We start from the raw sequence: 72089 nt of genomic DNA on the forward strand, positions 1-72089 counted from the left end.
TACCTAAAAAAATAAATAGCAAAACTAAACCAGGCAGCAAAGAAGGTCATGAGCTATGAACTACTAAAGTAAATTAAGCAGCAAACACGCACAAGAACCATGAACCAAAAAACTAAACCAGGCTACAAACAAGGCCACGGGTCGTGTGCCACTAAACTAAATTAAGCAACAAACAAATGTATCATCCATGAACCACATAACAGATTGTCTTTTCATTACTTTTGTTACACATAAATGTCATGATATGTTCATCTGTGATGATTGTTCAGTGAAATATATGTTAATTAAAAATGAATTTGAATTATTTGTAGGGCACAATTTGATATGTTTTAGTATCATCAATGTCTGTACTTGCAATCGGTACATTTGCCCAACGGTTCAGAGTAGCGACTTCCTTATTGTGTTGTTTTTATAATAGCCCACATCCTTCTGTCCTGGTACCATGCTAACTGCCATTTCTTTAGTATAGACATTCAATGAAGGACTTTCTATATCATGATGTCATTACATTAGCACAAATTCTCAAGGAACAGCCTCTTGAATCGCAATATCACTACGTCATTATGGAAATTAAATAATGTGTCATCTGTATTGCGCTGTCATTACATTACTATAGAGGCTCAAGATAAGGCAAACAGTGACTTGCATTGTCAATGTCAATCTTAGACATTGACAAATTTCATGGATATTATTTATAAGTAAAAAGCACTTGCTGATATCTTTGGTTCAAGAACAGCTACTTTTGCTGTTGCTGCCTATCATTAACTGATTCATGGTCATCTGAATATTGTGTTTATCATTAACCAATCAATGTTCATCTGAATAGTATGTATGTCATCCACCAATCCATAGTCATCAACACACTGTTTCCATCATTATCTAAGTCATGGTCATCAGAATATTTTGTCCATCGTCAATCATTAACCAATTCATTGTAACCGGAATATTGCACTCATCATTACCCAATCCATGGTCATCGGAATATTGTGTCCGTCATCCATCATTTACCAGTTCATAGTTATCTGAATACTGTGTCCATCATTAACCAATCCATGGTCATTGGAATATTGTGTCCATCATTCACCAATCAAGTGTTATCTGGCTAGCAGAATATTGTGTTACTCATTAACGAATCCATGGGAAGTCAAGTATTGTGTCCATCATTAACCAAACTATAGTCATCAGAATATTGTGTCCAACATTAACCCATCCACGGTCATCAGATTATTGTACCGATCATTAACCAATTCAGGGTCATCAGAATATTGTATCCATCATTAACCAATCCGTGGTCATTAGAATACAGTGTCTTTCACTAATTAATCTATGGTTATTGGAATATAGTGTCCATCATTAACCAATTCATTACCATTGGAATACAGTGTCCATCATTAACCAATCCATTACCATTGGAATACAGTGTCCATCATTAACCAATCCATTACCATTGGAATACAGTGTCCATCATTAACCAATCCATTACCATTGGAATATTGTGTCCATCATTAACCAATCCATTACCATTGGAATATTGTGTCCATCATTGACCAATCCATTACCGTTGGAATATTGTGTCCATCATTAACCAATCCATTACCATTGGAATATTGTGTCCATCATTAACCAATCCATTACCGTTGGAATATTGTGTCCATTGTTAGCTAATCCATGATCACCGAAATATTGTGTCCATCGCTAATCTATCCACGATAAATCGAATACTCTGTCCATCATTAACCAATCCATTACCTTTGGAATATAGTGTCCATCATTAACCAATCCATTACCGTTGGAATATAGTGTCCATCATTAACCAATCCATTACCGTTGGAATATAGTGTCCATCATTAACCAATCCATTACCGTTGGAATATAGTGTCCATCATTAACCAATCCATTACCGTTGGAATATAGTGTCCATCATTGACCAATCCATTACCGTTGGAATATAGTGTCCATCATTGACCAATCCATTACCGTTGGAATATTGTTTCCGTCATTAGCCAATCCATGATCACCGAAATAGTGTGCCCATCTATCCACGATAAATCGAATACTCTGTCCATCATTAACTAATCCATTACCGTTGGAATATAGTGTCCATCACTGACCAATCAATTACCGTTGGAATATAGTGTCCATCATTGACCAATCCATTACCGTTGGAATATAGTGTCCATCATTGACCAATCCATTACCGTTGGAATATTGTGTCCATCATTAGCCAATCCATGATCACCGAAATATTGTGTCCATCGCTAATCTGTCCACGACAAATCGAATACTCTGTCGATTATTAACCAATCCAAGGTCATTGGAATGTTATGTCCGCTATTAACCAACTGTAATGACAAAAACGTTGTATTGAGAAGACGATAATATATATTTATTCCAACTAAGATATGTAACCTACATTTGCCTTTACTCTTGAGCAAATATAAATGTTGATCAATACATAATAGCTCTGGTTGCCTTAGGAACAGGTCCGATATGCATCATGTGCTGCAACCTGTGCATTATCTTCACAATCAGTTTGGGAAATGTGCATGAGTAGTATGTTCTGTGGTTCAGTAAACACTGAGATGACCCCTTTCCTGGTAAATATACTTCTGATTACTGGTAAAACATGTCGGTTTAAATATCTCCAGCTATGTCTGGGGCAATCATGGATGGACATAATGTACATATATAAGCTGTGATGACAGTCAACCAAAGTCAAATCATCTCTGCATTACGAATTTGTACAAAGAAATTCTCAAATTTGTAATTAATACAATGATCATAGATTTTAGTCATGTATGGAAATGTATGCGATTTCTATTTAACTTTCCATATCAAACTTCAATACAATTCAAAGCAGTAATTTTAAATTATGACACAATTTCTATCGTTTATTCAAAATTCAATACAAGACAAAACAGTCCATTTTAACAATAGCAGAACATCTATCATGTACTCAATATTCAATACAATACAATGCAGCTAAATTGAACTATTACATAGTGTCTATGATTTAGTGCCATAAACAATAACAGAGTGTTGATGATTTAGTGCCATAAACTATAACAGAGTGTTGATGATTTAGTGCCATAAACTATAACAGAGTGTTGATGATTTAGTGCCATAAACTATAACAGAGTGTTGATGATTTAGTGCCATAAACTATAACAGTGTATACGATTTAGTCTCTTCAACTTATAAAGCTTTCTATCATTTAGTCCAAATGTAATACAATATAAAACAGTCACTTTAGACTACAACAAAATGTCTATGATTTAGTCTTAAATTATAACATAATGTCTATGAATTAGTGCCTTAATCCACAAGATAATGTATATGATTTAGTCTCTTTAAATTAAAACAATGTATACGACATGACATAATAATATGACATAAAGTCTTTTATATAGCCCCTTTAAACTATAACTGAATGTCTGTGAATTAGTTTTATAACAGGATGGTTATGATTGAGTCTTATGACATAATGTATATGACTTAGTCCCTTTAAATTGTAACAGATTGCCTACGATTTAGACCTATGCTAAAATGGCCATGATTTAGTCCTATAGCAAACTGGTTATGGTTTAGTCCTGTAACAAAATGGTTATGATTTAGTCATATAGCAAAATGGTTATGATTTAGACATATAGCAAAATAGCTATGAGTTAGTCCTAAAGCAAAATGGCTATGATTTAGTCATATAGCAAAATGGTTATGATTTAGTCATATAGCAAAATGGTTATGATTTAGTCATATAGCGAAATGGTTATGATTTAGTCATATAGCAAAATGGTTATGATTTAGTCATATAGCGAAATGGTTATGATTTAGACATATAGCAAAATGGTTATGATTTAGTCATATAGCGAAATGGTTATGATTTAGACATATAGCAAAATGGTTATGATTTAGTCATATAGCAAAATGGTTGTGATTTAATCCTATGTGGCCAAAATTGTGGCTTGGCATACGGTCATTATACCACACAGGGTTCGTACAACAGAAATGTTCCATATAAACGAAATGGAGATACCATCATATTTTAAACTAAATACTGCCAAAAAGTTCACACTAAATATTGATAGTCCACTGATAAGCATTCCCCACAATGAGTATACAGAAGGATATTAAGGAACACAAATTTTACAAATAAGCAGTAGGACATGTTTACATAAATAAGTGTGAAACAAATGATACAATTCTGTCAAGAATTTTTAGAATGTATAGATTTTAAATGGATGTAACTGACCATAAACTTATTTACATTTTATTTCGATGGCAGAAGAGAGGAAGCATACAAAATTCAAATGATACAAATGTGCTTTCTGCTGCAGTTATGGCCCTTGATTTTACTTTATTATAAACAAATGCAATTAAACAAAACCCAACTAATACCCACCTATCTATCTATCTATCTATCTGTCTGTCTGTCTGTCTGTCTGCACACACATGTACTTACTTTGCATTGATGCTTATAATTCATGAATTACTTTTTGCAGCTAACAAGCTTCATAAATGGAGATCACTTGTCTCTTTTGCCTTTCCAACTGTACTCTGAATACCTGTCTACCAATTGCATCTTCAATGTCTTGAAGTACAGTGTCAATCTTGTTCCAGTATTCATCAAGATGGTGTTGATCCATCTTGCCATCCATGGAATGACCTACAATTTGATTCCTATATAAACGAATTCTCTCCACGCTAGCTCCTAATGATCTGTCCCTTGGCTGATCTGGTGGATCGAATCCCCAGCCCATCATTGTCGGAGGAGCAGACGTGCTGACATTTCTGATGAGGATATACAATAAAGAAATATCAAACTGGTCCACATCTGCCATATACCGACCAAAGGGATCTGGGAAGACAGCCTGTCTTTGTTCATAGCTAAGAAGAGGATTCAGCCATTTTCCTGATTTGGCCTGTCTTTTGTTGACCAAATTGGCTTTGTTGGCAAGGATTGCTTGGTAGATGTTCGTGTGTGGAGCTGGAACATGGGTGAGTAGGATTTCCCTTAAGGCATTTCCACACACAGTTACAATAGCAACACAGAGGCGAGAATGATTCATGTGCTCAGGCGTTATGGGTGCATCAGGATCATGCCCCTAAAGAGAGTGGAAAGGCACAGCTATTATAATAGCTTTGTAACCAGTTAATAAAACAAAAGATCAAGAACAATGAACGATATATACAATATCACATAATGAATTGTCTTAAATTCATAATGATTCATCGCATCGCTGAAGAAAATCCTTAAAGGGAATAGGAACTATTAGCAAATGAAAACACTTTAGTTTAAATTTTAACACAAGTAATCTATGACTGTGATCTTGAGCCCAAATTTATAGGGGCAATCAAGCAAGTCAAAGAATGAGTTGTCATAGGTTCATAATGAATCATTCCATGTAAGAAGAAACCCCTTCTGCAAGATTAGACAACATTGTCAAATTAGCAAACTTTGACTTACATTAACACATATTTTTGATTGATCTGACCTTCACCTAAAGGCTAAAAGGTGCGATGAGCATATTACCGAGTAAATTACCTTTGTTTCATAATGATTCATGATGAGAAAGAACTGTCTTTGCTTCATAATGGGAAAATGAATCGTATTAGTTTCATTATGATTCATGACAAAAGGATGAGAATGGTCTTAGCTACTTAGTGATTCGTGCCAAATATGATGAAAGGGAAACGTCATAGCTTCATATACATTCATGACAAAGAACATGAGGATGAGTTATCTTTGCTTCATATTGCTCCATGCCAAATATGATGAGAATTAATGGTCTTAGTGTTATATTGATACATGATAAATAACATGATGATCAATGGTCCTAGCTTCATATCGATTCGTGACAAAGAACATGAGGATGAATTATCTTTGCTTCATATTGCTCCATGCCAAATATGATGAGAATTAATGGTCTTAGTGTTATATTGATATATGATAAAAAAAACATGATGATCAATGGTCTTAGCTTCATATTGATTCATGGCAAATATTTAAAGTTTGGCCTTCATCCTTGTTTTGCAATTGTGTTTTTAGGTTTTAATCAACAGAATTACTATTTCAATACTTTATCATCAATGTGGAATCAAACTTCTGACGGTTAAACTGATTTATTTATTTATTTCAATTATTCGAATTACAAAGTGATCATTGACTCTAGAACTAAATTACAATTATTGAAATTATTTTGAGTTCGTCCAGGCTACTGGCACATCAAAAGATTTCAATATCTGAAAGGATTTGGATTTACACTATACTTTTGTACTAGTGATATAACTTTTAGGACCATTTGGAATTTAACTCACCATACTGTACTCTATTTTTCAATATTTACTTTGTACACTAGGGAACTAAAATATTTGTTGAAACGTTTTGGATTCTCTCTTTCCCATTACTTAGTTTAAGGACACAGAGGAGTCGTAATAATAAGAAGTGTTGTTGTGAAAATCCATGTTAATGCAACCATTTCTTTAGCAGGGGCAGATTTAGGTACACACACACACACACACACACACACACACACACACACACAGATACATACATACATACATACATACTTGCATACATCTTTATATATATTAGCAATATATTCAAGCAGGTCGCTCTGGTTGCTAAAAGTGATGTCTGAGCGATACAATTGTCACTTACAACCAGCTAGATGTTGGGAGTAATGCGTGTAAAAGTTTCATTTCGATCCACAGGTAGTTTAGGACGAGTACTGATAACAAACATGCACTTATGGACTGTAATTAGAGTACTAACCGATAACCATAAACTAAAGCAACCAGGTATACACAGTATTAAAGCCCTGTTAAAATATTTGCCAAGAAATGACACTCTTCTCTCGTATAAAAGCAAAGGTTAAACGGAATGTTGTAGGATAACACTAAAGCTTTACTTTTTGGCTCATTTAATTAAAGGTACTGTAATGGAAAATATACTCTAAATTTCTTTATAAAATAAAATGTGTCCTATGAATATAAAATCAAATTATATCCAAAAGATCTCATAGCGTACTAAAATGTATGAAACCTTTGAGGCATTTTAACAAACTGACAAGTGATCACGTTACCAGAACAATCAGTGCAACAGCTTGATAAAGGTAGGGCTTTTAATGTGCAAAATTAAATAATTTCAGCTTTGCATTTTTCATTATTGTTCAAAACAATTTTCAATTATACAAAATGATGGCTTCACTGCATATTAATCTTTACACGTTTGTGATTCAACTGTCTTAAAGCTGATCATGAGTTCAGATTTCCTAGGTACGTGAATTTATTCTCGGACATTACATATTTATGTTAGACTACAGGATCTATCGTCAAACAATTGTTATAACATCGGTTCCAATGGAAACTATTGCTGCGTGCAGACATCGTATTAAATCTATTATTGTCTCCTCCAATGGGAACTGTTCTCCTACAGTGTTATCTGGTTAGGACATTACCTTCTGCGTTGGGAACTTCTCTCACACATTAGTACTTCTCTTAGTAACTTTATCGACAGTTAGGGAACTTCTATACCCAGAAAGACAACAAGCACTATAGCAGGATAGTACTTCTGAAAAAAGACAGTGATATCCAGTTATTTCAGCTACATTCAGTAATGCTGAAAACATCTTACCTCATCTGCAAACCACATATTAAATGGTGAACAACAGAACCTGCCATCATCAGCGACAATCTGAGACGGTGGGCACTCTATACGCAGGTCATATTGTAAGTTCTGACCTAAGTACGACGTAATCTTCGAGAGATTCAGAGTAATGAACTTTCTAACTCTGGAACACAACTTTGCATCTGGAGTCTTGACTTCGTCTTCCCCCATCCTTGTTATTCTCGCAGAAACAACATGGTTCCTAAAGTACAAGGTCAGTCTGTGGAAAAGATCCAGGTCGAGAACACAGCAGCCACAGAAAATGAGGTTTTCTGATGTTCCCATCTTCTTGGCAACAGGCCATCGCGCTACACAGGCAGCTAAAAGCCTATGGAAAATGGGAGTTGGCAGAAACTTCCCCGTAAACACACAACAGAGAACTGGTGTGCTCACCAATCGAGGGTCTTGTTCAGGGGAGATAACTGCTCCTGGAGTTTCCTGACGAAGCATACAAGGGGTAAGGTAGTAGTTCTCCACCTAAAACAGACATGTAATATATATATATATATATATATATATATATATATATATATATATATATATATATATATATATATAAAGAATATCTAGATAGAAATTTGATAAATTTTCCTCAATTGAATTAATAGTTTTCACTCATTGGTGTATTAAGTAAACACAGCAATATACAACTGTATATTTTCTTAATCCACAAGGTTGCTAGTAATATAATTGGGGGTTTATGAACAAAATTATAAGAGGGCAATGTACTAGGCAATGTTGTAAGGCAAACTGAAAAAGGCAATGCACTGGGCAATATTGTACGTTCCACTGGAAAAAGGCAATGTACTGGGCAATGTTATAGGAAACCGAAAAAAGGCAATACAATGGGTAATATTGTAATCTCCACTGGGAAAAGGCAATGTACTGGGCAATGTTATAAGCTCCTACGAAGAAAGGGAATGCACTGGGCAATTTCATTTGCACTATAGTAATGTAGAATAGTTAACATACATTTAGAGGTCTTCCAGTCTATTTATTCAATTCGAAATGACATGTAGATGTGATCACTGACTATGGATTGTATGTCTACAACAGTTGTGCTCAAAACGAAAATACATGGAATAAAAAAAGCATATTTTCTCCGTCCTTTGTGTACAGACGTGACTTTTCATTGTGAAGGCGTTGCTACTTTTTTAATGTGTGCTGACGAATTTCGGAAACTTAAGCTCAGTAATTGAAATTGTGAGTCCTATAAGAAAATACATTTTAAAAGGTTATATGCTTGTTGCTTTTGTTTGTAATTTTCGTAATTTACCTCTGAGGTTTTGAAAATGAAAGTAGTCTTGTATATCGAGCACAACATGTGCACTGTAAAACCCAAATAATCTCCATTTTTGAGAATTAAAAAGGACAATATGTGTTTAAAATCCACATCAAGCTACATCGCGAATGATATCGCTGATGTTCCTCTTTTAGTTTTTACCTCATCACTCTTAATGTAATTAAAAATAACTAATGAATGGTCTTAAAAATAATTCGTATTGACAAAGAGCCCGACAACATCCGTGTAATAATGGCATGCGTACATTTAATTCACCATGTTTATTCTCAGTTCTGGAATTGTCAGTTTTGATACGGCAAATAATCAAACAGAGGTAATTACATTATGGCTTAATACTGCCGAATAGGAAAACTGAGCACTCATTAATAAACGAATCAAACCTTCCACAGGATAGGGGATATCGTTAAATATGCAAACAGATCATCTTATTTTAGAATACTTTTAATGAGACTTCTTTCGAAACTCTATGTCAATTTGAACGGTGTTAAAATACTTCCTGCGAGAAAATAATTAGATACTATTAGCTACATTTATTGAATTTTTCCTGAAAATTCATTTAGCTTCTGACGTGAATATAGTTTGTGATGCTATGAAGAACGAACTTTAGGATATATGCATTTTGTCTTCTAGTATCAAGAATTAATAGTTTGGACAATAAAGGAGATATTTAATATCAAATGTAACCATGTGCATGATGAACAACACCTGAACTAATAGATAAAACATATTTGATCGTTACTGAAATTTTCTTTTGTTATCTCACGTTCATTAGTTTTAGTATATTGCAAGGAAAATGATCATGTGCTTGGAAATATGTTATTTATGTGTTTGCTCTTTCTGATACAACAGATCTTGTGCCAGTATGGTGTGTGAAGATTCCTTAATTGTGGGGAACTCACGTCTTTGCTATGAACACAAAATTAACTTAAATTTTAATCTGCTAAATTAAATTGAAGAACTTGAACCAAACTTATTGCTTTTTAAAAAATTAATTTCTCAAAAACTACAAAAATATGACATATCATGCTTCCGTTTACTAGTGTCGGAAATATCTGCGAGATTTAAATTCGTTCAGCTGCTGGTGACTGTGAATCTGATTCCTTCCTTCCTAATTCAGAATGTTGAATTTATCAGAAATTTAGAAACCAAAAACATTTTAAGCACTCTACTGCTTGTGTTGTTACAATGCTATTGACATTTTGAGAATAGGTCTCTTTTCACAGAAGTCAAGAGCAAAACATTCCAGATCAAGTATCTTTTTGATATTGCACCGTTTAAATGCTTTGCCAGTAATCAAATACCATCATTTGAAACATGCACACATGTTTTTAATTTTGTTATTTAAATTACAATATGTAAGACCTCTTTAAGGTGAGAACTTACAGGTAGCCATTTATATATATACATTCTAACAAATTGCTGGCTTACATTTACATAAAGGATGAGATGAACATTGTTTTGAAGACTCACAATTCATGGAACTGTTTGGGAGTATGCTCTTGATTCTCAAAAATATGCAGACTGATTGAACAATTTACAGTCTGAAATCCTGCTTAACAAATGGTGGTGATAAATACATTGTTCGATACACGCCAGGTGTGTAGACAGGGTATAAGTGGATTGTTGAATAGGAGGGACCCTCTCTGATGTGACCGTAGCTTCCTCTTAAGAAGCAGCACCCTAGTGATGTCTACCTCACGTCCAAATCACTTTATCACATCTACTGGTGCAACAGAAGGGCTATCAGAATAAGCCATGATTATGAAGCCCAAACTCTGTGAAGCACATGGATAGTTAGTCTGAAAGGAGGGAGGGAGAAGGCAGGTATGCGGTAGGTCCCACTTCAGAATGATGTACATCGCCAATGCACACTGGCCTGGCATTTGGGGGATAAAATGTGGTAGTTTGTCTTTGCATATCATTTCAAACATAGCCCATAGTCAAATGAGACTTACCTACCGATTGTTGCAGAGGCCACTCTGTTGGACATTCTAAATGAAAGAAGGTGACTACGGCATTGGATTAGGGTTTTACTATTTTTGTTTTTGACATTCAGATAACTTTGCAAGTACCATTTTACCTTGGCCTTAGGACTAGCACCAGGAAATGAGACATGTATGCAATTATAAAATATGTAGGTATAAAATATAATGGATTACTGTTCTTATAAATGGTGAATGTTGTGAAAATGTTCGATGAAACGCTTCCATCATTGTTTTGGGAAGAGGACGAGCAATAAAACGTTTTGAGTTTTATTACAAATAGTCATGCTTTTATACATCACACAAATATATATCAGCTAAATCATATAAAAATGAGTTTGAATGCCCATATATTTCTTTATATGTTTGACACAGTATTTTGCATCTTGAATCATATAAGTGAAGTGTTCATCTTCGAATGATATTTTAGGATCTGACAAGAAATAACCTTGCAGATACAGCAAAAGGACGAATCTAGGACTGTCATATAACTGACCTTCTCCCCATTTTCATTGAACGACCTTGGCTTGGAGATGATATTTAAGTGTTCCATTATCGACAACATGTGATCCCTGTGGTCATACAGTTGTGGATATTTCTCCTTTGTCCAGACAGAATCTGTGAAAGAAACGACACTTTGTTTAGATTTGTTGGAGACGTTCCAGCAACAACTTGGTTGTGAGATAATTTTGAAGCCACGTGGTTATAAAAGCGGAGATTGATTTATTCTCATTAACATGGAAGTGCAACAAATTACATTCATCCATTATTACGTTTAATGTGCTATGATAGTGTCAAAAATAAATTATGTTTCTGTCAGTGCATCATTTCATCTGTTACAATCAGTATGCACAAATGGTAACCATTATAATTATCCTGTGCATTAACATAAAATTCCAGTTATTATCGCGGATATTTCATGTCAGGCTATATTCGAATGAATGAATTTAAATGCAGCCAGTCAAATAGTAGAATAAGATTCTCTCGGTCGATAAAATAATAAATAAATCAATGTATATGTGTCCAAGCATTCATACCAGGCCATAATCGAATGAAGGAATCAATTTAAACATCTTGAGATATTAAATTTAGTTTATGTTTTAATAAATAAATCAGTTTTATGTAGCCAAGCACATACACTATGGCACAATGATGAATTAATGTAAATGCAGCCAAGCCAAAGTCAGAGTACAGAATGAAAGAATCAGCTTAAATGTGGCCTAGTAATTATGTCGTGCTATGTTATAATGAATTAATCAATTTCAATACAGCCAAATATTCGTGTCAGGCTATAATAGATTGAATGAATCAATTTCAATACAGCCAAATATATGTATCAGGCTATTGTAGATTGAATGTATCAGTTTCAATACAGCCAAATATTCGTGTCAGTCTATAGTAGATTGAATGAATCAATTTCAATACAGCCAAATATTCGTGTCAGGCTATAATAGATTGAATGCATCAATTTCAATACAGCCAAATATATGTGTCAGGTTATTGTAGATTGAATGAATCAATTTCAATACAGCCAAATATTCGTGTCAGGCTATAGTAGATTGAATGAATCAATTTCAATACAGTCAAGTATTCGTGTCAGGCTATAGTAGATTGAATGAATCAATTTCAATACAGCCAAATATTCGTGTCAGGCTATAATATATTGAATGAATCAACTCAAATGTGGCCAAGGATTTATGTTATGCTAAACCAAATGACAGAATCAAGTTAAAATTTGTTTAAGTATTCATGTGTGGCTTTATTATAGTGAATGAAGCTACATGATTTTTTTCTTCCAAACAACTACAAACCCACCCACAAACTAGTACGCTTACTTTTCTGATTGATTGCTAAAACATCCATACATCGAAGCAGCCAGGTGCGATTCACACCTGGTTTTTTTTCAGTGTAGTATCATAAACTTTGAGGAAAGTAAATACATATTCTTAAATAAATAAAGAAGCCATATTTTTTAACACCAGTGTTTCTAAATGCCATGTTAGAAACACGAGTAAATCGTGTTAATGTTTTCATAATATGTTTTATTTTCAATCACCCACCCTATCATTGTCATATAGACACTACTTCCGTTTTTCAGCCTGACTTGTATCTGCCATTAAAGAAGATTGCATCCTTCTTTGGAAACAAAAACTGATGATAGTAAGCATATTGCGCAATAAATAACGTATCGCAGACAATCCAAATTCGGCATAACAAGCATTATTTGGAAGGCAAAGTACCATGAGAATCTCGTGTTATCTGTCATGGTGGTCAAATTATGGTTAGTGCAAAAAATACCCATCTATTTTAACACATAAAGGCTTAAAACTTTTATCATTTGCCAAACGTCCTGAACAAATATAACTCTAATACAGCAGATGTTTACTCATGCCATCTTTTACTGTTTCATAAGTTTTTAAAATTATTTTAAGCCGCTTAACCTAATTTCTACGATTGTGCTGAGTGTATACAGTTATGAGGTATACCAGCTAGTGACTTGATGCTGTCCACTACTAACCATAGGCAGCTTTTGCACAACCTAACACAGCAAATGCATGCTTAGAATATATTTCCATATCTTTGCTTAATAGGATTTCAAGCGGTTTTATATAAATTGTTAAATAAAGACATTCTAATAAAATCTGAAATGTTAAACAAAACATCACTTTTGTATGATCACAATTACCAATGGAGCATTAAAATCCCTTGTATCCAAAATATATTTGTTCAGCCTAATGTTCCAGACTCAAATCAAATAAATCACCACCAAGGATGTAAAATTCACTACAGGGGAAAAAAATTCTGAACATGTCAAATTTCGAAAATGGTTTTACATTCATGGAATGTAAATTATGACAGATAGGTACATTACTGGGTTGTACCAGCACACAAAACCCCACATGCTTAACAATGTTCAGTGCATAAAATTACAATTGGGGCACAACAACCATTTTATTTCCTTTTATGAGAGAGGTAATAACCATAGACCATAAATGCGCAAGGTATTCACAAACTTTGGTCTGGACTGCGGAAAACCATAATTCTTCTTTAGGTCAGTGACCCTTGACCTTTTGGACCCCATATTTATCAATATGGAAATTCAATACCTAAGTGCGAAACATTTACCAAGATTGGTTGAAATTTGTTATGTAAAACTAAGGTTATTTTGCCAAAAATAATTTTACTTCTTTCAGTTACAGAGACCATGGATAAAATAATTTTTAATTCAGAAATAAATAGGGTTCTTCCTTATCATATATTCAACTCATTTTTGACCATATAATGAACTCAAATTATTGTGCAGAAATCTTAATTCTTTGTCACACCAACCTCCATATTAGACTCAAGTCCGCACTCAATAGGCTCGCTTATTACCCAAAGTACATATTAGCAGTAATGACCTTGTCCTTTGACCTTTTAAGCATGATATCTAAACAATTCTTCCGTAGTGCAAACTATTGACAAATTTATGTATCTGTAGAATGTAGACAAGTCAAGTTATTATGCAGAAACAATTTGTCTTCTTTCAAACACAGTGACTTCATCTTTAAACGTTTGACCTGAAACTGATAGGCCCTCCACGAGCTTTGCCAACTGGAGATGGTTGAAAACTAATTTTTGTTCTCAGAAATTGCAGCTATTATAATTGTTATGTCTTGCATCTCCTGACAGATGAGATGAAACTACAGCAAAGATTAAACCCAAAATAGTACTTGTTACATGCATTACTAATCACCCGAATGCACAAAACTCAGCCTATGACATCTGAAGTCCTATAGTCACGTGATGTCAACATCGTAACTCTTTTGTAAAAAAAGTCAAATAAATTAAACGAATGCCATATATTTCCGTTAAATCACGATAGGACACATATTGTTCAATATATGTATCATGTGGACACTGACCAGAAACCTGTCGCTGTCGCAGCCATCTGGTTAGAACTATTTTCATCAAGCGTAGAGCATATGTCAACGATGGTACTCACCTGATACATCAAAACACATTTGGTTTTTCTCGGAAGATATATATAATTTCGAACTTTTACATTTTTTTATATTACCAACAGTATATGACTTCCATTTAATTTTTGGGTTTTTTTTTATACTACATTTGAAATGCTTTATTGTTGATATCAACAGTTGCTTACTCGACCTATGATACACTGTATCATGAACATGGATTGCTACGTATGTGTACTTGTGCAAATGCAAATGGAAAGAACCATGTCAAATTCAGTCAACACTGTAGTTTTATCTCGTGTGCCAACGCATTACATCCATAAAAAATTTCACACTTCCAATTTCTGAGAAAATAAACAATTTTCAACTCAATGTCATGCAGGTATGACTCGATGAAGTTTGCTTCGCCATCTCATAAACAGCGCAATTTGCCGCCACCATGTTGGCTTATTGGAATGCTAGGCTCGTTTTCGTACCTTCCAGGTAAGAAAAGATAACTATATGGAGTTGTTTATAAAATAACCAGCCTAGTGGACAAATCTAATCCACTGAGCATTTGGATTGACTATACAAATATATTGATGGCAATCACCCAAATTATCCATGCTACAAATTCCTAATATTCTATAAATGTAATTACCGATCAGTTCAGTTATGAATAATTTATATAATTGTTTCTGTCGTCCTGTGATGGTGAAATACACCTAGGGTTTCTTCCGACTTTCATCAATATTTGCAAACGTTAAGAACTTTTCAACGTTGGGAAAATTGTACCATTTCTCCTTACTTTTTCCTGATTTCCCGGTAGCTTGGGAACCCTGTTTATGAAGGACTTTTAATATAAAGGTGTACTGGTACGAAACAACACTCCTGTTTTTTATCTGGTAATATCCTTCTTTCCTACATTTTAACATATACTCTTGCAATGATCCTTTTTGCACATATTTTTTAAAAGATTAATAAAATATTTTATATGAGATGCTTGTACATATGTTCTAAGGTTGAAGCATTCATTTTTACAATAATTCTGTTCTGTAGCATCAGTTAAAATTGACCACTGTGTAATGTGCATAAAGTATATATTGTACCTAATTAAATTACTTTCTCTAAATAGAGTCATTATTATTATTATTGTTATTATTATTATTATCAGTGTTGATGTTGTTGGATAATATGGACAAATCGCGATAAATATATTTCTTTATCCGCAGCAAGATAAGGATTGCAGAAAAGACTTTTGACAACAGTTTTTTTTTAAAAAAAAAAGAACTGAAAGATTGTTATAACACTTAACAATTCTTTGTTTTGAACTCCTGCTATCCGTATACTAAATGTGTTCTGATATATTGGTAGTTCTAACGGAGACGCTGTCATTATTCACACATCAATAAAGGGAAATCAAATGCAACAAGAGCAATGTTTAGATGGCTAGCGTTGACTGGAAAGTGGGAATGGTGCCTGTATTCATCCACAAAATCAATCCTCTCAGATCAAAACTTGGCATTGGCATGGATACTACACGTTTAAATCCATAAAATATTGACTTATTCTTGAATGATGGTGTAATATACGGAAACCCCAGTGCAAGGTGTTTTCATGTAGCAACTCATCTACACAGTAGATCACTGAAGTTACCTTCTTGAGAGAAAAAACTATAATGCAATGTTTAAGACATAATCTGGATTTCAACTGTGTATATTTTAGTACTAGTGATATGTGTTAATGTTCATGATTATAGGCTGCAAGGGTCGCTTAGCAAATAACATGTTCAATACTAATTTTCTGTATGCATGTGGGTTTATTATTTAAGCTGAGATCATTTTAGTAAATACATTAAATACATAGTTTCAGAATAGTAGGAGACAGGTTGATGAGATTTGAGTTCTGGTCATGGGTGTTGTTGAAAAAACAGGTGGACCTAATTCCTGCTAAAGTATTTGGACTTGTGGACAAAGGTATAGAGTTAGAAATGAATATAGTACTCTCGTCTGTTTCTGTCTTACACATTAGTATCAGTCCCAATCAAGAGGTATAGTTAAACTGATATACAGATTCACGACCCTTGATGATAGTTGTTTTGAATGTGTAACTTTACTTTGTTGTACATTTTCATGTGTAAGTGTCACTTTAAATGTATCTTCTTTCGATAATTGATGCCCCAAACTGATGTAAAAGAAAAAGACAAGTGAACAGCTTTAATATATAAATATCCCATTGATTTTCTCTGATGTTTCTCTGCTAGGTTTCATAGAGAAATATTTTCAAGGAACACGTTTCACATATAATTTGTAAATGCTGTATAAAATTGAATATGTTTGTGTTCTCACTGATGCTTGTGCATGTGTTCCTGGCCTGAAACTTTGATTTTCACAATAACTCAATTATTTTGTACTGTATATATTGTACATAACATAAGGCCTCAAGGGAGATTGATTCTGTAGTTAAGTGAGTTACCTTCTCCTAAAAAAGGCATTATTATTATTATTATTATTGCAGGGTTAAACAGGCATTTTCGAGGTAAACAAAGTTTCGTTAATAAAGATTTCACACTAGATTTGGATACAAATTATCATTAGAAATGTTTCAAAGATTATCCCAAGCGGTTTCATGCTAATATTTTTTAAAATAAATAATAGGAAACATTATAACACATAAAACTAAATAATGTATGACACATGATGGTGACGGCAGATCTATTAGATGCAACTCAACTTACAAATGAAATGTACTCTGCTATCCATATATTAACACTTTTTTCTGATATGTGTAAATTATTGAAGAATAAGAAGATGACATTAATTACAGATAACTACATACACTGTTTACATTTCAATAACGGTATCATTTACAAGTGAATTAGAGACTTACAGGCCAATAAAGGAAAACGAAACGCAAATATTGCAATCTTTGGTTAGCCTTAACTGGTAAAAACAACAGTGGTTTGTGACAGGTGTAAGCATCTACAGAACCATTCGAATCAGAAAAATACTTAGCAATGACCTAGATAAAACGCTTTGAAATCTAAACAAAATTAACTGAGTGTTCAATTTATGCAAGTCTATGTTACTTCTGCATGCCATATTCGCTAATGCACTGGCTGACAACAGGTTCTACGTCAACAGACAGTTATTCCTATGGGTCTGTAATTGATAATTAAAAAAATCACTTTTATCGTCAGCAATACGAGAGCAGTAATGGTGTAATGTTTAGACAAACCAGTGTAAATTTGTTGTTTGCTCTTTAAAGTAACAATTCTGCAGTAAAGTACATTAATGAATGTACCTCATTGAATATAAACTAAAATGCAATGCTTATGACATTATTTCGTTTTAGCAGTGTACATGTTTTGTGTCACCTGTCAAATTTCAAATCTAATAAGAACAAACCAATCCCATATCAACATTAAATCCGCCACTATTCACTTTTTGCCAGGACAACTTCCATCCCAGCTATGAGGCTATTATGACTTGGCCCTCCTGTCTATTCTTTTATACTGGCTACCCAAACCGAAATCGCAATCTCTTAATGCAAGCTTGCGCAAACTGATATCACGCAAGCTGGTATTTGGAACCTTGCGGCAAGCTTGCGCAAACTTGTAATGAATAAACTGTCAAGCTTGCAAGGTTCTTTATTGCAAGCTAGCGCAAACCACATAAAAAAATATTGTGAGCTTGCGCAACTAGCCGCAAGGATGAATTTTGGTTTGGGTATAGCTCATGGGCAGCAACCTCTAACCATACACTTACGTGTGGGATTTTAAGAAAAAATGCAATGACTACATTCTGAAAAACAATTTGCGTTATCCACTCACTTGCTGCAAATGTTGTGATATAATGTATACTATTTTATATTTTGCATATAAAGTAAGGAATCCGTAGCCCAATAGACAACTTATTTTTTCAGTATTCTGAAAGGGACCGAAACGTTACATACATACTGTCCACTAGATCTAGTATATAGCTACACGATATATCTGGATCTGTAACAACACAATGGTTTAATATATTTTGTTCCATACCTTGTTGTGTTCTCTTCCTTTTTGAAAAACTCTAACTTATTCACCAATTTATCTGAGCTTTCAGTCCCAATCATCATCCTGAATAATGTATCATTATTTTCAGAAATACATAAGTGCTTCTAAAAGAACATCTGGCATAAGACCACATAATACAGCGAATGCGATTGTTCACAACATATCGCAAGGTCTCCATTATGTCCTTAGCAGCTAGTCATAAGATGCAAGGAATGGGGTCTTTTATTCATCCACATTCATCTATGTTATGGTTGAGTTGCTTCCATCTAGATGTATCCTCAAATCAGTATTCATTAATGTGGAAGAAATAGGGTTCAATGTATTGAGCATGTATTGAAGAAAAGAAAACATTAATTACTTTAGCATTGAAACTTGATCCCGTTGTCCTCTTTTTGCTCAATAACTTGAGGGCATAGAAAACAAACAGTACAAACTACACAAGTCATTGACACACGACAACCTGATTACAATGACCTTATTCTGGTCTGCTTGTATCATTGATGTTGAAATGTATTTGCATAACACTTTTTACAGTACTGGTGTACCCACATGCGAATTGCCCTGAGCAGGTTAAATTGGGTGTGAGATATTCATGCGAAATGGATAGCAGAAAACGCCATTCACTCAGCTTTGAAAATTAGGTCACATAGACGTAATTTTGAATGGTTGAGATAAACTATGAGATTCATTCACGTGCAAATTTTGAAAAGTGTAAATGAAAAAGGACTGAGATATTGTATGTGTGATGAACAAATTAAACAATGAACAATCGAAGTGTGAAAATGATATATCTTCTATAGTTTCATTGGCGAGTGGATAGTAAGAAGATACGTTGTATAAACACGCAACATAAATTAAGACATGTACAAACCAACAAGGTCTAAAGTAAGGATTCCTTTCTCTTTAAAGTCAGACCACTTCTGTGTGACAGCAAGTTCAGAACTGTTGTTAACTGGGTTGACAGATTGAGCACCGTTGTCAGCAGGGCTTTCTAACTGGAGAGGATGAGCATTAATGAGAGACTTCAGGGCGTCTATCAACCACTTTGGGTCCAGAACAATATTTTCTCTCAATACTTCAATGCTGAAAAATAGCCATATTTCATAAAGAATTAAATAATGTTTTCTTTTGTAAGGTTAATTTTTGCATCACCTTTAATATATACTTTGCATTGTTTTGACGAAAAAGAACTAAGAAAACTTAATACACATACATACATATATACATACATACATATATCTGTCTCATGTTTATTAATTTTCTATGTAAATAAGTTAGCTAGTGTGCATTAACTAGATTTCTTCTGTGTCACTGATCTTGACTTTGTACATGTCGACTTGAAGTTGGTAGGCTTCTTCTTTACATGAAGACCACTCTGGTGGCCTAGTGGTTACAGCGTCCGCCTCGGATGCGGAAGAACGTGGGCCGAATCATTCCAAAGACTAACAAAAATGTTACTAACAGCTGCCTCGTTTGGCGCTCAGCATTAAGAGGTTAGTATTAGGACTCGTCGGCCTGGTGTCATGATAATGTTACTGGGTGGGACATCATGCTACATGTCTGCGGCATGATGCCCCAGTGCTAGACATCACTATAAACTGTCACACTGCAGACATCGTAGTGATAAATTGTTAAAGCTACGTTAAAAATCCAAATCACACACACACTTTACATGAAGTGCAAGCCATCCATAAAGTCTGGAAGCCATAGATGATGGAAAACGGAAGATATTATGTAGGAAACATTTTCTCCCTTAAGTGACACTGTCCTTGATTTTTGGTTTTCTGACTCCACTATTGGTATTATTAATCCACACACCAATGCAATTCATCGCATAATCTGGTAAAAGTGGAGAAATCAGATTATTGTGCAGAAATCATATCTTCTTGAAGTCAGTGATCTCAATCACTGATTCCAATATAGTGGGCATCTGAGTTAGCAAGAGGCGAATCCTTCCACAATGATTTCTCACTGAGGATGGGGCCAAACGCATGTAATTCTAAGTAAACCATTTCTGTTCTTTCAGCCAATATGTCCATGAACGTTGAGCTTTAGTCCCCAAAGGTTCCCCCGTACCCTAAGTGCAAATAATCCAGTAAGTCTTGCAAATGTAGGCTATGATGAAGTCGTATTATTTTTCAGAAGCGACATTTTTAACAGATAGCCAGACAGTCATCATACAATTATTTACTCTGCCTTATAATGTGTTAGAAGTCTATGCTCTTAAAACAAGTAACAGAAAAGAGTGACAACAAGCTTTGTAAAATGTAACAAATGTAATTTATTTCCCGAAAATACAAAAGTGAAAATGAGAACAAAGAACTTACCGTATTGTGAATTATATCCCAAAATAATCCAAGAATTACAGACACAAGTCCTAGTAATTTAAATTCCTGAATAAAACTCAGTACTAGTCCCGAAGAAATTCAAAACTGAAAATGATGACGTGTCTGTTATAGCTTAGAGAGTGTTGATGTGTCAACAGTCGTTTGTTGAATTACAGAAATATAATTGCAGGTTTGAATTACTACACATTCCAGTGAATGTCTTTATCCAATAATTTTATGACAACACTCTTTTATTTCCAGAGAAAATAATCACTTGAATTTAATAATTTGAAGAAAATAAAATTCATCCCAACTGGACACAGCATAATACAAGAGTCCTCACAATCACAAGATTATATAGTTCTCTACTTGACTTCAGGTCACAAACTTAATAAGAGGTCAAAGCAGGTCTGATATCTCTTAGCTGGTTGGTTTCTGTATGTCAGCTTAAGAATACATATTCACCAATTTATTAAAAAGGCGCTGGGAAAGAAACTTTATTTTTTCTTCTTCTAAATACTGTATCAAAAATACCAAAGAGTTGAGAATTTAACTAGTGCAATATTTGATTGAGGCTCAAGATGTCAAAGTAATATGAATGAACATATTCTGCCATTGTAGTGGCGATACACATACATATTTATCATATACAGTGTTAAAGGAACTCTTTTCTTAAGGCCAATTTTGAGATCAATGGCTCTTCTGTGAAGTTAAGTTACAAACGTCATATTTAAATATATATTTTGTAAGTATTTTTGAAATAGGTTATATCATTGAATCAGGGGGCTGAGCACATCAATAGTGTTTAAACAGTTTAAAGCCAATGTTGTACTTGCAACTCGCCAATCTTAATTTAAAACAATATAACAACAATTACATGATAGTATCAAATATTTAAATACAAAACTTCCCGATCAAAACCATTTAAATCTCACCTGAAGTAGATGATTGTCCCAGTTTCATGCAAAAATCTAAGAAACAGATCCAGTTCTTCACTGTTTTCGATTCGGACAGCTCCCTCCTTGTTCAAATTTTCCACGTCGATGCGAGAAATTACCTGTGATTACACGACGCCACAATCTTTAATTCAATTTGCCTACTGATTTTTTAAAATATAATTGGTCAGTTCAAAACAATTATTGTGTGATATTTAACCATGCAGTAAGGTATATATATCTTAGTTTAAGCATGACAATATTCAAGTTAGATCATGGCTTGCTCCATTAACTCAGTCATGTGCAATGCATCCTGCATCCATCAAAGACTGTATATTTTAGAACAAAGGCTACAATGTCTTATCAAAAATAAGAAACTTGTTATGCTGGTTTCACTCACAGACCATTAATGAGCTTAATACCATGAAGCCCATGTGCACTTGATATTGCTCACCTGGACTGCATAACTTAAAAGCTAACCAATGGTTACAAAAATTTCAAAGTGAATTAGTACATTGTCTGCATTGTGGAAACTGAGACTTAAAACACATAATGGTGTGTGGATGAAAAACAGATATATCCATATATTTAACTAGGACACAAACAAAAGTTATTACGTAACCATACCCATTGATAGAAACAATGAACTGTACACCAATTCAACATGCAATCAGCCAAAACCTGGACTAAAGCATGTATACAATCTTTGAATGTAATAATTACAGGTAAGATATGTAATTGCATGTTGTGTTGATAACTGTCAACTTGAAGACTATCAAATATCTAACAGGGAATGCCATGCTCTTAAACACCTGTCATGGTATTTAATGTTTGCTCCGTTGATAATTGTCCCTCCACTGCTTGCTCTCAAATATCTGTTATCGTATGCAATGCTTGTAGTTTGATAATGATCTCTCCTTTGAAGTTTCTCACATGTCTGACAGGATATGTAATCCTTGTTGTGTTGAATTTAATAACGTCAGTATTGTGACTACCAGTACAGATTTAAACTATTTAAGAGACAGTATCTTATCAACCGATATATATATATATATATATATATATATATATATATATATATATATATATATATATATATATATAACATAGCTGCTGTTAACTAAACAAACTTTGATTTAAACGAGTAATGCTTAAGTACAGCAAATCTAAGCATTTATCTGACATAAACTTAATTAACATGTTTTAATCTTGCATAAAAGAGATGCCATTCTGGAATTATTCAATAAAGATAATTACGATCTGGGCATGAAGGATAGAAATGTCTGCCATGTGATACACTATTAAGTAAATGGAATTCAAATAACCGGCCATATTCGTACGAACTCCATACATTTTCATCAAATGACTTTGTAAACCTTTTGAGCACAGCCATTATATACTATGTCTTCGTATATTTCTCTCTTCCCAAGTTCGCATGAACATTTTCTCATATAAATCTGTGAATAGGATAGACTTTGCATCTTACAGTCTAGTTCATTGTAACACATCTGAATGCAATCAGTATCTCTTTAGACTGTTGCTCTGTAACTTTTTTAAGTTCGTTCGATGTAACAACAAAACCCTAATACAATTACACATGGTTGAACCCGTGTTGCTTTCAAAATCACAAAGGTACAAGGATCTTTTATTCATGCTCTAATATTATAACTTAATAAATGAGCCTCTCTCAGACATTAGATATACTGATTTATCTAGACAGTATCATAGACTGTAGTGTTCCGGTAATTTTTTGCTTGTGATGTGGAAAAATGAAAGCAATTTTTTCAAACATATCTCTGCCATAATATTTATTTATTGGTAATGACACAATAAATGAAACAAAATTGTGGGATTTGATTTAATTTATCTTGGAGGTGGGTGGTTCAGGGTTAAATCTCATTTTAATTATGAACTGCTTACCTGCCACAATTGTACCTTTTACCTTTCCCATGATACAAGTCCTCACATCCAGGCTAAAATATTCCTTTCTATAATTATGAAATGTTTTAGAACATTAGATTAGAAGGAACAGAGCCCCCGTTTGACTACTACAGCATAGGTCGACATGGAGCACACATCCAAGCTAAAATATTCCTTTCTATAATTATGAAATGTTTTAGAACATTAGATTAGAAGGAACAGAGCCCCCGTTTGACTACTACAGCATAGGTCGACATGGAGCGCACTTTCTCTTTTGCTTTTTACCAAGAATGCTCTTAGTATAACAGGACAGGGACGGAGGTGTGAATCGTTGCAATAGTGGCGGGTAAATCATACATAACAAATCATCCCCCATATTGACATTTTAATAGCAGTTATACAATATATACAGTCATTACACAGCCTTAATTTACCAGGGAAGAATGGCTTAATAATGATTTACTTAACCTTATCGTAGGAGTGCTCCTCACACCGACTTGGGAGATGGTTGGTCCACCTTTTTCCAGCATTAATATTAATTCCAACAAACATGCCTTCTCACCTGGTGCATGATGGATGAAGCGTAAAAGGGAATGAATGGAATGTGAGACAACAAAAATATGGCTGTCATAATTTCCTCCAAGGATGAATAACTTAGAAAGACCAATTAAATAGCAAAATCACTAACTTCATGGGCTTTAAATCTCATATGAAGGGTATCTCTGAACATCTAAATTTCAGCTAAGCCATTTATAGGAAGGAATACATGCTTCAGATCTTTTTATTTCCTTAGAGGCAGCATAACTGGGCTAATAAGCTGTCAATACAGATGTGACATAGACTGCTGACCTCAGTAGGAATTAGAACAACTTGAGCAAGTTGGTTCTTAGCAGGAAACCACATCTGGCAAAGGAGATTTAATTACCAGTGAGTTTCAAACAACCTTTTCGCCACAAACAAGGCATAATCTCTCCTCTCTTCCTTATAGGCATCAAGCAGAGCAGGAGACCAGTCTTAAGGGATTTTGGACTGTCCTCACAAATTACAGGCATTAGTAAGCGAGATATTTGTAGTGGTATATGAAATGATGATTCAAACTCAGATAAGGCAGTTCGAACTAATCTCCCGTTGCTTCGCCCCTTGCTTCGCCCCTGGCTGGTCACGATCTCCACCCCACAGACGTAGCCAAAACCATCATTTCCCCTACTATACTTACTAGCCCTAATCAGACAGTCACACGGTCATTCCTCGTTTAGGCCATTGTTGAGTCAACCCTAATCAGGCAGTCCATAGCCTTTGTTAATGCCATTTTGTCATACAGTGATCTATACCTGCTATAACAGTCAGCCCGGGGTTCAAACTAAAAATCCATCCATATTATGATTATATGCTGTTAACTGTCATTTATCATCTCTCTGTCTGTCTCTCTCTTTCTCTCTCTCTCTCTTTGACACACACACACACACACACACACACACACACACACACACACCCATCCATGATGGGTGTCTGCTGCTAAAATGTCAGTTATTATAACACTCAATCTCTCTCTCTCTCTCTCTCTCTCTCTCTCTCTCTCTCTCTCTCTCTCAGATGTATTGATTGTATCTACAACTGTCAACGGTCCTCCAACTTAACTTCTGTGGGGCACATCCATAATGACTGAACTAAATCTCGCTCTCAGATTGGAGCTAAACTCTCAATTGTCTTCACACGAAAAACATGACACCCTTTTAAAACGATTACTTGGAGCTAAAGCGAAATAAGTTAAACCTCTATCCATCTCTATCACATGCAGGTTGGGAGCAAAACTGTCAACTGTCATCACACCAAAAGCCCCTCTCTGTGACACGCATGTAAGTTGATTATTGAGCTCTAAACTGTTTCAAAACAAACATGGAATTATATGTATCATGAATCTGAATACCAGGCTACCACAATCTTCTGTACATTGTGAATCTATGTATGGCCAGTGATAGTTTGTCTCTTCTGTGTAAATTGGGCTACCGGCAGTGACAGTTTGTCTCTACTTCATAAATTGGGCTAACGGAAGTGATAGTTTGTCTCTACTTTGTAAACTGGGCTACTGGCAGTGATAGTTTGTCTTTCCTTTGTAGATTGGGCTACCAGCAGTGATAGTTGTCTTTGCTTTTTAAATTGGGCTACCGGCAGTGAAATTTTGTCTCTACTTTGTAAACTGGGCTACCGGCAGTGTGATAGGTTGTCTCTACTTCGTAAATTGGGCTACTAGCAGTGAGGTTTTGTCTCTACTTTGTAAATTTTTCTATCGGAAGTAAAATGTTGTCTCTACTAGGTAATTTGGGCTATCGGCAGTGATAGTTTGTCTCTACGTTGTAAATTGGGCTACTAGTAGTGATAGCGTGTCTCTACTTTGTAAATTGGGCTACTGGCAGTGAGAGTGTGTCTCTACTTTGTAAATTGGGCTACCGGCAGTGAAAGTTTGTCTCTACTTTGTAAACTGGGCTACCGGCAGTGATAGTTTGTCTCTACTATGTAAATTGGGCTACCGGCAGTGCGAGTGTTCTCTACTTTTTTAATTGGGCTACCGGGAGTGAGAGTTTGTCTCTACTTTATAAATTGGGCTATCTGCAAAACCTTCGCCGCCAAAATGTTTAGAAAATCTGTTTAAAAAAAATATTTAACAAGAAAAACTTGCTATAATAACCAGAATGTTTATTCAAAAATTCAACATAAGAACACAATAGGCCTACGTAATTTTAAGTGTTATTCTCAAGTGGGGATTTGTCTGGAGAAAGGTTTTGTCGAACAAAAACACATTAAACAAATTTACAAAAAAATTGCTGCAAACGCCTCAGAATCTAAATTAAGCATGTTCTTATGACCAACGTATGGGTTAAAATATAATATTTATTGTGCTAAAACACTATAATAGATTTGAGATGGATGGACAGGCATGCATGAAGACAAGAACTATGTATTATGACATTATTTTCTGCTATCTCTATCCAATTGGATAAAACTTAGGTTTATCGTTTGTGTTTCAAATGGAACATATAAAATATATACCTTAATTCCAGCAGCCTTGAGCCTCATCAGCTGCTGTTCCAGGGGGAGCCACCGTGCAGGTATCTCCTCCCCCCAGTATGGCTGCTGAGATGCCACTTCTACAATTTTCCTCTTTAAATCCTCCAATCTGATGTCTACAATAGTGTTGTCAATTGCAAAGTCCTCATTAACCAAATGAAATCTGGTAGGTTTGTCCCTTAGATAAGAGCGGATCTCTTTGAAATATCGTTCACAGATCTGATGACAGTGTGTCTAAAATAGAAGAGGTACACAAAGTGGGTAAGGGCACACATACTTGCCTTATAATTGGTTGCAGTATTTAGCAGGTAAATAATTAAACCATTGGAAATATTCATTAATTTTGGCTGAAATTCTAAGATAGGAAACCATAACTTATATTACTTTGAAACATCTTTTGTCTTTCAAAACGTTTAAAACTATCATAATTTTATATTGGTCATACATTACACTCATGCAGACTCTTTCAAGTTTGCAACAAGAGGTCGAAGTAGGCCTGATCAGACATTAGATTTTATATGCGCAAAGTTTTAAATTGCTCACATTTTGCCACAATCAATTTAGAAACAAGGAACTATTTTTTATAAGGCAAATTTTCTTTTTATTACTAACTGGTAATTTAAATAGCACATAAGAAAACCAAAAACAATTCTGCAGCCAAGAAAAGCATAATAAATACAATTTCACAGTTGAGTACCATTTATATAGTGCCTAGTGCCGTTTCAGAACCAAAAATGTCTTTGCACCATTTTACTACCATAACTCTTCCTGAAACTATCTTAGAAAATTTCACAACCAATTAATTTACCTTGTCGTTAAATGGTAATGTACTATTTCGATACCATAACTAGTTCTGGAACTGCCCTGAGATATTTCAGAGTTAATCAGTTTAACTTGCCATGAAACGGCCAAGCTGTCTCATTACCACACCTAGACCCAAAACAACCTGGGCCATTTACCTTTCCCTGAAATATTACAGGAAGTCCCAAATCAATCCAAGGCAATTTACCTTGCCCTGAAATGAAATGATGTTGTACTACCTTACTTAGTCCTGAAATAGAGAGATGAACTGTTTCACTACCACGTTTGATAATGAAACGATATTACACTGTTTCACTGTCACATTTGTTCCTGAAATAGCCGTGGGCCATTTCACTACCAATCAGTTTACCTTGCCCTGATATGGTGCTACACTGTTTCACAGCCATAGTTTGCCCTGAACCATTACAGTATAATTTCATCACTTATGTTTTACCTTCATGTTAAACAGAATGTGGAACGTCACAGTGAAATGTCAAAACTAGAACTACTTTTACTCTTACTCTTTTCTCGAAACGTGAAGTTATTTCTAAAAAGAAAAATATGTACCTCAAATAACATATCTTACATTAATGTTTTTAACCAATTTATGTTAAGTCTTAGTTGATTGTTATTTAGAATATATATGGTTTTTAAATCATATGGTACCGTTATGTGCTGAGAGCATCTGTTGGTACCTATACAACATGACACTATTGAGTTGAGTGAGATTTACAAAGTACATAAATAATAATTTTAATTAATGATCATATTTTAATCACCTAGATGTACATAAGTAAAAGAAAAAGTCGAATTGTACAACATTATTTATTCTTTGTTATAATTATTTTTGATATAGCATTTAAAGAAGATGTGCATTCACATTTTCAATTCCTATATACAGCATGGGTTTTGAAACAACTTCGAACATTCGAACTAATTAAAATAAGAATAGAGCCGCCAAGTTACAAAACAATACCTTGCCATTTCAAACCCATCTTCCACCTATTTCAAAGCCAAAATTTCCAGGCTTTTTCCATATTTTTTCCTAGATGAAGTTGTTTTTATTCGATGATAGCTGGTAGTGTGGGAACGCCCTGTTCAAAACAGCACTAGCCATGAAATAATCATCAACACATATGTTGGCAGGGTCTTTGTCTTGGATAAGCAGATTTGTAATTATGCATGATGACAATTAGTTTTTTTCATGATCTAAACTATACCTTATCTGTGTCTGCATCAACTATCTCCTTCTTCTTCTTCATCCTTTGCAAGAAATTAAATTTCTTCTGTGACTTGTGCTGATCCGCAGCAGGGATGGCATGAACATCTGCCAAAGGAATTGTTTATGTGAAAAACGTTAGTTTTCTCTAATTCTTACAAATATAAACTGAGAACATGGCTTGATTCTACACATTGACATTGAAGTTGTAGACAGACATACAAGATGTGAATATAGAAATGAATGTGCATATAAACACCAAAGTTACCACTGGGTGGAGCTTAACCAAACATGGAATCTAAACTTCATTTAAGTTGCAGACAGACGTATGAATGTACAGATGGGTTTACACATGAACGCTAAAGATATCCCTATGAGCAGTATGATCAAAAACCATACTGTACACGTTTCAGTTCTGGACATATAACAAAACGTTCTTTCATACTGATTATAGTTCTATGTCTTGATCAAGTTAGTATTTGCTTTTCATAGGCAAGTATTGTGGTAATTTATGTTCTCTGGGTCACTGATATAGGTCACGGCTTTCTATCTCCACGCTTTTCTTACTCACATGCAACCCAATCATTATAATAATTAATATTGGCAAACTCCACAAGATACTACTGGAGGCTTATAACAAGATATAATGGCAGAAACTGATAAAAACAATCAATGGCAGCAATAACCCATGGCCAGGATTTTATGAACCCTTTAGAAACAAGCGAAATCCATACATGAGAGATACAAATGCTCAGGTATGCTTAGATTCACTTGATAGCAGCGAGTTATCATCTGAGTTCATTTGGGCCGAACTGGACTTCATGCACATTTTAAAAAGTGTACTGCTAGTGATTACTTGGATAACATTCCGGTTTATTTAAAAGACCACCATACAGTATTTCTAATCAAGAAAACAAAATATCTTACACCACTGTGTTCCAATACATGTACACGAGCTCTTGCATATACAAAATGTTCAATGGCATTGGGATGCAATAAACGTAAAGGCTTATTTTTTCAGAAAATATTAATTATTCATGGTATGAACGGCATTCAGACTAGATCAATTTCTATCAAACATGTTTCATTTTCAGCCAAGCAGTTATTTTAGAAAAGTTAATAAAGATTTTGTCCCACTTTGTAGCAGATAAGTCTCAATTGTATAAAATGTAAGTTATTAGTGTCAGAATGCTTTATGTAAACTTCGGTAAACTTCTGTTCAGTGGCTTTTTATATAAATTTTCATTTTTGTTAATGGTGGTTATTTCTGACAGAGGACTGACATTATATGCGCAAACTGATAGCCCTTAATTTAAAAACATCGTTTATTTTAAATTCTGTCAAATTCTGCTATGAAATTTATGATAACTTTTTACCCCATTTTTAGCATCGGCACTATAACTGATGGCATATTAATTTCATCTGTACAAATTTGAAAGTACTCTTTGCCGGGTTGATTTATTTAAATTTGTATCAAATTCTATTTAGCGTTTTTGAAGAAATTGCTTTTTTATTTACTTTAACTTTCACTTTAATTTACTTATTTTTAAAAACATTTTTACAGTGTCAAAGAACTTCATGTGTATATGTACAAATGAGCAGTGCTTTGAACGTTAACTGGATAAACGAATGGAATTAAGCGCGATACAAGTCAGTAAGTTTTGACATGCTAAGTGTAAATAGTAAATATTGTAGGCAATTACATCATGGTTTGTATGCTTGAAGACTAATGTAGGTAAAATTGTGATAATTGGATAGGGGAAGTATATTGAAATTGGAAAAATAAACTACAAACTGGGAATAATATTTGGTTCTTTAAATTGGGAATGGGTCTCAATACAGTACTGCGGAACTCTCGGAAACTAACTGCATATTACCACTCTTAGGTATATACACGGGCCTAGCATTATAAGGGGAGTTAATCTGTGTAGTCACCATTAACTACTGGAACTGTCATTGACCTCCAGTATCCTCTCACCTTAAGTCATAAAATGGAAACATTTGAGGTTTCCACCCAGAGGATATGATATATAAGCAGTTTAATCATGGCAAGAAGTTCCGAATGGACTCTATGCATACATACTCCCCATTGTCAAACTCAGCTGAGGCCAAGATGATAATAAGCTTACATACCAAATGCGATCAAAATCGTATAAGAAATTTGGTTTATAATGTGTTAACAAACTCAGACAACCAGATGCGATATCACGTTGTTAATATACATGCATATCACTTATAATTAAACAAATTTGAGGTCCTGATTATATAAGGTGGCGCTATACAGTTTCGCATTTTGCATAGGGTTAGGAATTTAAAGAAAAAGAATGTCCCCGGCTTTCCTCACTGGTTATACTGGCTATTTAAAAAAGACCTTGTATATCTTAGGTATAATGCAAAGAACCTTTAATTCCCTTTATTTTGGTGTATGATTGATGGGTGTACTATGGGTTATAGAGTATACAGCTTGGCCTTACTTCAAATGTGCACCTTTCAAAAAAGTGCTAGCTCTACTTGGTCATTTTCACTTCCTGAACTTCAGAGGTCAATTGTATAAAAAAGAGCCGATAACTTTTTTTACATTTTATATACTTGGTAATTCATTCATTGCACTTTCAGAAGCTGGTATTGTCTAGTCTGGCAAAATTCATTTTCCCTATTTTAATAGCTGCTATGTATAGTGTACTTTAGACTAATTCAGACTGATTTTTCAACACAAGGGAGCAGTCATTTTAGTTAGCAGTGTGCTTAAATCATGTAAAATTTCCAAAAGTACAATATCCAAAAGAAATATCATCCACATTACATTAATGTAGCATAGAGGTATGCAAACATTCTCTCCACTATGCATGTTTTAAATGCGAACTACTTCACCTTACATACGTCACTCTCTCAAAAGTACATATTATCTGGTGAGCGCCACCTAAGCTAACGCAAAATATGAATAAAGCAATTAATCCAGAGAAATGTACCTCTCAACGGTGTCTTAAAAGGACACCGGCATTAAGTGATCACGTGCATTAAACAACTACTTTGGGTGGACTCTTAAAGAGAATTAATGTAGCTGTTATAAGTGTTATAAAAAGCACCCGTTAAGGAGTCAAATTAATTATAGTGATCCTTTAAAGAGAATCACTACAAATTTACACTTATTAGCAAACTATACTATACACGTCTTACGATACAATTTATCTCGTGTTGATTGACAAAACGGAGCCAATCAAAGAGCATCATGTTTGAAGAAAGGTATATTTCATCTCGTGAATCTCTGATGATACTACAAATAATTATTCATAAAATGCCTATATTCCCTTGACCTACTTGTCATGCTGGCAACTGGGGATGTCTCTACCGTCTGTTTGGTTTTCAGTGGCTTAAACTTCTTCCGCACAGATCTAAAGAAGACTGAGACCCTGGGCTGTTTATAGGTGTCAGAAGCAGCATGTGTTGATGTGGTGGGCTGGGTGAACTCTACTGTTTCAGACGTCGTGGTCTGTGTCTCTGACTCAACTACTTTGGATGGCAATTGTTTCTAATTCAAGAAATCCAATACAAAGATTGGTCAAACTTCAATTCAGAAAATTCTCTAGGTAGGTATTTGGTATTTAATTTATGCAATCGTTTACCAATTTCATAAGTCACCTTGCTTTGGGCTAGATGCTGCCTGGAAATCTGGACGTACCTTGGGAGATGCTGTTCCCATAATACTACAATATAATGTCACAACTAAAATTGAAACACTGGTGTGTTAAGGAAAACATGCTATATTTATTTTAAATAATGAACATTTATTTTCTTTTATCTTTCTTGATAGCTAAAAACCGGATGCTGACATGAAAATAGATAGATATGTAGATAATAAACAAAACGATAAGTTGGAATGCATATACAACTAAAACTAAAAACAGAAAAATGCATTATATATATATATATATATATATATATATATATATATATATATATATATATATATATATATATATGAGGGTTTAGGAAATAGCTAGACATTATGAGCTAGAGAGAGACAGACATACAGAAACAGAAAGAGATGTTGACGTAATAGACAATAAAGAACCCATGAGGGTACTCAATTTTTAGTAGTACAGGCACGCATTTAAAGAAATCAAGTTTGATAAGCATCGGCAATGGGGGGGGGGGGGGGCTTTAATTTCAAACACAACTGACACAATAATCTCACGTCATGTTGTTAACAATTACCACCTAAACATTTAGTCAACTTATAATCAGCAATGTATCCATTTTCTATCCTTGAGAACGTGATTGTTTAGAGTCAGGAAAGTTGACACACATTGAAGCTCATGAAACTGTCCTGGCTCAGTCAGAATTTAAAAACTAGTGAGTTCCATATACATGTACCTACATATATTCTATTAAAATATAAGTTTGCAGTTCACATATAAATATTTATTCCCTATTTGTGAAAATTTGTTTCAAATAGTAAAATTTACATTATCATCTCAACATCAGAAAATGTGCGTGTGACCGACACATTGACTACAACGTGGAAACGATAGGCCTTGACAAAATATCATTTGAAATAAAGGATTGATAGATGTAAGAAATTGTGAGAAATTAGCAATTATATAAAGGACAAATGTAGTACATATAAATAGTAAATAAGGGTGCTGATATAAGTACTCTGGCAACATCGCAGAGTATAAGAATCGCAGTACACACGGCATTGAAAAATTAGCATGACTGGTCTCTCTCTCTCTCTCTCTCTCTCTCTCTCTCTTTGGATTTGCCCACAGGTAAGTTCATTACAAACAGGAGCTTGCCTGAGCAATGGGCAAGTGGATTTGTAACGTCCTGATTTATGAACCTAGTACATGAAGTAGTTAACTGGTTGCCCAACTCAGCAATACAAGCAACCACAATCTCAGAGACGAACTCTCAGACTCAGTATAGTCAGATTTGGTAACACAAAATGATAATTATAATACAAGGGTTGCAAGTTTGATAACCATCCAAGCCTGGTCAAATATGCTGCCCCTGGGTGTCCAAGGGAATGGTGGTTAAGTATAATTTGCTCTGCATGATATAGGCAATAAAGTGTTTTAAAACCAATCACCCATTCATATTTAGTAACCTAAATGAAACTATGGTGGCATGAATCTTCAAAAGGAATTTTTTTTTTCATTTTCACTTAAACTTTTTCTGTTGAAATGTTAATATTTTGGGAACACATTATCTAGGTTCACCTTCTGTCTCTTGGCAAGCTCGATGTTTTATTGTACAATTATGTGAAAATAGGATAAATCTAGCCTTTTCTATACAGTACATATATTTCACAAACAATAGGTAGCAGGTAGCAGCAAAATATAAAATGGAGTAAAAGAAACATTTTGTAACATTTCTGACATTAAGGCTTTAAGTTTTACCTTTGAAATTTTATCCACATGTGTTCCCACCAAAATCACAGGGGGGATCCCTGCATCAGGAGAAAGTGCACATGAATGTATGGAATTTAACCAAACTTCAATCAGTTCTGAAAAAGTATAAAATACTTGTTTAAGTGCAATAATTTCCATAAACGTCAAATATCTTGAACAAAATATCCCACATAAATATTCATATAAGATATGTAAAGTAATTTCAAATGCTGCATACACAAATTAGTGATACTATTACATTTAGGTTCAAATGACACACAAACACCAAGTCAAGGTCCAATACTTTTATGTAAAATAAATCTAAAAAACAACGAAATCCAATGTTGCGTCCGGTAATAAGCCAAGTTAATAACTGCCTGCTTCCCGCTCTGCTCTTGTATTAGTTACAGTTTTGGTATTAGATAAGGAATTTTAATTAACTTAACATTTGTGCCTTATGTAAGGGTATGAACTGGTCCAGACTCAGTTAGCCATAGGAATAATGGAACAGTATCTGTTGACAATCTCTGGTATCAAACATACAGAATGCTGGAATTAATATTCTGAATAACTGTCACTGCTATCAACTAGAATATGATATGCACTGAGAGTGAAATTATAATGATAACAGATACAAAACATCATAGTTGATGCGTAGTTTAGTATGTATATGTACAGGTTTCCTCCCCTTGCGCGGCCACTCTCTACAGTGGCCACCTCCTATACATCGAAAATATTCTCGGCGATGACGAGTTTTTGTGCAAACGTACATTTCGTGGGAGGCCACTCCTCTGATGTGGCACGTGACCAGCATTTTGGCCAAAAATGTCAAATGTACACCTCAGCATTTTATCTAATATTAGTCCAGAACCAATATTGATTTCAAACAGTAACGTAAGTAATCCAAAGTCAGTTTTCTGTTGTCAAATTTTTGTTAATGATAGAAGTGTTGGCTAAAGTACATTATCACATGCATCACTAAGGTTAATATGATACCAATATCAACAAATGTCAGCGTTTACAGGAAATTTGGGCTTCACACTGCTTTTGAGTTGTTCTCTTTCATGATTATGACTGAAAGTAATTGTCAACATAAGCAAGATATAGCTTTTTTGGATTCACACACAAAGAAAAATGAACCTTTCGAAAAATAAAAAGGTAACAGGCGAAAACCAAACAATCACACGACAGTAATTGTATCCCTCTACTCTACAAAAGTATTGCCTGCATGATGAAATTGCGTACAATTAGCAACATATGAATTAGTCATCCAAAACCTTTAGCATGTTCTCACATTAACAAAAACTATTTACTTTCGAAGGAAAACTTAAGGTGATTCGACTCAGTGACAATGGAGAGAGCTCGAAGTTCCTGCCGTAAAAGTTGAATTTGGAAATAATTAAATAAACAAGGTCACACATAAGAAGAATATTCTGCAGCAGGGGAAATCGGGAGTAAATATAAAGCGAATGCTTATAAATGCATAGCGATGACTGAATCAAGATTTCAATTACAACATTTTTAATACTTTTGCAATTTGTATGACAACCATACTCCACTCAAATTTCAAGCTTAAGACTTAACAACTATTCTTGTTAACTTGAAATAAGATTGTTCTTAAAACAAGAAGAACATTTTAGCAAATGTTGTTATGTATAAATGATTTCAATTTATATGTAACTATCTTTCGTCAAACGCATACATTTATTTCTCACAAATATAGTTCCTTTCTAGAAATGCCATCAATCGTATACGGCTACTTTCCCGGTGCAAACGGTGGTCGTATAAGAGGCGGAGGTGGGGGGGTGGGTGTATAAGTAACAGCAAGTATGCGAGTTATGTTCATCTTATGCACCCACCAACACGCTTCAATAATTAATCAGGATTTATATATTTGCATACTGAAGTCACATCCCAAATCCAAAGATCCAATGAAATCATATGGTACTGAAATAAAAGTAAAAACCTTTAGCAATGAGGTCCATCTTCAGGATGGATAGATGTATATTATGCACAGGGATGCGAACATTAATTATTAGGTCAAGGCTCACCCAAAGTGAACTTGATGAAAATAAAAGTTTCTAAATAATATGTTTTGTCTTCTATTACCTGCTTTTACTCTGGTGAATAAAGTGGTGTCCAGACTGCGTTTTATTGTCTGTCGTCTATTATATGTTTCGTTTGATGAATAAAACTGTGACCTTACTTTATTATTGTATAAAGAAACAAGGAATGCGTTTACAATTTTTGTGTTGGCACAGTGGTAGTAGAACCATTACTCACCATGAACTTTACGCTTCATTATCCCTTCACAATCAAAATAGCATTCATCAGCTACAAGATCAGTGACGTGTTTACTGACATCGGAAACCAAGAGATATATGGCCCGTCTTGATAAGAATGTCTGGTGTGTTGTGAAAAAGGCATACTGGCCTGCAAAGTCCCATAAGGTCATTTGTGAGTTGTGGCCCGTCTCTGGTTTTATTTTATTAGCATGTTCCTGCAACAATTTTAACATGGTCAGAGTGTTTGTTTTGGACTGGATTTGACTGGTAACAGATGAACGAGGAGAACGGTGGTATATTACTTCTGTATGGTTGTCTTTGTGAGCAGCATTAGCCCCTTCACGACTATCAATAGTTGTCTCCCCTTGAGCTTGGATCATGATCTGTTCGATATCTGTAGCACCTGCATTGCTATCGGTTCTCTTATCTTGTGCGTGTGCCTCGTTAGCAACCGTGTTCTTAAATGATTGTCCCTCAATCAAGACCTTGGTAAGGCGCCGGAGTTGATAATCCTGTTCTGTGTCTGAAAACACAAGATACAGATAATCCAGCAAATTCTGCATTGCACTAGGTAATCAAGCTGTTGAATTAAGACTTAAATTAGGAACATACTTTACCATATCATCCAGATAATTATCATCTACAATACAAGCAGGTATTACAATAGCTGTACTGTATGTCAAAGCAGCACCATTTTTATTTAGAACCAATTATACCTTGGGATGAATATATGTATGTAGTTTCAAGGCAATCTTCCAAGATGTTTAGGAAAAGTGACAGCAAATTTGAACTAATTAATAGATGGACAAACAGATGTCAGTCATCCCATATGTTTTCCCTGTTTATTAGCAGTAGAACTAAAACATGTTAACTTGTTTTTTATTGCATATAAACAGATTTACTGCAATTTATACCACTCGACTAAATTTACATATTTAAAATGTTATAGCACAAATTTAGGATGATCTCACTTGTCTGTTCCATGTGCTTAGTGGCTGAATATTTTCATGTTTTAAGTCGTTTCAATGCTGTCATAGACAAACGTTTAATGAATTCATATTTTGGACACAATGACTTCCGTTTGTGAAAGGACATATGACTCAACAAGATGCATTAATCACCAACCCAAGTACAGATCCATGTATATTGCGGGGCAAAAAAATGAGCAATGCAAAAACTTCAGCAAGAATTTATATGTATGTACACAATTTGGCCACATTATCTCCTTCACTTACGGGGAAAAAACTATTAAACCCACAGCAAATTATTGTCTGAAAAAGCAAGGTACTCTGAATCGAATAATTAAGTATTAACTACGTTAGAGATAATATTTCATCACTTAACTGACTTCCACAATTCTCGACTACCAAGACTCTTCCTCCAACTGAAATGGCACCCATCAGGGTCTGAAACCTTTAGCCACTTGACTGTACCTGATATGCTAAACTTCAGCCACTTGACTGTACCTGATATGCTAAACTTCAGCCGCTTGACTGTACCTGATATGCTAAACTTCAGCCACTTGACTGTACCTGACATGCTAAACTTCAGCCACTTGACTGTACCTGATATGCTAAACTTCAGCCACTTGACTGTACCTGACATGCTAAACTTCAGCCACTTGACTATACCTGATATGCTAAACTTCAGCCACTTGACTGTACCTGATATGCTAAACTTCAGCCACTTGACTGTACCTGATATGCTAAACTTCAGCCACTTGACTATACCTGATATGCTAACTTCAGCCACTTGACTATACCTGACATGCTAAACTTCAGCCACTTGACTGTACCTGATATGCTAAACTTCAGCCACTTGACTGTACCTGACATGCTAAACTTCAGCCACTTGACTGTACCTGACATGCTAAACTTCAGCCACTTGACTGTACCTGATATGCTAACTTCAGCCACTTGACTGTACCTGACATGCTAAACTTCAGCCACTTGACTGTACCTGATATGCTAAACTTCAGCCACTTGACTGTACCTGATATGCTAAACTTCAGCCACTTGACTGTACCTGACATGCTAAACTTCAGCCACTTGACTGTACCTGATATGCTAACTTCAGCCACTTGACTGTACCTGACATGCTAAACTTCAGCCACTTGACTGTACCTGATATGCTAAACTTCAGCCACTTGACTATACCTGATATGCTAAACTTCAGCCACTTGACTGTACCTGATATGCTAACTTCAGCCACTTGACTGTACCTGATATGCTAAACTTCAGCCACTTGACTATACCTGATATGCTAACTTCAGCCACTTGACTGTACCTGACATGCTAAACTTCAGCCACTTGACTGTACCTGATATGCTAAACTTCAGCCACTTGACTGTACCTGACATGCTAAACTTCAGCCACTTGACTGTACCTGACATGCTAAACTTCAGCCACTTGACTGTACCTGATATGCTAACTTCAGCCACTTGACTGTACCTGATATGCTAAACTTCAGCCACTTGACTATACCTGATATGCTAAACTTCAGCCACTTGACTGTACCTGACATGCTAAACTTCAGCCACTTGACTGTACCTGATATGCTAAACTTCAGCCACTTGACTGTACCTGACATGCTAAACTTCAGCCACTTGACTGTACCTGACATGCTAAACTTCAGCCACTTGACTGTACCTGATATGCTAACTTCAGCCACTTGACTGTACCTGATATGCTAAACTTCAGCCACTTGACTATACCTGATATGCTAACTTCAGCCACTTGACTGTACCTGACATGCTAAACTTCAGCCACTTGACTGTACCTGATATGCTAAACTTCAGCCACTTGACTGTACCTGACATGCTAAACTTCAGCCACTTGACTGTACCTGATATGCTAACTTCAGCCACTTGACTGTACCTGATATGCTAAACTTCAGCCACTTGACTATACCTGATATGCTAACTTCAGCCACTTGACTGTACCTGACATGCTAAACTTCAGCCACTTGACTGTACCTGATATGCTAAACTTCAGCCACTTGACTGTACCTGACATGCTAAACTTCAGCCACTTGACTGTACCTGATATGCTAACTTCAGCCACTTGACTGTACCTGATATGCTAAACTTCAGCCACTTGACTATACCTGATATGCTAACTTCAGCCACTTGACTGTACCTGACATGCTAAACTTCAGCCACTTGACTGTACCTGATATGCTAAACTTCAGCCACTTGACTGTACCTGACATGCTAAACTTCAGCCACTTGACTGTACCTGATATGCTAAACTTCAGCCACTTGACTATACCTGATATGCTAAACTTCAGCCACTTGACTGTACCTGACATGCTAAACTTCAGCCACTTGACTGTACCTGACATGCTAAACTTCAGCCACTTGACTGTACCTGACATGCTAAACGTAGTGCAGGAATTAGAGTAAATAGAATATAACTAAAGCAATAAGTCTTAAACTGCACCATTTCCAAATAAGTGAGATATTCTTAGACCTTTGGCTTGCAGTTTCGAAATCATTAGACCTCTAGAGTGATGCTTGTGTTGCTAGTAATATCGCCCCTCATCATCACAAATATAAAACTGTCAACATCTTACATTGTATGACTTAACTCTAGTAGAGAGTTCATTATCTGCTCAGCCAAAAAAGAAAAACAGGACGTGTAAAGCATGTACAAAGCAACATAAAAATCTATTCAAGCTTTAATGTGATGATGTAGCATATTTAGAATAGTGATGCATGAGGGGGCGTTAACCACCTTTGTGCACTGAGCACATGTTCATGAATAATCATCAATGACATTCTTGATTATCATTGCTGCCAACCTAATGTCATAAACGCCTGCATATCTTATATAATCATCTTAGCGTAATTTGTTTACAGCCTGTAATCAAATTGCTTTTCTACTCAACAATATTATGTGTAGCAGCATGGTTGTTCTCGTCGCTGTGACATTTCTAGTAGTCACTTCAGGGTCATGGAAAGTTTGATTCTCACTACACTACAGTTAATATTGATATTCCAATGTGTTTCCCACGGATATTTTATAAATTTTTATTACAAATGGAATCATGTTCTCTATGTTCTAATTCTTATGCAAGATTAGTGTTGGTTTTGTTGTTGTTATGGCATTTAACGCCAATTTTCAACACAAGATAGGCTTTTAACATGGCGGCCAGTATAAATGGTGAAGGAAGAACCCGGGCAAACTCATAAAAGAATTACTGACCCACGGGAAATTACTGGTAAGCTTTTTCACGTACCAACATTGGCTACGTTCGAAATTCGAACCCATGCAAAAAGAGGAACGCTGGCAGCGATCAAAAAAAATTAGCGCTTAGCAACAATTTTCAAGTTACTGTAAAAGATGCATTGCTGTTCATTGAATATTGTGATTTTCTGGAATGAATTCCACAGTGAGAGTAACATTTTTCAAATTGACTTCTTGTTGAATCAATTCATCTTGTGGGATTTTAAAGGGTATTTAAAATGTGCCTTGTCAGAATTGAGACGATGGTCAGACATGTTTGTTAGGGAATCATTCAAGGTTTGCACCAAAAATCAGCATCATAAATACATAAATAAAACATGTTTTACACTTGGTTGGAAATAATCCTGGTTTGAATATAGAGCCCACTTCCCAAAACAAATATATATACTATGAACAGATTTTAAAATTAGGATAAGTGCTGTTTAAACATTATAAATAGTATAATCATTAGGATATTTAATGTACTAAATCTTATCTTAAATGGACGCTATCCACAAAATCTGTTTTAGGAAGCACCCATAACATTTGTAATTTTTTACCACGTTCCAACGGTATTTTCAGTTACACTGACACTGATCTTTGATCACTTGATTCTAAAACTGATGACCAACCTTTCTTGGCTCAAATGCAAATAGTCCATAAAGTCTGATCAAGGTTTGTGGAAAAAGACCTGAATTACTCTGCGGAAATCGTTTTCCTTCTTGAAATGACCCGGACATTGACCTTTTAACCTAACAAGTGAGTTCTTATCCCATATGCAAGCGATCTACATGCGTGTAGAATAGTTTAGGCATGTGATACTGTAACATTTACTTTTGTCCCTAAAAGCAAGAGGTTTCTCAAGTGCATTTTTTATCTAAAGACAGTTCAATGTACCACATATGCGGGTAATGGTGTGATAGCAGTTTTCCGTCTTTCAATCCCTGTGACTTCGACGTTTGACGTTTGAATATTTCATTCTGAAATTGATCAGTTTCTTCCTTGCTCCAAATGCGTGTTACTTAAACAAGGGTAATAATTAATGGTGGAAATTTCAAGCCACTGTGCAGACTTGAAACTAAGATTGTGGATGAACATCGTAACATTAAAGATGGCCCTTGCGTTGTGGATTTATTCACTTCTATAATAAACGGAACATTTTCCAGTATTATATAATTTGAATCAGCTGTTTTGGAGTCCAGCTACAGTACATAATTTCCTTGACCATAAGATAACAAGTACGCTGTACAAATCATAGTTATCTTGTGTGAAAATACCATTGTAGCATACTATGATACAGTCTGATTCGACTGCAACTAATTAAAAGTATATAATTGTGAAAAGTGAATAAATATTGCAAAAAATAGTATATCAAGTATCTGAATGCTTCTGATAATTTTCATCCTCTCCTATCATGAGCTTTGGCTACTTGGATTAGTTGTTGTTCTTGTTGTTATGGGGTTTAACGCCATTTTTCAGCACACGATAGGCTATGCATGGCGGCCAGTATTAATGGTGGAGGAAGAACCCGGGAAAACTCCGGGAAGAACCACCGACCCACGAGAAGCTACTGGCAAGCTTTCTCACATACCCGCATTGGCCAAATCCGAGACTCAAACCTACGCAGACAGAGGTGAGATGGCAGTGATCCGTAATGGAAAGCGCTTTAGACCACTCGGACACTCGGGACCCCCTACTTGGATTAAAATTCATTATGCTGAAGGAACCACCCCACTCTATAAAGGTCGTATTTGGGGCATTTTTGTCTACATTTTTTCTACGCGTATACTATTTTTGGTAACAAGTGCAACATTAACTTTGATGACGAATTCATTAATTATCATGGATCATGTGCTGTCGATTGGTCACTATTATAACCACTAAACATTTATATTAGCCTTTGAATGTCATCTTAGGCTTGTTTGGAGTAGAGCGTCCTCTATTCAGTAAGTTTAGTTGCGTATAAAATCAACTGTATCGATTTGTTATCCTTGGGTCTGTATGTACTTCTGAACATCGTAGAGGAAACGTTCCTGCACTAAAGAAGAATACATGGATCATTAATGCAAGTGGAACAGTCTAGAATAATCAAACCCTGTAATATGATACATATCAATGTTTCCCTTTACTCTCCTTTGTACATGAGAGACCCCAAAGGTTTAATTTGACATCAGTTTTAAGGCCAAGGTTTCCTTTTTTGTTTAATCTGACCGCCAGTTCTGACACAAAGGGGAGTTTTGACTCCCAATCATGCATACCTGAGGGTTACACTTCACACCCTCATATCACGTTTACGACAACGCATGCTGATATTTTACGACAGTCACTTACCTTTTTTACTCTGTGTCCATTCAAGGGTTGATAACGAAACATCACAGCAATTGACATAGACATCTATGCCCTCAGTACTGTTTCTTGTGGAAATGTCAACTTCCTCTCCAAGAAGTCGCTTGATCAGGGTCGTTTTGCCTACACCTAAGTGTCCGACAACCATGACCCTTGTGTTGTATACCTTCTCCTTACCGGATTTCAATGCATCTTCAAAAAGTTGGATAGATCTGTCATCCATTTTCAGAATTTCTATTGGGATGCCTGCGCATAGAAATGAGGATAACTTTATATATCATACTGAAAATATGTAAGTTTGGAAATATTAGCAGTGCAGATCTTAATCCAAATTTGCTAACTATATCAATATTATTTATGTTAACAGATGTCAACAGCAAGCATAAATTCATTATATGCTGTTTTTAATGTTCAATTAGGTTCATGCTGTCACACCCAACTACCCACAACTCTAAACGTCAAATCTGATTAAAATTGAGATTTACCTTTATGCCAGAGTTCAGATTGTAAAGTTTCTGTGTATAAATTAGAAAAACAAAAAGCTAAATTTAAGCGCGCAATAGTTAATGAATGTCGGGAATAAACATGAGACTTTGTCCCACAAAATGGAATATTTCAGACATATTGACATCTTGTTATGATGCGTATAAACTTTTTATTGGTTTACAAAGTCTAAAAAAATGTTAACGATAAGGTATGGTTTGCTTTGGGGGGGGGGGGCACATATTCACTGCGTGTTACAGGTTACCTTACTAATTGAAATAGGGCTGACCTAAACTCAGTAGCAATTACTTCATAATCTGAATATCCAATCCATACATTATCCATACATTATCAATTTCCCACAGTTGCTAATAACATGAACGAATCATGCAGATCATGCAAGCCTGTTGTAATGACTTTTGCTTTTGGGACTGACGATATAACATTTATTGGAAGGGGTGCTTTGTTATGCTTCTTGTAAACATTTCTGGCTTTCAAACAGCTTGAACAAAGTGTCTTCATCTTTAAAGCAGAAGGAAACACACAGAGTATCCAAAGAGTTTTCAATGACCCAAGCATATATAAAACTGTAGTGTCAAAATAATCGGCTACAATGTCACATCTCCATGCCCAACATATTCCCGGTTAAGTCCAACCATTTACCTATGATGTGCATTGTTTAGATGGACATCTGACCAACGGAGACAGGCGGGCTGTTGTTGCTGTGGATTTAACGCCGTGTCTCAGCACACGATATGTTCTATATGGCGACCGGTTGGAGTAAAAACACAGGACAACTCAAATTAAAACCACTGACCCATGGGAAGCTACCGGCAAGTTGTTGCACATAAACACATTGGACAAGCCTGAGACTCGAACCCAGGTAGTAACTATTGAACAATTGACCCTCAGAAGATACTGGCAAGAAAGGTGGTTTAAATGGAATTGTTACACTAAATTATATCAATAAATTCGTAAGTAACATGGTGCAAATGATAACCATTGTCCACCTGCAAACAAACAGCTTCATAAGATATGAATTATGAACACTGGCTGAAGATATTTGCACATAAAATTGTATAAACTACTAAATCAAAGAGATCACATATCTATCAACTCAGTGACAGAAATTTCATGCATTTCTTCATTCCTTTTCTTCTAACATCTACTGATATTCATGCCACTGTATATGCACCTACCTGTGTCTGTCGTTTTCATTGTGCATTCCTATTAATTATAAGACTTGTGAAATTAAAAAGTAAATAAATTAGACTATTAATGGCACTCTTAAGAATACTTACTAAGAAGAAATACATCATCAGAATAACCATAAGGCACAAAGTTTAAATTTATACTTTATGCTTAAATTTATACTTTATGCTTAAATTTATACTTTATGCTTAGATTTATACTGCAGCAGTGGAGGAACATTATCTCAATTTGTATCTGGTACAAAAATATTAAACAGTTTCATCCATTTACTTTTTCAGACATTAAAAAAATTGTAAGTGTCCAAATGGGCATTCAATGACAAATCAGTCAGCAATGTATATTGTAGATTATGCAAGTCATTATGCAATGTTGAGAATATCAAGGCAAAGGAACAACTATTTACATTCCTAATGAATATTCTATATATAAATGTTCTAGCTGTAAATTGTTTAAAACAAGTTACCAAGACTTTTGAGAAAGACTACGTTAAGATAAAAGGTGTTGTGCCATTCCATATTAATCAAATTATGAAGATTGATTTTGTCTCAAAGTACATATTGATTTTGTCTCAAAGTACATATTGATTTTGTCTCAAAGTACACGGTTTATATACCATTTATTATCTAGACAAAACCCTGTACTTAACATTTGACAGTTACTCTATCATAAGTGTACTGCTCTCCAGTATAGCAAGCTTTTTTTGCATGGATATAGGATGGTATCCTAAATTACAGAAATACAGAATATATATATAACCGAAATACATACTATATATAGATATCAATTTCCACTTGCAGCGATATGACAGTGTAATCTCTCCCCACCCCGCCCCGATACACAAATAAGCGACTTTCTATTAGGCTGTAAGTTAATTTCTCACCGGAAATACCATCTTTAATTAACGTACAGTTAATAGAAACATAACAGCCATGTTGCAAAGTTTGTCCATTGGTTTTAGGACATAGCCCAGGCACAAGGTCATTATGCGAGGCGTCACATCCACCAAATTCATGACCTGTATTGTTACACGTAGAAGCTGGACAGGGGTTAGGTCAACCGACTGTGCGGTGAAAAGGATAATGGTGAATAGTACATTTTATTACACATGAGAAGAAAGAGTCCTAGTTCTTGTTTTAATCTATCCCACACCCAAGTCAAATATACTGTATTGACAGTTATGTTGGGGTATACTGCAACTTCCCAACCTGGGACTAGGAGAAATTCAGATGATATCATGCAAGGATTCGACTCGCATTACGAAAGAAATGCTAGTGTTCAGGGCTGATCAAAATCAACAGCCCGACGTACCGGATTATTTAAATTAAATATGTCTGTCCAGATGCAAACAACCACCGTTATATCAAATCAATGAGTCTTTACATGTATTTAGAAGTGATGCAGCTGAGAGTTTTTAACTTTTTACTGTCATTTCAATTTATGACTGTTAATTAACCAAATGAATCTTAAGTTTGAGTCTGTTCATTCCAAGTTTAATTAAGCCTTTGTTCTAAGTAGAGTGTACTGGCCACAAAGAGATAGTGAGTCATTGAACGGTCACCGAGTTCAAAGCCAGTGCTATCCCGTAACAGTAGTATTGATTGCACATTGTGAAATTACTAATAAAAAATAGCATATTTCCTTTCAAAACAACAACAACCGAACAACAAGTGATATAATAATGACCATTTAAAATGAGGCATGTTCCCTAAGAAAATGTCATTATCCCCTAGACTGAACCCCGAAAACTTTATAACACCAAACTTGCTTTAATGTCTACATATAAGGGTTCCTTTAAGGGAGTATGCTGCACTAGCCAAATGAATTTCCAGGAATCCAAGATATGATTGTTTCTTCTATTTCTGAAACTGTCTCTTTGACCAGACGGTGGGGGTGTCTTTAAATAGTTTGAGATATTAGAATACAGGGCTAAACCACATTTTATTAACAAAACTAAACTGCAAGGAACACAGAATAAACATTACAATATTTCATTTACTTAAACTTCTTTTATTTTCATGAAATTGGTCCTAATATGTTCAAACAGTAAATCAGTTATTATTAATAATCTTAATAAGAAGTTTAAAATGGCGCCTATGGCTTAATTTTTCCGTGGCTGAAGGGATTTCGACGTTTCTGGAATAATTCTGTAACTTCCCATCGGTTGGGCTAGGTCACGTGCATAGTCCAAATCGGCAGCAAATGATTACGGTATGATGTCACGTGAGGTCTATTGAGAACTACTGTCGCAATATACAGAGAGAATTAAGCAAGCAATCTGTTTCATTTCAATTTTGGAGTCATTCCCAATTCTTGTGTTCCTGTTCTAAGTCTGCTGACGTGTGTTATGTTGTACGTAGATATTATTTTAGAGGAGAAATATTTCTTTGGTCTGTTCAGTGAAAATAGAAAGTGCTCGTTATTTAGATTATAATATTATTCTGGAACAGTTGTCTATTAATTAAAGGAGTTCTGGACAACGCCATTAAGATAGCGTTACGGTTGTTGGAGTACCAGTACATTTTCGGTTTCGAAATTTATAAACAAAAGCTTTTCATTCATTTAGGACTTTCATAAACCTTTATAAGAACTGGTTTGGATTCACTTCATAATACTCTAAATTCCTCTCGCATTTCCATCTGTAACTTTGATAAGTAAATTGTGTGTCAACGTTTTACAAAACGTGTTAGTTTTACTTCTTATCTGTTACTTAAGTGTTTGTCCAGAGAGTCGTAAAAGTACATATAATCTCTACTGAAAAATAGGGAAAGACAGAGATTTATTTTTGAACCTGTACATTCATTTTCTTCCTTTTCCTAAGTAATATAATAGATTAAGCTTTTATCTACACCACTAGAAAAGTATATATACATTCTTTTGTGGGAGGGGGTGAGTATGGTAAAGTCAACTCTCATATAGCAAGACAAATATTTTTTCTGTTTCCGAAAGTTAAACAGTCCATTTTGTGCAGCAATATGAGTAAATTGCCCCAGAAAAAAATATTACTTTCATCTTCTGTACATTAGAAACTATATTACTTTAAATAATGTAACAAGACTATTGTATCAATTATGCACACAAAAGAAAGATTATAATAGGCAAACGCAATCTCGTTCCCAAAATGGAAATGTTTACATATTATGGCAGATATCTTTATATCTGTAAACAATACGTTACCAATTGATCGTGTGTACTTTATTCATAATGATTGTCCCTGGTCCTCTAGTACTGTGCAAGTTCGTAATAATTAGCTTTACTAACGAACAACTTGTACGTATGTTATGTTTAGCCACCCCCAATAAATACATGCTAAGGTATTCGCTTAACATCAAGTTTTTTGAGACCACCCTGCTGATTATAAAAAAGGAAAAGCGTCATAGATCTAAAGTGTGCACCAAAAAGGTAATTTCATTAATCCAATGATAATTTCTAACCTGTCACCAGGCGGTCATTAACACTGTATGTTTGAAATTAAACACGGGTTTGTTTACTGCCATCGCTATATTCACGTGAATGGGTCTATTTTGTCCCGACAACACACGTGACACGCTCAGAATAATAATAATTCCTTATTTCCATAATTTGGTATGCTACATCTCTTGGAAATCGCGTAAGGACACGTTTATCATTGTTCAAACCTTTTTGGAAATATTAAAATTAGGAACTGCAAATATTGGATTCAGATAGCAGATTTTGGTGACAATTGACTTTTCTAGAAACATTGGAAAAGGAGGATGGGCAGTCTGACTGGCTGATTACACGGAATTAATCCTTTGGGTTTGAAAATCAAATCCATTGCTGAATGGTTATGTCGGTATATAACTTTCCGATTAGAAGCTCTTTCCAAATATAAAATCTCTTTATAAACACTCGGACATTTCTAGACATCCTTAACCAATAAATCACTCTTGCGAAATCATTAGAGGACCTTGACAAGATATACTGTTATGTTGCCATCCCCAGCCCATCATATTTTTACTGGTAAGGACACGGAGATGTATTGGTCTAATCGTGATTTATAATTCGTGAATTATAGTTTTTATGTTTTCTTTCCTTGGCCTCCCTTTATGGCATATTTTTTTTTCCTATTTTAATTTAAATAACATTTAAGAATAAAATACATAAATACTAACAATATTGGACTACTGAATGTCTTTCTGAAAGAATTTGGAACGATGCTGCTATTTATTGTGTTTGTCATGATTTCAATTGTTTTCTTATCATTTTACATTGAAGATAGGTTTGTACTCCCCTCTCTCCAGGCTCTCTGTCCTGTGGGCTCCTTTCAATGCCTTTTTACCCTTGTATTGGTTTCTGTGGTTTTGTTTGGTGACTTGTGCCATCAAGCCTTTAAGTTCGTCTCCAGTAGGTTGTGCTTGTGGTGAATATTTTGTTTTGTGCTTTCTATTTTATCTAGGTCAATAACTTGTGGTTGTCAGTATCCTATGTAGAAAAAAGTATTCCTACTAATAGTATTTCCGAGATTATAATGGTCTGAACTGTTTTCCAATTCTGAAATTATAAGTTGCCTAATTGTTTTGTGTTCCTATTAATGTGTGCGTGTTTGTCCCCCAACCCCACCCCACCCCACCCCCTCTCTCTCTCTGAGATATAGCTTCCTAAATTTCTGGTTAGGTTCAAGATTTCAAAAGTGGAATGAAATTATATTATGTGTGGATGATATTGTATTCTTGTAGTTCAGTATTATTTTAAGCTTTGTATCAAAAGTGAATTTACACATTTTAACACGTATTTGAAAACATTTTGAGTTTGTTTTAGTTGTTTTCAATCTGGATTTCTAAAGTAGGCTGAGTACTGTCTATTCGCGAACGTAATTGAAAACATTATGAAACTATCTCTTTACATTGTTTTGGTCTTGTGGTGTTCGTCATTGCATGGATATACAGGCTACAGAAATGCACATATCAAGAGAACAACCTATACTCAGGATGTATGATCAGTTTAATCTGGATTGAAGGGCACGTGTTATGACAATGCAAATTAAACTGAATGGCAGGTGCTAGAAATGAAAGAGCCATCTGGTACAAAATATGTTTACAAATGGTAATGGCATCTTGACCAAGCCGTTGTCATCGTACATAGCCATTGATACTTTACAATTGTGAGCTTTTGGTATTATAAATAAAATGAAAATCACTGAACAATAAGGAAATAATCATTCATAAATAAAACTCTATTATTATTGTATTTTATTACAACAAATACCTTATTATGTATATTTAAAAATCAATAATGGTTGCTGTACCTAACGAAACTATAATGTTGAAATCTTGTTGTTTTTTTTGTTTTTTTTAATGTGGAATGAAATATTTGCGATTGTCAATAAATGAAGTTTGTAATTTTATTTGTGATGTCAAGTAAAATTCCATGTCAATAAAATTAAAATACATTAATTAAGCAAAATAAGAATCATAAATTACCTTGATAATCTGGTCTTAATACAGTTACGTCATTATTCTCCATGCATGTAACATAGAGATATCCATATCGTTGGTCACAGAATATGGCATGGAGATTCCGTGATATTTCTTGCTTGAAAATGGACACAAGTTGACATTTCTCTGTAAGTTGATGAATACAAGAATATGCATAGTTACATACGAAAATAAAACCGTCTTGATTTATAGTGATTCCTCTTGGAGAGTCCAGATCTTGATGTTTGTATGTATATTTACATTGACTGGGATTCAAAATGTCATATCCATAGACACCATTATTTTCGGAGTAAACTCCAGCATGACATGATATGTAAATCATGTTGTCTTTTGTTGTCACAGAACTCTCACTCGATTTGTCCACACTACAGATCTGGTGAATAGTGTCGACATGCTGATCGTCAAGTGAAACAACACACCAAAACATTGTGTTCTGTTTTATACCAGTGACAACAAGATTATTATTGAATCTGGCAACACCATCATATCTATTCGATACTCCTTCTACGCGTAAAGTCCTGTTCGTTATAACACTTGTCATGTCTGAAGAATCAATGGACATGATTTTTATCAGACCATTGTCCAGAATCACACAGATTTCAGTGTCATTCATCAAACACATGCATCGTGGTTGTGACTCCAGCTTGTGTGTGGCCAGTAGAATTCCATCATGGAGTCTGTGAAGCCGGACTTTACACGCACACCAGTCTATTACGATTATCATGTCTCTAGACACCGCAATACCGAAGTAGTAGGAGAGAGAGTTGGCTGTGGAAATAAAGTGATCTAAACATTAACATATCTACACGACAATACCAAACATGTCTATTTATATTACAATACTAAATAACTTGTAAATTTACGTGATAGCAACATTAATATCTTTAAAAAATGTACTAAACATGCAATCCTATATTAAAATACTGAATGACTATTACATGTACGTAAACAAACATTGATACACACGAATTTGATTATATTTATGGCCTTAAGCAATTAGCTACTTTTATAATTTTCAGTATCTGACTATTACAACAGTCATAGTGGTCATCGTCAAAATTATCAGTATCGTCATCATCTTATTATTACAAGAAGAATGTACAGCAGGTGTCACACACAATCAGTAGGCACACTATTGTAGTTCTGTACAGTATTTTAGTAAATTGAGGATATCGACAATAGTGTTAACATGTTCGGTGTGGAAACAACTATTGTCCTTCTATCATTTCAAATGTGAAAAGAGTGTTAACATGTTCGGTGTGGAAACAGCTATTGTCCTTCAATCATTTCAAATGTGAAAAGAGTGTTAACATGTTCGGTGTGGAAACAGCTATTGTCCTTCAATCATTTCAAATGTGAAGAGTGTTAACATGTTCGGTGTGGAAACAGCTATTGTCCTTCTATCATTTCAAATGTGAAAAGAGTGTTAACATGTTCGGTGTGGAAACAGCTATTGTCCTTCTATCATTTCAAATGTGAAAAGAGTGTTAACATGTTCGGTGTGGAAACAGCTATTGTCCTTCAATCATTTCAAATGTGAAAAGAGTGTTAACATGTTCGGTGTGGAAACAGCTATTGTCCTTCTATCATTTCAAATGTGAAAAGAGTGTTAACATGTTCGGTGTGGAAACAGCTATTGTCCTTCTATCATTTCAAATGTGAAAAGAGTGTTAACATGTTCGGTGTGGAAACAGCTATTGTCCTTCTATCATTTCAAATGTGAAAAGAGTGTTAACATGTTCGGTGTGGAAACAGCTATTGTCCTTCAATCATTTTAAATGTGAAAAGAGTGTTAACATGTTCGGTGTGGAAACAGCTATTGTCCTTCTATCATTTCAAATGTGAAAAGAGTGTTAACATGTTCGGTGTGGAAACAGCTATTGTCCTTCTGTCATTTTAAATGTGGCTGTGATACATATGCACAGTCATACGTGTGTTACGCCCTTAAAGTCCTTAGAGTCGACAAAGTTAAAAATAAGCTATTATTTTCTCTCTGTCATTTAAAAAAGATTCTGATAAATACGTAAGGTATTATATGTGTAATATCCTCCTAAACAGACATAAAACTTGGGTCAATGATTCTTCTATGGAAGTTGATAATTTAGAGACTTTTCGAGTTTAGATAATTCTACTGATGGGGTTAACGAAGATAGAAATGATTTTACATACATTTATAATAGGTCCTGAGTTGAATGTATCACGTGTCAAAACATATCAGAACTGGACCCTTTGGTATATACTATACCAATAAAATAAGCCTCTCCTTAAGTTCAAGGACGTAGCCACACACACACACACACACACACACACACACACACTAGTAATACCTTAACATCTCCACGCTATAACCATAAAGCCACTAAGTAACGTAGCCTCTGGGGCACTGCAGGAAAGCTAGAAAGTATAGGTCTTCATCCCAATACCACACAGTCAATGTGCACAGAACATATACTCCAAAAAGAAAGGGAAAACAAATAATGTAAAAAAAAAACTGGGAGTTGAGTCAAAAGGAGGATATGCGTGGATAGACAACCGGTTTTGCAAACACAAGGTATTGTCAGTTCATTTTAATGGGTAGAACCAAGGTTCGGGTATGATAACCTTATCTACACTTTGGCGGATCCAGCAGTTATTTCTTTGCTTCGGGCTTGTAAATTTCATTGCATGCAGCGGCAAGCCACCACATTCAATTAAAATTAAGTTTGAACACTCTTCCTACATGATCGAGACAAGGGGAGTACACAATTTGATATGGTACTCTTAAATAAGCACTTTTCCGCTGCCGGTCCGTCTTTGTACAAATACCTTTCACTCAAATGCACCTGTGATAGCTTCTCTCTGGTACATAGTAATACTCTCGATTTTAAACTTACAAAGTATCCTTTTTGAAGTCAAGCACCGTCGTGTCTAAACAGCAAGATATGTAAGCAGACGATTTTTATTTCTTCATTTTATAGTGTATTTTTTCTAGTAGTATTAGCAACAGTTCTCATATAACTGAAAACCAGTCCAGTATTTGGCTCATAGTAAATGTATTTATTTAGTCTGTAACCAGTTTAGCCACAACTGTGTATAAATCATAAGTGGCACAATTACCTATCCTACCCATTTGATTTATATGTGTTAAGCGCCATCTTTTGCATACCGATGGAGTGATTCTAACTCGATATTGCATGTAGATGACATTTGCCCAGTTTAGGTCATGGATGTTTTTGCCCTTACCCTGTGCCCTGTGGAATTCTAAATATGTAATAGATGTTAAGAAAAAATGTCAATTAAAAAATTATAACAATACAGGGAAGTCAGATGCAGTTACGATTATTTTCTCAGAAAAAGATTATGTTATTAATCTAGCGAAACACTGCCTATATGTCAAACGCTTTTTATCGATCTCCAACGGTCATCTCCGCGCAGTCGCAATCGCAATTGGTCGGTTCATGTTATATATGCATGTCCACACACTACATCGAACACAGAGAATGGAATCAGTTGCTAATCTATTGTATATATGCTTCTGTCTGTGTGCAATTGTAAATCATATGTGTTGTTACTGCTGTTTAAATTGTCACTCTTAGTCACTACAGTAAGTTTCTATATCTTTTATATAATTTTATAATGATTCTGACACGAATTGTTATGTTGTTTTTCACTTGTTTTATGATGTAATCATTTTCGTTAAATAATATTTTTCATTTCATTATTATTATTGTTCTCCTGAAAGCTGACTGAAGAAACGTTGTGTACATGTTTGGACGTGCATTTATTATGCTGAGAACTCAATTGTTAGCTTCTTCTGTTTGTACATACTATAATTGTTTAAGGGGAACCAAGTCGCAGATTGGTTATAAGCGCTCGTGCTCTCTGATAGCCGACATCTGACCTCTGTCCGCGTGGGTTCGAGTCTCGCGCTTAACCAATTATGGCATGTGAGAAAACTTGCAATTTGCTTCCCGTGGGTCGGTGGATCTTACCCGGTTTCACGCGGCTTCTTCCTTCACCAGTTATTCTTGCTGCCATGTATAAATCATCTTGCGTTGAGATGTGGTGTTAAACTCCCAAACAACAACTACATTTGTTTGACATTTATATGCACTCAAGGACTAAACCGTATACAGCAAAATAGAGATGTTAATTTTATTTGCAATTTCTTTGTCATCGTAGAGAAGTTCAGAACCATAGGTGTCTTTGTGTCTAACCATTAGACTATGTCATCTTGGAGAAGTCAAGTACAATAGGCGTCATTGTGTAACGGTACACACAATACCAATGAGAAGACTAGCAGTGTGGCGAGCTGTAAAACTGAATTATCAGACTCTGAGTTTAGAAATTTATTCTAGAACTTATAGAGTACTTATTTAGGCGTGGCCACCAATGATGTGCTTCCCACTAGCTTTTGCATTGCTACTAAACACGGAAATGTTTGGTATATGTACTGAAAGCATCTGTATTCCAGGTATGAAAATATTTACTGACTTAACCCATTAAGTATATCAGACCTTAGATAACGAAAGAGTGTTAGAGCATTTGCTGACATACTCCATTGGTAACCTTAGGTAACAAAAGAGACCGAAAAATGTCATCTAAACGTTTTTATAAATATTGCAAACAATCATTGTTTCGATTGATTTTGGTACTGTAAAACGAAAAGGTATTATGTACATCAGACATTGGGTAACAAAAGAGCATGAAAATATCAGCTGATATAATCCATTAGGTATGACAGACCTTAAACAACGAACAAGTATGTAAGTACTTACTATCATTCTATTGAGTATGTCATACGTTTAGCTGTTGCCCTACAAAAATCTGAAACATCCCTTTGGAGCTGACAGAGCTATGTGATCTAAATTCAAACATAGTTTGAAAGTTTCATGATAGCATCGATGCATGCTGCCTCCACTGCGTTTAGTACGGCAAAAAGGAAGAACGAAAACCGATATATTATTAAAAAGCTAAGGGATTTTATATGGACCTTAACATTACTTACAGTTTTCTAGTGTCACAGTCCCGACACTGACCATACTCCAACCAGCTTCCATCTGTCCTCCTGTTGCCATGGTATTTTGCTTCAGGGTCAGCGACTCCAATTGAAGTGAGTTGTCAATCTAACACAAGGTCGACACGAGGACTGGGCTGCCAAAATACACACAGCAACATTCAAGATGTTTCCATGCCATGATCATGACTGCTATTTAATTTGCAAATTATTATAGAGATATTATCTTGCTGTTAAATTAAAATATCTAAAAAGTGGCATATATAATTTGTTCTGTAAAGAGCTAGTGAAAGAAAATTATTATTCACATTCTTCACCTACAAATATACACGTCTTTTTATTGTTTTACACGCAAAATGGGCAATAGTGTTCAACGCAAATAAGTAATGTAATAATTGCATTAACCTCATAAGTAATTTCTCGAATTGTTGTGAATTAAAATGTAGACAACATGTTAAATGTACGGGTAATGTCGAGAAAGAGAGAAGGGCATATATATATATATATATATATATATATATATATATATATATATATATATATATATATATATATATATATATATATATATATATACACATATGTGTGTGTGTGTGTGTGTGTGTGTGTCCCAGATTGATGTATACATGTATACGCATACTATTAAACACTCTCTAAATCCCCTAGCCATCTTTGAGATATCGTGCTATCTTAGTAGTCTTGTTTCATGACAGAGGTGTCTTGTCATCTTATAGATGTTATACCATCGTAATGAGTTTGTGTTATCTTGGTGATTTTGTGTCATCTTAGTGGTCTTGTATCATCTTAGAGTAGGTACAGATTACAACGATTGGACGATGTGAATTTATGTGCTTGGGGAGACACTGGTAGGTGTAAATACTGTGGATGGGGAGTTACTGGCGGGTGTAAATAATGTGGATGGGGAGATTAATGGTGGGTGGGTGTAAATTTGATATATGGGGTGCTAGTTGTCAGTGTAAATAAGATGATACTTTGAGGATGTAAATAATGTACATGCAGAGTTAGTGGTGGATGTAAATACTGTGGATGGGTAGTGAGTTGTAGGTGTACACACTTTGATGAAGGGGAGTAGTGATGGGTGTAAATACCTTGAAGTGGAGTAGTGATTGGTGTAAATACCTTGAAGGGGAGTAGTGATGGGTGTAAATACCTTGAAGGGGAGTAGTGATGTGTGTAAATACCTTGAAGGGGAGTAGTGATGGGTGTAAATACCTTGAATGGGAGTAGTGATGGGTGTAAATACCTTGAAAGGGAGTAGTGATGGGTGTAAATACCTTGAATGGGAGTAGTGATGGGTGTAAATACCTTGAAGGGGAGTAGTGATGGGTGTAAATACCTTGAATGGGAGTAGTGATGTGTGTAAATACCTTGAAGAGGAGTAGTGATGGGTGTAAATACCTTGAATGGGAGTAGTGATGGGTGTAAATACCTTGATGGGGAGTAGTGATGGGTGTAAATACCTTGATGGGAAGTAGTGATGGGTGTAAATACCTTAAAGGGGAGTAGTGATGGGTGTAAATACCCTGAAGGGGAGTAGTGATGGGTATAAATACCTTGAAGGGGAGTAGTGATGGGTGTAAATACCTTGAAGGGGAAAAGTGATGGGTGTAAATACCTTGAATGGGAGTAGTGATGGGTGTAAATACATTGAAGAGGAGTAGTGTTGGGTGTAAATACTTTGAATGGGAGTAGTGTTGGGTGTAAATACCTTGAATGGGAGTAGTGTTGGGTGTAAATACCTTGAATGGGAGTAGTGATGGGTGTAAATAACTTGAATGGGAGTAGTGATGGGTGTAAATACCTTGAAGGAGAGTAGTGATGGGTGTAAATACCTTGAATGGGAGTAGTGGTGGGTGTAAATACCTTGAATGGGAGTAGTGATGTGTGCAAATACCTTGACGAGGAGTAGTGATGGGTGTAAATATCTTGAAGGGGAGTAGTGATGGGTGTAAATATCTTGAAGGGGAGTAGTGATGGGTGTAAATACTCTGGATGGTGGGGGTAAATAATTGCTGGTAAAACTTCGTCGGACCTTATCGACCTCACAATCTCAAGAAAAGACGTCCATAACATGTTTGTCCTTTATAATCACACTCGTTGAATATGATCAACCTTTTGTGCATTAAATGACCTAGGCGTGAGCTGACTTCATTTAATATGTGAACATCTTAGTCACTGAGATTGTACAAGTCTCTGAACACTCCATAACTTAAGAGTGAAAAAATTCAAAGCCCATTAAATTCAATTACAAATGTAACATTTACTGCAGAACTCTGTGAATTCAATTACCGATGTATCATTACATGAGCAACTCTCTGCACATTCAGTAAAGTATTAGTCCATTTTCATACATTGACTAAATAAGATTTAACGCAATGTTCAACAAAGGTAATAAAAAATATGTACTTCTCTGGTACTATGCCAAACAAGCATTGCTTTAAAATATTAAAATATTAGACTGGTACTTACAAAATATCTAAATACCTCTATGAATGCATGTTTCCCAAGTTAACTAGTGCATTCTTTGTAATGTTCGCCTTTGTCTCCAAGTACAGAATTGTCATCATACACAAAACCAACCATTCACTGAATGACCACAAGCTATGACATTAATAGTAGACCTTTCCTGGCTGTAGCCTAACGTGTACAGACCTATTCTGCAATGACTATTCGAGAAAATTCAAACGACTTTAGTTACGATATGCATATCTTTCTTCATCAAGTTTACTTGGGCAAACAATATGGCTAATAAATGAATGAATGTGAAAAATGAATAAGTTCTAATAATGAGGACAATATCCAGTGCTGGTAGTTACCTAAGTCCATTCGTCATTCTATCTAGCTTATTACATAGCTAGCTAGCTCGCTATCACTCTGTTTTTCTGCATATTTATCAGTCTATCCAGTCCTCCTATCACAAATGGGATTTCTAGATCCCTTCATACCAATACTACTACTACTACTATTACTACTATTACTAGTACTACTATTACTGCTACTACTACTACGCAAACTATTACTACACTTAATACTATTTCTAGTACTACTATTATTACTACTAATATTACTATTACTACTACTACTACAACTACTATTACGAAAACTACTACTACACTTAATAATGTTACTAGTACTATTGCTACTAATAATATTACTACTACTAATGCTACTACTGGTACTACTGCTACTAATACTAGTACTACTACTACTAATAAAAAGTATTACTAGTACGTCTAGCATTGCTGATATCACTAATACTACTGTGACACACTAATGGGGCTGCAAAACAATAACAACAACTACTTCTTCTGCTGTTGTTAGTACTACTATCGAACTGCTGAACTGACTCCTGCAATGTTACTATTGCTACTACTACTAATACTACTACTACATCCGTACTGCTGCTGCTATTTCTCTACTGTTACTACTACTGCTACCGCTAGTCTACGTCTGTACTGATCAAAAAACTACGGTTTCTACCGTATTGCATGACGGCATGACGTTGTTACTCTTACCACTAAAAGTTATAGAGCTTTATTCATTGATTGATTGATTGATTGATTCATTCATTCATTCATTCATTCATTCATTCATTCATTCATTCATTCATTTTTGTTTTAATGTCAGTATAGAGAGATGGCAAAGAATCACTAGGACATGTAGAATTACATATATAAATCACAAACTCATACATTCATGCGATCACGGGCCCTGGGGTAAGAAACACTCGGGCCTCTCCGAATTCTTGTTCAAACAAAATCTTTATTTTATATCATTAAAAAGTGTTGTTCGGCCCTGTCTCCTTTACGGGCCCGAGCCCCGGGAATATATCCCCGGTTGCCACCCCCTTGTCGGCCCTGCATACATACATACATATATACATTCATGCATCCATACATACATATACGCATACATGCATGCATACATACATGCATACATACATACATACATACATACATACATACATACATACATACAAGCATGCAAGCATACATACATACATACATACATACATACATACATACATACTATTATTATTATTATCATCATCATCATGTGGTGCTTTACTCTCCCATCGTTACCCAGTAAAGAGTGGTTCCGATTATTTTAGGACTAGTAGTCTCTCATCCTAATGGGTAAGTGGTGGTACAACCCGAGATATCGAATAACGCAAGCAATTAAAATTAAAAGGCACTAAGCTCAACATCAAAATGCGGTCTGTGTGATACACGATGACTGTGTTATATCATACTAATCGTGGTGTTCTATTACTCTAATCGTCGTGTTCTATCACCCTAATCGTCGTGTTCTATCATCCTGATCGTAGTGTTCTATCATCCTGATCGTAGTGTTCTATCATCCTGATCGTAGTGTTATATCGTCCTAATCTTTGGTGACATTATCTATAGATCAAGCATTCATTCGGATTGTAACTGAAGGTTAGCTAGTTTGTATCCGACTTGACTTGGCCGGGTGGGATACATATTCTTAGAAAGGGATCTTAGTTCCCGTTTCCAATAAAGTGTTAAAAGTATAGTAAAAACCCAAAGAACAAAATCAAAAACTACAGTTAGTATTTTAAATGTGTCAATAATGTGCTAATAAACGTGTTTAGTTTAAAATATTTGCAAACTTGACAATAAAAATAAAATTGACAAGACGAGGACAAGTTTGGCATGTTGTGACAATAATTCAAAATTATTATATACTGATATGTAAGTAAACACAAAAGTGAAGAATGTTGGAAGTATGTAGGTAAATAAATACCTTTTAGGTTTCGGCTTCTTACCAGACTAGTCGAAATTTAATTGATGTCACACGAATGACGCATTAATAACATTAAGCTGTAACATGACAATTTCTCACAAATATTCGATATGGACTCTTGTCCGAGCAATTATAAGTAATTCAGCTTAGTTTAAGATTTTAATATTGTTGCAGATACACAATAATTAATTTTCAATTATGCAAAATAACTATTTTACTACAGACAATCATTTCAACTATTGACAAGATAGTTAAATTACGTTAAAATGTAATACAGTTGCAAACAATACAATTTTGCATTACACATTAATAATTATCTGTGCTATTTCGTAACATATATATATATCAACAAAATAACTCTTTTTATCTCAGTTAACATTATTGAGTTAAGATAATGTGAACAGGAGACTATTATTGTGATATTTACATGTTGCTGTCCCAGACAGGCACAGGGCTATTATTGTGATATTTACATGTTGCTGTCCCGTCAGACAGGCATAGGACTGTTATTGTGATATTTACATGTTGCTGTCCCGTCAGACAGGCATAAAACTGTTATTGTGATATTTACATGTTGCTGTCCCGTCAGACAGGCATAGGACTGTTACTGTGTTGTTTACATGTTGCTGTCCCGTCAGACAGGCATAGGACTATTATTGTGATATTTACATGTTGCTGTCCCGTCAGACAGGCATAGGACTATTATTGTGATAGTTACATGTTGCTGTCCCGTCGGACAAGCTTAGGAGACAATTATATCTTGTTATAATGTTGATGGCTTTGGTCCTTGCTGCCAACGGATAAGGTTCGATTTAAAACAGGACAACATTAGACTGTCGGTATTCGTGTACCGACAAACTTTAAAATATGTATTAAGTCTTGAATGCTAACTGACTCTCCTAAGCCGATCAATTCTTTTAATGCAGTTTTAGTTCCAAATCCCCGCCGACTTTGATAAGTGATTGGCCGGAATAACGCAGCGCCAGAGGAAGCGTAGTGATATCTCTTTGCTAGATTTAGGTAGCGAAATGGTATATATATATATATATATATATATATATATATATATATATATATATATATATATATATATATATATATATATGCTGTACAATTATGCCTACGTTGTACGTTTTAATAAACAAATTACAGTTAGGGCTGGAGTTCACGCGGTAATAAAATTACTGTAATATATAGTAGGGAATTGGTGCTGCATCATAAGTGAGACACCCTAGAAGTCAGTTTCACCGTGTGTAATTGTTGTCAAAACAATGAATTTTGCTATCAACGAGTCAACGCAATTCTCTTTCCAATGCAGTTGCATGCGACTAATTAGTGGTGCGCGAAGCAATAAAACTTAGAGCACCCCTATTTCTGCTTCATAAATGCTAATTCAAGCATTTATTCATCTTCGCTAAGAAAAATTCATAACCACATCTTTATTTGCCGAGGGCTCGGCATAGTTTTGATTTTGCCGCTTTCTATTTATGATCACCGTAAGTGTAGTGATCTTATAGGCCAATGCAAAAAGTTGAAGGCTTTCACTCGAACTAAGCCACTAAAATTAAACGTGTTATCCTGCATATATAAACGCCATAACTATTTACTTTGTTGGTGGACCCTGAACCACGGTTTTAATTGTGTGTAGATTAAATTGGTGACTGGCAGTGGCGATAGTGTAATGGGATTATGTAGTCCGAGTGTCCTTAAACCCTTCACACCCCACTTTAGATACTTTTGACATTTATATTGGAGTGTAGGGTCAGACCCAACTTACTATCGTAAAGCTTGAACTGGCCGCCACCTGGTGAAAGTCAGATTTTCGTAGCATAGAGCACTTGCTAGCGATGTTTTTGTGGTATCGCGCGACTGTCGCATTGATATTGATATTGATATATTTTTGATGACTGGTTTTCTCCAGGCTGCTGCGACAGTGACAGGTTTCTGATCGTTATTATTTGATTATAGTTTAGCTACTTTTTCGAACATTTTTGACCTTCATTTATTACTGGAGAATTGTACAAAGATGGAAAGGTGTTTATTGTTGATCTCACGTGAAAATTGGGTTTCTGATGTCATGGACATGTAGGTTGCGAAATATGTGTAGTCATGTGATTAGCAATGTGAATAGCGAATACAAGGTCTAATTTAAACAACGCTGATGTTTTGTATAGTCTGTAAGCGGACTGTAGACAACGAATATCATATTCCCAATTTCTGAGAATAAGGCACATTACTTTATTTTCCCGGGCACTATGGGGCGCTCTACATATATTACAAACTTCTGAGAGTGCAACGTGTGTAAGATGAAGTTCTTTGCATTTGCAACATGCACAATGGAGAAAATGTTGGCATACATCTATGTTACTTTCCTGTACTGTGGCTGAACTTTCCTTGAATATTGTACTTGTGGAAATTGTGCATGACCTAAGCACAAAGTTAACCAAACTTGAGTAGTTACTGGAAAACGAAAAACTGAATTTTGCCAGATTAGACAATATCAGCTTCTGAAAGTGCAATGAATGAATTACTATATATATATATATATATATATATATATATATATATATATATATATATATATATATATATATATATATATATATATATATATGCCAACATATATACGTAAAGAGAGAGAGAGAGAGAGAGAGAGAGAAACTTTATCAGTTCTTTTCTCCATACAATTCTCCTCTAAAGCCCAGGAAGTGAAAATAACAAAGCGGAGGTAAAAGCATTTTGATAAGGGAACAAATGAACGAAGGCCAAGCTGTATACTCTGTACCCCAAATTACACCCATCACTCTATTAAGAAATATATACTGCCAGTAGATAACCTATAGTGCAAATAGTTTTTCTCTTATTTCAGAGACAAGGCGATATATATATATATATATATATATATATATATATATATATATATATATATATATATATATATAACTATTTAATCAGTATTTCAGTATTTAATTTATCTTTGTATATCATATATACTTATATTAATTCTGTTATCAGTATTTATTATTGAATGTCAGGTATATTTATACTTAAATTAATTCCTTTATCAGCATTTATCTTTATATGTCAGAGTTGAATTATAATTATATAAAATCCATTAACACCAATTATTGTTATATATCAGATTTTCTAATACTTATATTAAATAGTTTGTCAGCATTTATATTTGTATATCAGATACTTTTTAATGTCTTAGATTTGTAGCATGCTGTCTTTAAGAAAGTTCATTAGAAAGAGGAGACCGTCTATAACAGTCTTGAAAATACCCATATTGGGAATCAAACCCGGAATTGCAAACATGACAAACAAGTGCGCTACTAAATCGACACCGCATTTTCCTCTCAAAATACATTCTTTTCAATGTCTACTTTACGTTATGGTTCTAGAGAATGTGGTTGTGAGACAGTGATCTATAGATTGTGATCGCGCGATTGTGATCCACAGAGTGTGAGTATGAAACTGTGATCCATAGATTGTGATTGTGAGACTATATTCCACAGATTCTGATCCTGAAACTATGATCAATAGCTCGTGGTAGTGATGCAGCGATCGATACAGTGTAACCTTGGGATCCATAAATCATAATCGTGTGACTGTCATTGTGATCGTGAGGCTATGATATATAGAATGGATTCTAGAATTTATGACACATGCCTTGCGGATTGTGGTGGCGAGACCTAATTTCGATCTTCTATATTGCTATTTAAAGTGTTTACATAGTATGACCCAAACAAACTTTAAAAGAAGCCAGGGAAAGGATTATCTCATTAATCGACACCTGATGTGTACTGACTAATTCGAAACGAAGTCAGAGAAGGTGATTATTTCATTAATCGACACCCAATGTGTACTAACTAATTCGAAACGAAGTCAGAGAAGGTGATTATTTCATTAATCGACACCCGATGTGTACTAATTCGAAACGAAGTCAGAGAAGGTAATTATTTCATTAATCGACACCCGATGTGTACTAATTCGAAACGAAGTTAGAGAAGGTAGTTATTTCATTATCGACACCCGATGTGTACTAATTCGAAACGAAGTCAGAGAAGGTGATTATTTCATTACTCGGCAACTGATGCTTTCTAATTAACTAGAAAGGAAATCGGGGAAAAAATTATCTCACAAATATTGAGTATTTTTATTTCAAATTGTTCGTTAGATATGTATCTTTTATCATCCATTTACTATTAAGACAATGTGTTTTATTTTATATATCTCTATGGCTCTTTCTATAGGGTAGTATATTATTTCCAGGTGTAGGGATGGGAATTTCAGACTTTCTATCGATGATAGTCTTCGACCAAAATGGAACATTCATTAAATGTGTATTACTAGTACTTACTACTACTACTACTGCTACTACTACTACTACTACTAATAATAATGATCATGATAATAATAATAATAATAATAATACGGAACTAGGCGAAATTAGCATAAATATGTGCTGTGTGTGGTTACTGTACGAAATAGGTCAAGGTTATTTTAACATCTAGTGGTGACATACAATACTATTGTGGTGCATTACTCTTGTTGTACAATACTCTTGTGGTACATTACTCTTGTTGTACAATACTCTTGTGGCTCATTACTCTTGTTATACAATACTCTTGTGGGTCATTACTTTTGTTGTACAATACTCTTGTGGTGCATTACTCGTGTGGCATGTGTGTGTTGGGATCGTTTAATATCAAATTAGATAACAGTGTATTCGTAAGAAATTGCTTCCCTGCTCTCACGTTAATCGATTATTATGTGAAAATACGGACTCAATATTCATATGGAGAGATTTCTAGTATTTAGATGCATTATGTATGCAAATCTTCTTCTCGGTGTAATTAAAAGAGGATATTAATATTCAGTAGTCCAACTAGTGAAATAATATTTATATAGTACAGAAAACATTATTTTCTGTTCTTATATGTGAATGCGTATAAAATGCATATAACATTTTCCTTTCTCTTTCACAAGCACGAAATCCTACATATAGTAACTCGAATAGCTTAAGTGTGTACATATTTACTATAGTGCTCATTGATTTAGCCGTATGATTGCTCAACTACATTTGTCGGCAAAATGAAGGACTAATTTGATTAGATAAGTTATTTTCAACTGCATCCAATCAGACGACGGACGTCTCTCTCTCCCTCTCTCTCTCTCTCTCTCTCTCTAATATGTGTAAAAATCGATCAGGCGGTCAAATAAAAAATAACATACCCATGTTAAAATCATGGTGTCATATTGTGACCACAGACAATCAAATACTAGTGCCTGGAAATCTGATTCCATAATGGGCCTGTTCAAACGTAACATACGTGGACGTCTAATGGGTTTCGGATCTTTCTGCTCTTTCAGGTATGAAATTCAATTGTGTTTTTATCACTAAAGTCATTTGCTAAACCTCGACGACGTCCTAATTTAAGGCAAGAAGATTAGTTGATTGAAGGTATAAGGCATTGTCTTTTATTAGTACTCGTTTAGTAAATAGGTAAAGGCAAACATGCCTAGTCATTATGAATTATAAAGTCAATCAAAAGTCTGACAGTGATTTCATCCATTTCTCAGAAAATGTTAACACAAAGATTCGCGTATCGTTTAAAATACATTCACGCTGAATTCTGCGGTTTTACCGTTGTGTATATGTTCTAGTAAAGAGTATCCGAGATGTTTTTATAACACGATTTGTACTCGTGTTATAATTTTTTCATATATGCGACTTTGCGAAATGCACTTGCCTTCCATTTCCTTAGCATATAGTAAATATTGCATTTAACGTATTCTCATAAACAAAGCAAGCAAGCTCAAAATTCGCGAATCAGGCACCTCCCTGAATATATCTGACAGCTCTTCCACTTGAGCTAGTATAGTTGGGGTACTTGATACGTTCCCTCTTGTTCGTGCGTCCGACAGTTAGGAAAACACCTTGCTTAAGTCTGGCCTTTAAGCCAATTAAGGCAGGATAAATTAAGACAAAGAAAACAAACATCTTGGGATAACCTACATTTTCGTATTGTATCAGAATACAGGTATTGTTATTGTCAATGTTATTTCTCTGGCTATCGGAAATCCGATGTCATTGAAACATATATAAATGGGTTCATTCACCGGCAACTTAAATCCCTGCATGGTGTTTTTTCAAAGCGGTCTAAGTAACAATTAGACGATGTCATCTTGGAGAAGTCTTGTACGATAGGCGTAATTGTTTAACTTACACACATTACCAATGACAAGACAAACATTGCTGCCATTTGGAACATCGAATTAACCAAACAATGAGTTTAGAACATATAGAGTACTTACTAACGACATATTTAGGCGTGGCCAGCTATGATGTGTTTCCCACTAGTTTCTGCATTGCTAGTAAACACGGCCTTTTCAAAATGGTAAATGTACTAAAGCATCTGTATGGCGTGTACGAAAATATACAAAAGTTGAGAAAATTGGGGAGAGCAGACGCATTTTGGGTGTGCTCTAAACCAAAGAGGATTAACCGCCTGAGCTGTGTTCTATGTACTGCACACATACTCTCTCAAGGAACTTTTCAGATAATGTTTGTTTTGTTTTCTCAAATTTTATTTTTCCTTTCATTCTTGTTCAATTTTCTATGTTCTTTTTTCAAATTCGTTTGATCTTTAGTGTGTGAAACCTTTTTCATGCATTGAGCAGCAGAGGGGGCGAATCCGACATTTTGTCCAATCGTTATTTGGCTTAATTAATACTTTCTGCAACTCAACGATCTAGTGTCGTCAGCGCCTGGTAAAAAAAAAAACGACGACGTCGTTGGGGATCGTCCAATCGTCATTTGGTTTAATTAACACCTTCTGCGCGCCGATCCCCAGCGTCGTCAGCGTCCGGTAAGCACATCGACGACCGCGTCGATGTCATCGCCCCCCCCCCCCCTGCTGTTAAGGAGTTATTTACAATGAAAATTACTTACAACTAACCGAATATTTGGTCAAGTCCGATACGATATCGTGTCCGAGGATCATGTAAATTTATCGTTACGAATCCATGTGGGGTCGACTGAGCATGACTAAAAAAGTTTCGAAAACCATTAAAGTCCATGTCACCGCCGCACCATGTCTGCCAAATATTTCGTAGCGTGTGTGTATCAACGCCGTTGAATGCAGCAAGAATATTACAGTTGTCTCTGATTACTTTTGGAATCTGAGTGTATCGTTGAGTGACATATATCACGTCGGTGTTTTTATGCCTGCCTCTGGAAAATATCCTAGCTGGGTTTTTTTTATTGTCTAACATAACATCATCGTACACGACTAGATTGTTAACGTCGCCATCAATATCATCAATACCTGGTGCATCATTGATATCTGTAATAAACTCAATAACATTTTTTTTAGCGATCGCTGATGCATTCTCGTTGAAATCTTTCAACACCTCGTAGCATCGTTGATCATCTACGCTAGGAGCAACCAAATACAACTTATCCACTTCATCCATCTCATTATTAAATTGAGTAACAATTGCGTCTTGCCGGATCCAGATGGTCCGATGATAATCATCCGGATCGAGTTTGGTAACGCTGCAACATGCTTAACTGGTTCTCTCGTTTTAGTCGCCGAAAAATCAATTATATTCATATCTCTATACATAAATTATGGATCTATATTGTGTGAAGTGTAGAGTGCGTACTGGCACAAATGATATGACAACCGTTACAACAAGAAATAACAGATCGGCGCTTACTGGCAAGTGTGCACAATGCGGTACAAAGAAATTTAGATTTATTTCTATTAAACCCGGGGATGTTTTAAAAAAAAGCGAGGAGGTGACATCGCAGCCAAGTTATCAAAACTCCCCGGAACACCGTGGGCAAAGTATCCAGGAGAAAAGCACCTCCCAGGATATAGCTACTGTGGCCCCGGAACACGATTAGATATCAGACTCGATGATCAAAATCAGCCCAAACCCGGTGAGTATCCAATAAACGCTATCGATAAGGCGTGTCATGCTCATGATGTTGCTTACAAAAGTAGCGATCTGCAACAGCGTCATATCGCGGACGTAAAATTAATTCACGCGCTAAATGCTATTCCTGATAAATCCGTCAAAGAAAAATTGGCCTCATGGTTGGTAAAATCGGCTATGAAAGGTAAATTAATGATTGGAGGCGGAGCTTCTCGCGCTGGTAATTGAAAACGCTAGCGTTTATAATAACAACATGGAATCCATCTATTATTCTCCGAGAGGATACTGGAAGGGGAAGGCCGCAATTGGTAAACTCGCAAGCGCTGCAAAGGTAACAAAGGCCGTTGCGGCTAATTGGTTATCCAAACAGGCTATATGGCAAATTTATCTACCACCGCCTAAACAAATCATCTTTTTGCGCTTTGATGTCAGCGTACCTAATGAAGTTCATCAGGCTGATATACTATTTCTTCCGCATGACAACGGTTCCAAATACGCGCTAACCGTAGTTGATGTTGCGAGTCGATACAAACAAGCGGAGCCGTTAAAAACAAAGTCAGCAACTGAAGTAGCCGCTGCGTTTAAAAGAATTTATCGAAGAGGTCCTCTGCGCTGGCCAAATCTACTACAAGTTGATCCCGGTAGTGAATTTCGCGGCGCTGTTTTATCAACGCTGAAACATCATAGCGTCGCAGTACGACGAGGTCATACTGCGCTACATCGTGATCAGGCAATTGTTGAACGATTCAATCGGACTCTTGCTGAACGGTTATTTGGATATCAATACGCGAAGGAATTCATCCAAGAAAAACGATCTCGTGAATGGGTCAAAAGGTTGCCAGGCGTAATTGCAGCGTTAAATAACGAGATTACCCGAGCAATCAACATGAAGCCCAGCGACGCGATTAAATACGAGTATATACCCGGAAGATCAAAAATAGATAGCGTTTCCAAGCCGATTCTCGGCGATGTCACTGTTAGATATCTGTATGAACCAGGAGAGCTTGAAGGCGGTAAAAAAAGAGCTACTGATCCTATTTGGAGTGTTACCACACATAACATATCAACGATAACACGATCAACTGGTAGACCACCGATCTATAGACTGGATTCAACTGCTCCTCAGCGCGGATTTACACGCGAGCAACTACAAGTGATACCTGACGATACTCAATTACCCCCGCGTGGTCTTAACTAGCGCCGTTGCGTCTATTACACTCAAGACATGTCAACCTCACATTGTTTTTGACATGACCGAGACTGTTATCGATCCTGTCCACGGTAAATTGGCGAGCGTCTTTATCCGAATAGCGCCAACTCATTATACAATTGCAACTCGCACAGTGATTATTCTGTTGTTGTCGTAACGCAATTATTAATTCGGCATCAATATCAAAACGCCGCTGTTTTTTTTTATCCTGTTGGCGGTAACCCGAGAGTTTTCTATCAATGACGCTTGCATCGATGGTGACTTTGTCGTTGGTGACTCCGTCACTGACTTCGTCAATAACAATTCTTCGAAGCTGATTTATTCTCCGTACTCGGGACACTGCAAGATAGACTAGATTCGACCATTCGATGCGATTATCAACCATCCAAACAATTGTGTCCGTGATGGTTAGTCCCTGCGAGGAATGTATTGTTGTTGCGTATCCTAGCGTCCACGGGGATTTATCAGCACGTAGCGCGTCCTCGACGACGCTGATATCAACGAGCACAATATCATTCAGCACGAGAATTTGTTTTTCTGTCCGGCCCGGGATTTCAACTTCAATGTTCTGCCGCCGTGTATCCGCGGGTCTATAACATAACCGCACTGGGCGCGTTGGAAACCTTTCCTTATGCAACGTAAACAACTTCCGCTGAAGTGTGTCCCTGACTATCTTTCTACTCGCTACAATCAAATCGTTTGGTCTCCATGTTTCCCAGAATTCATTTAACGGCGTTTCCGGAATCACCTCGCGGATTATTTCACACTGAATTCTATCCGGCTGTAATCTGATTAATTTTTTAACCCCGCGCAGTTGTTCATCAAGTGCTCGGTAATCAGTATCGGTTTCTTCATAATAGTCCACAAAACCCTTTAACCAATCATGTGGGCCCTCGCCGACAAATGGTGGTGGTTGACCATGGTCGCCACACATGATCACCGCTGTATTCGCGCGCAGCAACCACTCAAGAAACATTTGTAAAGTATCTAACGAAACAGTACATATCTCATCCCAAATGATAACCCCAGGAATAAATTTTTCACCCATTCGATCAGGAGTCCACTCACCGCCGCTGTATCGAAAAAAGCTGTGATAAGTAACGGCGTCAACATTTCGTTGTTTTATCTCTCGCGCTAGTCTATGGGTCGGTGTAAGCACGATTATACTTGCCCGCGTTCGAAATAATTCAATTGCCCGAGTCGTCTTTCCTGACCCGCCACAGCCGCTTAAATAAACTGTTTTGTGTCTACAAATTGGATCAGAACACGGTGGTGCATTAGACCATTCTGATAAATTATCACCGCGTAAGTAATTGTTTTCAACGGTGACATCTGCTGACGGGGAATAATCGCGTCGTATTTCATTTTTAATTCTCCATGTACCCCAACTCTCGTCCGGACTAGTAAACTCGGCTAAGTTTTCCTTATACGCTACGTCAACATAAAACGAATCAACGGCTACTCTAACCGCGGTGTCGGGAAATCGATTTATCATCGAGAATAAATTGATAGCGGCGTAACCCAGCATAGACGCCCTCAAATGCGGATATGCCGGGCTGTCTCCATCGCTGTAGGAAACAACTGTACCCAACTTTGTTCCATTGGACAAGAAAGCTGTTTTGCAGTTCACGTATCTATTTTTTGCCACTGCGTCCTTGATTACGAAATCATATTCTGCGTCATCTATAATCAACCGTGAGCAATATCGTTTGTAGTCGTGGTTTTTTCCACCTTGTGTGAACTTACCGATTATTCTTCTACCGAGATCTTTTGCCTCGCGGTTTCGTTGGTTGAATATCCTCCTGGACCATTCGATGATATATTCCTCGTCGGCATCAATGTGTTTTCTGGATTCGTCAATTATGCTATCTAGACGCTCTGGTTCTGGTAACCAGACTTCAGTCTGCGCCCGGTATGATATAATCGCGTCACTGACAATCAACGAAATTAGCATGCTACAATCAATCATATACCGTAGCAGCGCTATTGGCAGCCACTTCTTTTCAGCCATGTGTCTACCGATCCAAATATAACAACAGCGATGAAGTCCCGCCGCGAATTCAAATGATACTATGCGAGCGAATCCGGTTAAATCAAAATCAGGCAGTGGTCCATTAATAGCAACACGAGTCATTTCATGTCTGGGGTGTCCAAATCGTCTAAAGTACCTAGCGGCGGATCCATACCCGAGAAAACTCGCTGGATAACAGGCAACCATATCAACGGAAATCATAGCGTCGCGGTTGTATTCAGTGTTCCATAATCCACCGTGATAATACTCCAAACAACTGGATTGTACATCCGGCAGAAATTCCTTGCGCGTTGGTCTCCACGCATTTTTCCTTGCTGCAACATGAGCTACAACCGATGGAATCGTAAAACAATTTGTTAGCAGTTGTTCATCATGCTCTTCAAATTCCATGGCGGTTTTTTTCATCCTGTTGTGAAACGCTTCAGTGCGATATAATTCACCGTTTGGTCTTACAAACTGATCAAAGGTATCCGCATCGTTTTCAGAGCTGCGAAGTAACCACACTGA

The 72089-nt window shown here is 35.6% G+C and overlaps 1 protein-coding gene across 1 annotated transcript; it reads right to left on the reverse strand.

Annotated features, from left to right (window-relative positions):
* Nucleotides 1-321: 321 nt before the first annotated feature.
* LOC149789726 (uncharacterized) lies at nt 322-29254 on the reverse strand. The gene is made up of 8 exons (XM_089973107.1): nt 29213-29254; nt 27174-27425; nt 22206-22327; nt 19815-20026; nt 11448-11569; nt 7634-8143; nt 4460-5102; nt 322-2342 (listed from the first exon to the last, which is right to left on the reverse strand). Exons 1-7 carry the CDS (start codon nt 29252-29254, stop codon nt 4500-4502), a joined length of 1863 nt encoding a protein of 620 aa, XP_089829233.1. The 3' UTR covers nt 322-2342; nt 4460-4499.
* Between the last annotated feature and the right edge of the window lie 42835 nt (nt 29255-72089).

The sequence above is a fragment of the Sinohyriopsis cumingii genome, chromosome 10, assembly GCF_028554795.1.
Source record: "Sinohyriopsis cumingii isolate HCF-2022 chromosome 10, ASM2855479v2, whole genome shotgun sequence".
NCBI lineage: Eukaryota > Metazoa > Mollusca > Bivalvia > Unionida > Unionidae > Sinohyriopsis > Sinohyriopsis cumingii.

Coding starts and splice junctions, on each gene's coding strand:
- LOC149789726 (XM_089973107.1), bottom strand. CDS start 29,254: ATGAAGAAGAAGAAGGAGATAGTTGATGCAGACACAGATAAG. Junction 11,570..19,814: donor CCTTACTTTAGACCTTGTTG/GTTTGTACATGT, acceptor TTTCTTTCACAG/ATTCTGTCTGGACAAAGGAG. Junction 8,144..11,447: donor TCAATGAAAATGGGGAGAAG/GTCAGTTATATG, acceptor TGTCTGTTTTAG/GTGGAGAACTACTACCTTAC.